This window comes from Heterodontus francisci, chromosome 29 (assembly GCF_036365525.1).
Source record: "Heterodontus francisci isolate sHetFra1 chromosome 29, sHetFra1.hap1, whole genome shotgun sequence".
Classification (NCBI taxonomy): domain Eukaryota; kingdom Metazoa; phylum Chordata; class Chondrichthyes; order Heterodontiformes; family Heterodontidae; genus Heterodontus; species Heterodontus francisci.
In genome coordinates this window covers 57,376,470-57,448,257 of record NC_090399.1, presented here as the reverse complement: position 1 = coordinate 57,448,257, position 71,788 = coordinate 57,376,470, and the positions used below count along the sequence as shown (strand labels likewise).

The 71,788-nt window shown below is 47.7% G+C and overlaps 1 protein-coding gene and 1 long non-coding RNA gene across 6 annotated transcripts; both read left to right on the top strand.

The window, feature by feature from the left end:
• The first annotated feature begins 15,313 nt into the window (after nucleotides 1-15,313).
• On the top strand, nucleotides 15,314-49,671 carry LOC137346335 (class I histocompatibility antigen, F10 alpha chain-like). Of its 5 annotated transcripts, XM_068009833.1 has the most exons (8): nucleotides 15,318-15,727; nucleotides 28,734-28,994; nucleotides 36,019-36,291; nucleotides 36,842-37,117; nucleotides 45,013-45,138; nucleotides 46,055-46,090; nucleotides 46,445-46,492; nucleotides 48,367-49,671. In XM_068009833.1, exons 1-7 carry the CDS (start codon nucleotides 15,472-15,474, stop codon nucleotides 46,489-46,491), a joined length of 1,275 nt encoding a protein of 424 aa, XP_067865934.1. In that variant the 5' UTR covers nucleotides 15,318-15,471; the 3' UTR covers nucleotide 46,492; nucleotides 48,367-49,671. The 5 variants fall into 5 exon arrangements, with proteins under 5 accessions (XP_067865936.1, XP_067865934.1, XP_067865935.1 ...); XM_068009835.1 differs by lacking the exons at nucleotides 45,013-45,138; nucleotides 46,055-46,090 and adding an exon at nucleotides 40,767-40,868 and having other exon boundaries at nucleotides 15,314-15,727; XM_068009834.1 differs by lacking the exon at nucleotides 46,055-46,090 and having other exon boundaries at nucleotides 15,325-15,727.
• Nucleotides 49,672-51,834: 2,163 nt separating this feature from the next.
• Nucleotides 51,835-60,603, top strand: LOC137346041 (uncharacterized). Its single transcript, XR_010968638.1, has 2 exons — nucleotides 51,835-51,899; nucleotides 60,415-60,603. It is a non-coding gene; the product is annotated as an uncharacterized lncRNA (long non-coding RNA).
• The last annotated feature ends 11,185 nt before the right edge of the window (nucleotides 60,604-71,788 follow it).

The following is a 71,788-nucleotide window of genomic DNA, read 5'->3' as shown; positions in this document are numbered from 1 at the left end:
TTTATTAAGTACAATAATAATATACAAGCAATACTTAACCAACAGCAGTAGTTGTGCAGCAGGATATAGGGTGTCCTTGGTCCTTGCTTCCCGAGCTGCTGTGGCACCGTCTTCTTTCTTGAGGTGTTCTGTTGAGTGGAGGTTGGTCTATTCTTGAATAGGTGCATTCTGAGTTGTCCCAGAACCTCCCCTGATCTCTCTCTCCAATCTCACACTGACCTCCTTCCAGTCTCTCCCTCCGATTGCTCCCTCCAATCTCTCCTTCCAATTTCACCCCTATCCTCCCTCTGATCTCTCCCACCAATCTCACTCCAACCTCCCTCCAATCTCTCCCTCCAGTCTCCCCTAAACCTCCTTCGAATCTCTCCCTCCAGTCTCCCTCTAATCTCTCCCTTCGATCTGTCCCTGACCCCTTCCAAACTCTTCTTTGGATCACTCCCTGACCTGCCTCCCATCTCTCTCTCTGATCTCTCTGTGACCAGACCCTCCAATCACTCTCTCTGATCTCTCTGTGACCACACCCTCCAATCTCTCCCTCTGATCTCTCTGTGACATCCCACCAATCTCTCCCTCTGATCTCTCTGTGACCACACCCTCCAATCTCTCTCTCTGATCTCTCTGTGACCACACCCTCCAATCTCTCCCTCTGATCTCTCTGTGACCACACCCTCCAATCTCTCTCTCTGATCTCTCTGTGACCACACCCTCCAATCTCTCCCTCTGATCTCTCTGTGACCACACCCTCCAATCTCTCCCTCTGATCTCTCTGTGACCACACCCTCCAATCTCTCCCTCTGATCTCTGTGACCACACCCACCAATCTCTCTCTCTCATCTCTCTGTGACCACACCCTCCAATCTCTCTCTCTGATCTCTCTGTGACCACACCCTCCAATCTCTCCCTCTGATCTCTCTGTGACCACACCCTCCAATCTCTCTCTCTGATCTCTCTGTGACCACACCCTCCAATCTCTCCCTCTGATCTCTCTGTGACCACACCCTCCAATCTCTCCCTCTGATCTCTCTGTGACCACACCCTCCAATCTCTCCCTCTGATCTCTGTGACCACACCCACCAATCTCTCTCTCTCATCTCTCTGTGACCACACCCTCCAATCTCTCCCTCTGATCTCTCTGTGACCAGACCCTCCAATCTCTCCCTCTGATCTCTCTGTGACCACACCCTCCAATCTCTCCCTCTGATCTCTCTGTGACCACACCCTCCCATCTCTCTCTCTGATCTCTCTGTGACCAGACCCTCCAATCTCTCCCTCTGATCTCTCTGTGACCACACCCACCAATCTCTCCCTCTGATCTCTCTGTGACCACACCCACCAATCTCTCTCTCTCATCTCTCTGTGACCACACCCTCCCATCTCTCTCTCTGATCTCTCTGTGACCAGACCCTCCAAACTCTCCCTCTGATCTCTCTGTGACCAGACCCTCCAATGTTTCCCTCTGATCTCTCTGTGACCAGACCCTCCAATCTCTCCCTCTGATCTCTCTGTGACCACAGCCTCCAATCTCTCCCTCTGATCTCTCTGTGACCACACCCTCCAATCTCTCCCTCTGATCTCTCTGTGACCACACCCTCCAATCTCTCCCTCTGATCTCTCTGTGACCACAACCTCCAATCTCTCCCTCTGAGCTCTCTGTGACCACACCCTCCAATCTCTCCATCTGATCTCTCTGTGACCACACCCTCCAATCTCTCCCTCTGATCTCTCTGTGACATCCCACCAATCTCTCCCTCTGACCTCTCTGTGACCACACCCTCCAATCTCTCCCTCTGATCTCTCTGTGACCACACCCTCCAATCTCTCCCTCTGAGCTCTCTGTGACCACACCCACCAATCTCTCCCTCTGATCTCTCTGTGACCACACCCACCAATCTCTCCCTCTGATCTCTCTGTGACCACATCCTCCAATCTCTCCCTCTGATCTCTCTGTGACCACACCCTCCAATCTCTCTGATCTCTCTGTGACCACACCCTCCAATCTCTCCCTCTGAGCTCTCTGTGCCACACCCTCCACTCTTCCCCTCTGATCTCTCTGTGACCACACCCTCCAATCTCTCCCTCTGATCTCTCTGTGACCACAGCCTCCAATCTCTCCCTCTGATCTCTCTGTGACCACAGCCTCCAATCTCTCCCTCTGATCTCTCTGTGACATCCCACCAATCTCTCCCTCTGACCTCTCTGTGACCACACCCTCCAATCTCTCCCTCTGATCTCTCTGTGACCACACCCGCCAATCTCTCCCTCTGAGCTCTCTGTGCCACACCCCCAATCTTTCCCTCTGATCTCTCTGTGACCACACCCTCCAATCTCTCCCTCTGACCTCTCTGTGACCACACCCTCCAATCTCTCCCTCTGATCTCTCTGTGACCACACCCTCCAATCTCTCCCTCTGAGCTCTCTGTGACCACACCCACCAATCTCTCCCTCTGATCTCTCTGTGACCACATCCACCAATCTCTCCCTCTGATCTCTCTGTGACCACACCCTCCAATCTCTCTCTCTGACCTCTCTGTGACCACACCCTCCAATCTCTCCCTCTGATCTCTCTGTGACCACACCCTCCAATCTCTCTGATCTCTCTGTGACCACACCCTCCAATCTCTCCCTCTGAGCTCTCTGTGCCACACCCTCCACTCTTTCCCTCTGATCTCTCTGTGACCACACCCTCCAATCTCTCCCTTTGATATCTCTGTGACCACAGCCTCCAATCTCTCCCTCTGATCTCTCTGTGACATCCCACCAATCTCTCCCTCTGACCTCTCTGTGACCACACCCTCCAATCTCTCCCTCTGATCTCTCTGTGACCACACCCTCCAATCTCTCCCTCTGAGCTCTCTGTGCCACACCCCCCAATCTTTCCCTCTGATCTCTCTGTGACCACACCCTCCAATCTCTCTCTCTGATCTCTCTGTGACCACACCCTCCAATCTCTCACTCTGATCTCTCTGTGACCACACCCTCCAATCACTCTCTCAGATCTCTCTGTGACCACACCCTCCGATCTCTCACTCTGATCTCTCTGTGACCACACCCTCCAATCACTCTCTCAGATCTCTCTGTGACCACACCCTCCAATCTCTCTCTCTGATCTCTCTGTGACCACACCCTCCAATCTCTCTCTCTGATCTCTCTGTGACCACACCCGCCAATCTCTCCCTCTGAGCTCTCTGTGCCACACCCTCCAATCTCTCTCTCTGATCTCTCTGTGACCACACCCTCCAATCTTTCCCTCTGATCTCTCTGTGACCACACCCTCCAATCTCTCCCTCTGATCTCTCTGTGACCACACCCACCAATCTCTCCCTCTGATCTCTCTGTGACCACACCCTCCAATCTCTCCCTCTGATCTCTCTGTGACCACACCCTCCAATCTCTCTCTCTGATCTCTCTGTGACCACACCCTCCAATCACTCTCTCTGATCTCTCTGTGACCACACCCACCAATCTCTCCCTCTGACCTCTCTGTGACCACACCCGCCAATCTCTCCCTCTGATCTCTCTGTGACCACACCCTCCAATATTTCCCTCTGATCTCTCTGTGACCACACCCACCAATCTCTCCCTCTGATCTCTCAGTGACCACACCCTCCAATCTCTCCCTCTGAGCTCTCTGTGACCACACCCTCCAATCTCTCTCTCTGATCTCTCTGTGACCACACCCTCCAATCCCTCCCTCTGATCTCTCAGTGACCACACCCACCAATCTCTCCCTCTGATCTCTCGGTGACCACACTCTCCAATCTCTCTCTCTGATCTCTCTGTGACCACACACTCCAATCTTTCCCTCTGATCTCTCTGTGACCACACCCTCCAATCTCTCCCTCTGAGCTCTCTGTGACCACACACTCCAATCTTTCCCTCTGATCTCTCTGTGACCACACCCTCCAATCTCTCCCTCTGAGCTCTCTGTGACCACACCCTCCAATCTCTCTCTCTGATCTCTCTGTGACCACACCCTCCAATCCCTCCCTCTGATCTCTCAGTGACCACACCCACCAATCTCTCCCTCTGATCTCTCGGTGACCACACTCTCCAATCTCTCTCTCTGATCTCTCTGTGACCACACACTCCACTCTTTCCATCTGATCTCTATGTGACCACACCCTCCAATCTCTCTCTCTGATCTCTCTGTGACCACACCCACCAATCTCTCCCTCTGAGCTCTCTGTGACCACACCCTCCAATCACTCTCTCTGATCTCTCTGTGACCACGAACTCCAATCTTTCCCTCTGATCTCTCTATGACCACACACTAGAATCTCTCTCTCTGATCTCTCTGTGACCACACCCTCTAATCTCTCCCTCTGATCTCTCAGTGACCACACCCACCAATCTCTCCCTCTGATCTCTCTGTGACCACACCCTCCAATCTCTCCCTCTGATCTCTCTGTGACCACACCCTCCAATCTCTCCCTCTGATCTCTCAGTGACCACACCCACCAATCTCTCCCTCTGATCTCTCTGTGACCACACCCTCCAATTTCTCTCTCTGATCTCTCTGTGACCACACCCTCCAATCTCTCCCTCTGAGCTCTCTGTGCCACACCCTCCAATCTCTCCCTCTGATCTCTCTGTGACCACACCCTCCAATCACTCTCTCTGATCTCTCTGTGACCACACCCTCCAATCTCTCCCTCTGAGCTCTCTGTGCCACACCCTCCAATCTCTCCCTCTGATCTCTCTGTGACCACACCCTCCAATCACTCTCTCTGATCTCTCTGTGACCACACCCTCCAATCTCTCCCTCTGATCTCTCTGTGACCACACCCTCCAATCTCTCCCTCTGATCTCTCTGTGACCACACCCTTCAATCTCTCTCTCTTATCTCTCTGTGACCACACCCTCCAATCTCTCTCTCTGATCTCTCTGTGACCACACCCTCCAATCTCTCCCTCTGATCTCTCTGTGACCACACCCTCCAATCTCTCTGTGACATCCCTCCAATCTCACCCAGTTCCCTCCAAAATCTCCCTCAGATTTATCCCCCACCGCTCCAATCTCACCCTGATCCCCCTCCAAAATCTCCCTCTGATCTCCCATAGGCCCCCCACCAATTTCTCCCACCAAACTCTCCCTCAGATTTCTCCCTCTGATCTCTATCTGTATTCCCTCTAATTCCTCTATGATTGCTCCTTGACCCTTTCCCTCTCTTTCTCTGATATATGACACACCCTCCCCTCTGATCATTCTGTATTGTCTCTGATCCACCATCTCTGCCCCATCTCTCTCTGACCCCCAACCCCCACACGATCCCACCCGGACCCTCGACACCTTGCTGTAACCCCCCTCACCCGCCCCCCACCCCACCCTCTGTGACCCTGCAATCTTTACCCAAAGCAGCATGAAACTTCCTGCTCCTGAGCTCGAGCCTTTCTGCAGTGTTCCACTCCCTCCAGCGAGCTGAGCCTATCAATCAGACTGGGGATTGGGGCAGGGAACCTGTTAAAAAAACAAATGCACAATGTGTAGTTAAAACTCCACGATGCCATCTAAATATGGAGTCAGGGGTTACCCAGTCTGAACTCTTCTCCCCAGCTAGAAAATCCCACCTCAGTAAACACCGGATTATTAACGTGGTTTTTCCCACCACTGATGCTGCCTGATCGGCTGAACATTTCCAGCATTTCCTGTTTTTTAAAACAAATCGCTTTGATTCTCAACAGTCCTGAGTTTTTCACCATTTATCTTTGTTGCGTCCAAAGTGGATGACGACTCACTTCCCCACATTAAACACCATTTACCACAGCATCATCCACTCTCTTAACCTGTATATGGCACCTCCGACACTGCAGCTCTCCCTCAGTACCGACCCACCAACAATGCAGCTGTCCCTCAGTACTTACCCTCTGACAATGCAGCTCTCTCTCAGTACCGACCCACCGACAGTGCAGCTCTCCCTCAGTACGGACCCACCGACAGTGCAGCTCTCCCTCAGTACCGACCCACCGACAATGCAGCTGTCCCTCAGTACTTACCCTCTGACAGTGCAGCCCTCCCTCAGTACTGACCCTCTGACAATGCAGCACTCCTTCAGTACTGACCCACCGACAGTGCAGCTCTCCCTCAGTACCGACCCACCGACAATGCAGCTGTCCCTCAGTACTTACCCTCTGACAGTGCAGCCCTCCCTCAGTACTTACCCTCTGACAGTGCAGCCCTCCCTCAGTACTTACCCTCTGACAATGCAGCTTTCCCTCAATACTGACCCACCGACAATGCAGCTCTCCCTCAGTACTGACCCACCGACAATGCAGCTCTCCCTCAGTACTGACCCACCGACAATGCAGCTCTCCCTCAGTACTGACCCACCGACAGTGCAGCTCTCCCTCAGTACTGACCCACTGACAGTGCAGCTCTCCCTCAGTACTGACCCACCGACAGTGCAGCTCTCCCTCAGTACTGACCCACCGACAGTGCAGCACTCCCTCAGTACTGACCCAACGACACTGCAGCTTTCCCTCAGGACTGACCCACCGACAATGCAGCACTCCCTCAGTACCGACCCACTGACAATGCAGCTCTCCCTCAGTACTGACCCACCGACAGTGCAGCACTCCCTCAGTACTTATCCTCTGACAGTGCAGCCCTCCCTCAGTACTGACCCACCGACAGTGCAGCTCTCCCTCAGTACCGACCCACCGACAATGCAGCACTCCCTCAGTACTTACCCTCTGACAGTGCAGCCCTCCCTCAGTACTGACCCACCGACAATCCAGCACTCCCTCAGTACTGACCCACCGACAGTGCAGCACACCCTCAGTACTTATCCTCTGACAGTGCAGCCCTCCCTCAGTACTGACCCACCGACAGTGCAGCTCTCCCTCAGTACCGACCCACCGACAATGCAGCACTCCCTCAGTACTTACCCTCTGACAGTGCAGCCCTCCCTCAGTACTGACCCACCGACAGTGCAGCCCTCCCTCAGTACTGACCCACCGACAGTGCAGCACTCCCTCAGTACTGACCCACCGACAGTGCAGCACTCCCTCAGTACTGACCCTCTGACAGTGCAGCTCTCCCTCAGTACCGACCCACCGACAATGCAGCTGTCCCTCAGTACTTACTCTCTGACAGTGCAGCCCTCCCTCAGTATTGACCCTCTGACAATGCAGCTCACCCTCTGTACCGACCCACCGACAGTGCAGCTCTCCCTCAGTACTGACCCACCGACAGTGCAGCTCTCCCTCAGTACTGACCCACCGACAGTGCAGCTTTCCCTCAGTACTGACCCACCGACAATGCAGCACTCCCTCAGTACCGACCCACTGACAATGCAGCTCTCCCTCAGTACTGACCCACCGACAGTGCAGCACTCCCTCAGTACTTATCCTCTGACAGTGCAGCCCTCCCTCAGTACTGACCCACCGACAGTGCAGCTCTCCCTCAGTACCGACCCACCGACAATGCAGCACTCCCTCAGTACTTACCCTCTGACAGTGCAGCCCTCCCTCAGTACTGACCCACCGACAATGCAGCACTCCCTCAGTACTGACCCACCGACAGTGCAGCCCTCCCTCAGTACTGACCCACCGACAATGCAGCACTCCCTCAGTACTGACCCACCGACAGTGCAGCACTCCCTCAGTACTGACCCTCTGACAATGCAGCACTCCCTCAGTACCGACCCACTGACCGTGCAGCTCTCCCTCAGTACTGACCCACCGACAGTGCAGCTCTCCCTCAGTACCGACCCACCGACAATGCAGCTGTCCCTCAGTACTTACCCTCTGACAGTGCAGCCCTCCCTCAGTATTGACCATCTGACAATGCAGCTCTCTCTCAGTACCGACCCACCGACAGTGCAGCTCTCCCTCAATACTGACCCACCGACAGTGCAGCTCTCCCTCAGTACCGACCCACCGACAATGCAGCTGTCCCTCAGTACTTCCCCTCTGACAGTGCAGCCCTCCCTCAGTACTGACCCTCTGACAGTGCAGCTCTCCCTCAGTACTGACCCACCGACAGTGCAGCACTCCCTCAGTACTGACCCAACGACACTGCAGCTTTCCCTCAGGACTGACCCACCGACAATGCAGCACTCCCTCAGTACCGACCCACTGACAATGCAGCTCTCCTTCAGTACTGACCCACTGACAGTGCAGCACTCCCTCAGTACTTATCCTCTGACAGTGCAGCCCTCCCTCAGTACTGACCCACCGACAGTGCAGCTCTCCCTCAGTACCGACCCACCGACAATGCAGCACTCCCTCAGTACTTACCCTCTGACAGTGCAGCCCTCCCTCAGTACTGACCCACCGACAATGCAGCACTCCCTCAGTACTGACCCACCGACAGTGCAGCTCTCCCTCAGTACCGACCCACCGACAATGCAGCTGTCCCTCAGTACTTACCCTCTGACAGTGCAGCCCTCCCTCAGTATTGACCCTCTGACAATGCAGCTCTCTCTCAGTACCGACCCACCGACAGTGCAGCTCTTCCTCAATACTGACCCACCGACAGTGCAGCTCTCCCTCAGTACCGACCCACCGACAATGCAGCTGTCCCTCAGTACTTCCCCTCTGACAGTGCAGCCCTCCCTCAGTACTGACCCTCTGACAGTGCAGCTCTCCCTCAGTACTGACCCACCGACAGTGCAGCACTCCCTCAGTACTGACCCAACGACACTGCAGCTTTCCCTCAGGACTGACCCACCGACAATGCAGCACTCCCTCAGTACCGACCCACTGACAATGCAGCTCTCCCTCAGTACTGACCCACCGACAGTGCAGCACTCCCTCAGTACTTATCCTCTGACAGTGCAGCCCTCCCTCAGTACTGACCCACCGACAGTGCAGCTCTCCCTCAGTACCGACCCACCGACAATGCAGCACTCCCTCAGTACTGACCCACCGACAGTGCAGCTCTCCCTCAGTACCGACCCACCGACAATGCAGCTGTCCCTCAGTACTTACCCTCTGACAGTGCAGCCCTCCCTCAGTATTGACCCTCTGACAATGCAGCTCTCTCTCAGTACCGACCCACCGACAGTGCAGCTCTCCCTCAATACTGACCCACCGACAGTGCAGCTCTCCCTCAGTACCGACCCACCGACAATGCAGCTGTCCCTCAGTACTTCCCCTCTGACAGTGCAGCACTCCCTCAGTACTGACCCAACGACACTGCAGCTTTCCCTCAGGACTGACCCACCGACAATGCAGCACTCCCTCAGTACCGACCCACTGACAATGCAGCTCTCCCTCAGTACTGACCCACCGACAGTGCAGCACTCCCTCAGTACTTATCCTCTGACAGTGCAGGCCTCCCTCAGTACTGACCCACCGACAGTGCAGCTCTCCCTCAGTACCGACCCACCGACAATGCAGCACTCCCTCAGTACTTACCCTCTGACAGTGCAGCCCTCCCTCAGTACTGACCCACCGACAATGCAGCACTCCCTCAGTACTGACCCACCGACAGTGCAGCACTCCCTGAGTACTGACCCACCGACAATGCAGCTGTCCCTCAGTACTTACCCTCTGACAGTGCAGCCCTCCCTCAGTATTGACCCTCTGACAGTGCAGCACTCCCTCAGTGCTGACCCTCTGACAATGCAGCACTCCCTCAGTACCGACCCACCGACAGTGCAGCTCTCCCTCAGTACTGATCCACCAACAGTGCAGCTCTCCCTCAGTACCGACCCACCGACAATGCAGCTGTCCCTCAGTACTTACCCTCTGACAGTGCAGCCCTCCCTCAGTATTGACCCTCTGACAATGCAGCTTTCCCTCAATACTGACCCACCGACAATGCAGCTCTCCCTCAGTACTGACCCACCGACAGTGCAGCTCTCCCTCAGTACCGACCCACCGACAATGCAGCTGTCCCTCAGTACTTACCCTCTGACAGTGCAGCCCTTCCCTCAGTACTTACCCTCTGACAGTGCAGCCCTCCCTCAGTACTTACCCTCTGACAGTGCAGCCCTCCCTCAGTACTTACCCTCTGACAATGCAGCTTTCCCTCAGTACTGACCCACCGACTGTGCAGCCCTCCCTCAGTACTTAGCCTCTGACAATGCAGCTTCCCCTCAGTGCTGACCCACCGACAATGCAGCTGCCCCTCAGTACTTACCCTCTGACAGCACAGCACTCCCTCAGTACTTACGCTCTGACAGTGCAGCCCTCCCTCAGTACTTACCCTCTGACAGTGCAGCCCTCCCTCAGTACTGCCCCTCAGACAGTGCTGTGCTCTCTCAGTACCGACCCTCCGACAGTGCAGCACTCCCTCAGTACTGACCCACCGACAGTGCAGCACTCCCTCAGTACTGCCCCTCCGACAGTGCTGTGCTCTCTCAGTACCGCCCCTCCGACTGTGCCGCACTCCCTCCGTACTGACCCTCCGACAGTGCAGCACTCCCTCAGTACTGCACTAAAGCATCAGCCTAGATTTTGTGCTGAATGATTGGGAAATTCTGATTGTGAGGTGAGAGTGCTACCATCGAGGCCCAGCTGACATCACATAAAAAGAATATTTCCACTGAGAGTGCAGTGGGTTTGACTGAAAAAAGTAGATCAAGGTTGGTCTTGATAATGAGGTTCACTCTCCTCAGGTATCGGTCATTCCTTTCGGGTTTGGTGAGGTGACCCTGTTATGTATTCCACTCCTGCTAACTTTCTGCAGTTGTGTTTGTGTTTAACAAACTTGCTGGTGTATTTTGCAATGATCTTATAGGGCTCTGTCTCTGTGCATTGGGAACAGAGAGACCTCAGGTTTCTGAACAGCACAAACCTTGTAAGCATCTGACATTTCAACATTCCTTCCTGACACAACATGTAGATGCAGTTATCCATTATATATTCAACACACATCCCCACCACAGAGAACACATCAGAGCCCAGTTTACCCGAGTTTCCTGTAAGAGTCACCAGGATGGGCTCCTGTACCCACAACCATAAACTGTCTACAATTTCAATGTAACATGACTGAGCTTCATATTCTGGGATAACCAGCCTGTTAAAGCCTGAAAGTGAAGCAAGTTTCCCTTTCCTCATTGTCTGGGTTTGACACTGTGAGGTATGTGTGATGGTCAATAATGATCCAGTGTTTATCAATAAATCCTGTCTGTGGCCAACCAGAACAACTGGGTAAAGCAACCCCATCACATCAGACCCTCACTCCGACTGTGGGAAGACCACTCCCTCCTCACGCCCCTATCACATCAGACCCTCACTCCGACTGTGGGGAGACCACTCCCTCCTCACGCCCCTATCACATCAGACCCTCCTTCCAGCTGTGGGGAGAACACCCCACCTCACTCTCCCATCACATCGGACCCTCACTCCCAACTGTGGGAAGACCACTCCCTCCTCCCTAACCCATCACATCGGACACTCACTCCAACTGTGGGGAGACCACTCCCTCCTCCCTAATCGATCACATCGGACCCTCACTCCAACTGTGGGAAGACCACTCCCTCCTCACGCCTCTATCACATCAGACCCTCCTTCCAGCTGTGGGGAGAACACCCCACCTCACTCTCCCATCACATCGGACCCTTATACCAGCTGTAGGGACACCACTCCTCCCTCAATCCTCCATCAGATTGGACACTCACTCCAACTGTGGGGAGACCACTCCCTCCTCCCTAACCCATCACATCAGACCCTCACTCCAAGTGTGGGGAGACCACTCCCTCCTCCCTAACCTATCACATTGGACCCTCACTCCAACTGTGGGGAGACCACTCCCTCCTCCCTCACTCCTCCATCAGATTGGACACTCACTCCAACTGTGGGGAGACCACTCCCTCCTCCCTAACCAATCACATTGGACCCTCACTCTCAACTGTGGGGAGACCACTCCCTCCTCCCTAACCCATCACATCAGACCCTCACTCCAACTGTGGGGAGACCACTCCCTCCTCCCTAACCTATCACATTGGACCCTCACTCTCAACTGTGGGGAGACCACTCCCTCCTCCCTAACCCATCACATTGGACCCTCACTCTCAACTGTGGGGAGACCACTCCCTCCTCCCTAACCCATCACATTGGACCCTCACTCTCAACTGTGGGGAGACCACTCCCTCCTCCCGAACCGATCACATCGGACACTCACTCTCAACTGTGGGGAGACCACTCCCTCCTCCCTAACCTATCACATCGGACCCTCACTCCAACTGTGGGGAGACCACTCCCTCCTCCCTAACCCATCACATCGGACCCTCACTCTCAACTGTGGGGAGACCACTCCCTCCTCCCTAACCCATCACATCGGACCCTCACTCTCAACTGTGGGGTGACCACTCCCTCCTCCCTAACCCATCACATTGGACCTTCACTCCAACCGTAGGGAGCCCACTCCCTCCTCCCTAACCTATCACATCGGACCCTCACTCCAACTGTAGGGAGCCCACTCCCTCCTCCCTAACCTATCACATTGGACCCTCACTCCAACAGTAGGGAGCCCACTCCCTCCTCCCTAACCTATCACATTGGACCCTCACTCCAACAGTAGGGAGCCCACTCCCTCCTCCCTAACCCATCACATTGGACCCTCACTCCAACCGCAGGGAGCCCACTCCCTCCTCCCTAACCTATCACATCGAACCCTCACTCCAACTGTGGGGAGCCCACTCCCTCCTCCCTAACCTATCACATCGGACCCTCACTCCAACTGTAGGGAGCCCACTCCCTCCTCCCTAACCCATCACATCGGACACTCACTCCAACTGTGGGGAGCCCACTCCCTCCTCCCTAACCTATCACATCGGACACTCACTCCAACTGTGGGGAGACCACTCCCTCCTCCCTAACCCATCACATCGGACCCTCACTCCAACTGTGAAGAGCCCACTCCCTCCTCCCGAAACCATCACATTGGACCCTCACTCTCAACTGTGAAGAGCCCACTCCCTCCTCCCTAACCCATCACATCGGACACTCACTCCAACTGTGGGGAGACCACTCCCTCCTCCCTAACCTATCACATCGGACCCTCACTCCAACTGTAGGGAGCCCACTCCCTCCTCCCTAACCTATCACATCGGACCCTCACTCCAACTGTAGGGAGCTCACTCCCTCCTCCCTAACCCATCACATCGGACACTCACTCCAACTGTGGGGAGCCCACTCCCTCCTCCCTAACCTATCACATCGGACCCTCACTCCAACTGTAGGGAGCCCACTCCCTCCTCCCTAACCTATCACATCGGACCCTCACTCCAACTGTAGGGAGCCCACTCCCTCCTCCCTAACCCATCACATCGGACACTCACTCCAACTGTGGGGAGACCACTCCCTCCTCCCTAACCCATCACATCGGACCCTCACTCTCAACAGTGGGGAGACCACTCCCTCCTCCCTACCCCATCACATCGGACACTCACTCCAACTGTGGGGAGCCCACTGCCTCCTCCCTAACCCATCATATTGGACCCTCACTCTCAACTGTGAAGAGCCCACTCCCTCCTCCCCAACCTATCACATCGGACCCTCACTCCAACTGTGGGGAGACCACTCCCTCCTTCCTAACCCATCACATCGGACACTCACTCCAACTGTGGGGAGCCCACTCCCTCCTCCCTAACCCATCATATTGGACCCTTACTCTCAACTGTGAAGAGCCCACTCCCTCCTCCCCAACCTATCACATCGGACCCTCACTCCAACTGTGGGGAGACCACTCCCTCCTCCCTAACCCATCACATCGGACCCTCACTCTCAACTGTGGGGAGCCCACTCCCTCCTCCATCACATCGGACCCTCACTCTCAACTGTGGGAAGACCAGTCCCTCCTCCCTAACCCATCACATTGGACCCTCACTCTCAACTGTGGGGAGCCCACTCCCTCCTCCCTAACCCATCACATCGGACACTCACTCCAACTGTGGGGAGCCCACTCCCTCCTCCCTAACCCATCATATTGGACCCTCACTCTCAACTGTGAAGAGCCCACTCCCTCCTCCCCAACCTATCACATCGGACCCTCACTCCAACTGTGGGGAGACCACTCCCTCCTCCCTAACCCATCACATCGGACACTCACTCCAACTGTGGGGAGCCCACTCCCTCCTCCCTAACCCATCATATTGGACCCTCACTCTCAACTGTGAAGAGCCCACTCCCTCCTCCCCAACCTATCACATCGGACCCTCACTCCAACTGTGGGGAGATCACTCCCTCCTCCCTAACCCATCACATCGGACCCTCACTCCAACTGTGGGAAGACCAGTCCCTCCTCCCTAACCCATCACATTGGACCCTCACTCTCAACTGTGGGGAGACCACTCCCTCCTCCCTAACCCATCACATTGGACCCTCACTCCTGACTATGAGGAGGGCTCTCCTTCTCTATTGGGATTCTCTGTTGGCCATGCCTCCTTCTGTTGATCTTGACTTTAGGATAATGGGAGGCCCTCAGCTTGCTGCAGCCACTCTCTCAGTAATCTTCTCCATGTTCAGCAGAGTTTCTAATCGCTCAATCTGTTGTCCAAAGCAGTGAATGTGATCACTTTCTCCTCCATCTCCTCCCTAGGGAGCTCGTCCAAAGTGTGGACCCCCTTTCTCTCCCAGATCTCCAATTCCTGTCCACATGACCTGGTTTATCACAGTTCGAGTAGTTCAGACTGTGTGTGGCTCGCTTGTGGACTGGCTCAGTCCCAGTCTCTGTCCCTAGTGGGACAAGGCTCGTCCACAGCTGAGACTTGCCTTTTCTGAGTCTCCGCTGCTCAAACTCACTCACCTGCTGGATGATCCCAACCTGGTGTCACCTCTTATCTAGCTTGTTCCCAGTCCAATCCTGTGTGGACCGACACTCCCACCTTCTCCTTTAGAATGAGAGATAATCAAACAAGGAATAAGGATTTAAATCTGGGGTCTGTCATGGCTGGTGCTCACTTCCCTTCTCCTCCTGTCACCCCTACTCCCAAGATATAAATGTTAAAGATGCTCTAGAATGTTTCAGGGCTCCTTGTCTTACTCCACCCGCCTGTGCTAATAGTTAGGCAGGGTCCATCCCTAAGATAGTCAGTATTGCCCTTGTCAGCAGGAACATCTCAATCGGTTGCATCTTCCAGCCCCTCCTGGACCATTCGCCGTTCCACCACACTTCTACATGTCTACTTTAAACCTGAGCAAACACGAGTTCCTGTTGACACTATTTGTGGTTTCCTGTATCTGGGGTTGACTTGGTCTGTGGTGCAGCCTTTAATGTTGCCTGTGTATCCTTTAGGTTACTTTTACAGCTACCTTCTCCCTTAACCCATTGTTTATCTTACAGTTTCCAATATCCCCTCCACACTGATTTGCCATCCTGCTTATTGACATTGGAGTGTCACTGGTCTTCCTTGGAGGTAGACTCACTCTGCAAACCTTTCCCTTTTTCAATTCACAGCTCCTGGTTTCTAAATCTTTTTCGCCCAGAGACTACTGTAGTTTTATTCTGATTGGACACAAATATGCCAACGAACCAATCAGTATGCAGCAGTCTGAATAACCAACAACATCTTCTGATTTAATGCAATCAGCACTGGGCACAGCTCACAGACCCAGAACACGGGGCAGAGGAATCACACAGTCTGAACTGGACACAGCTCACAGACCCAGAACACGGGGCAGAGGAATCACACAGTCTGAACTGGACACAGCTCACAGAGCCCGAGACAGTATTTGGGAAAAGGATTCCCCACAAACTGTTCATCCCAGACTGTTGAGGGAAGCAACAATGATTGGAGTGATAGAACTGGTCCTCCTGTGTGGAGGAGTCTCTGCAGGTGAGTAATGGGGACTGAGAGGGTCTCAGTGCCAGGCTGGGTACTGGGGCATTAACCCTTGGTCAGTGGGTAATGGGCTCTGAGAGGACTCAGTGCCAGGCTGGGTACTGGGGCATTAACCCTTGGTCAGTGAGTAATGGGCTCTGAGAGGGTTTCAGTGCTAGACTGGGCACTGGGACTGGAGAATGGAGAGAGACTTTAGGGGGAGTGAGGGACATGGGACTGCAGAATGGAGATAGAGAGAGAGAACGATAGCAACAGCATTTGTATTTGATCATAATTGATTTGTACCTCAACTTCATTTACCATTTCCACCTCTGTAATATCACCCTCTCTCAGCTCTTCTGCTGCTGAAACCTCATCCATGTCTTTGTTACTTTCAGACGTCACTATTCTAACACATTCCTGACTTGCCTCTCACATTCTACCCTCTGTAACCTTGCGGTCATCCAAAACCTTGCTGCCCATTTCCTAACTTGCACCAAATCCCATTCACCCATCACCCCTGTGCTCACTGACCTACACTCGCACCCAGTTAAACAAATATCAATTTGAAAATTCTCATCCATATTTTCAAATCCCTCCATGGCCTCGTCCCTTCCAACCTCTGTAACACCCTCCGGTTCCACAACCCTCTGAGATATCTGTACTGCTCTAATTCTGGCCTCTGGAACATCCCTGATTTTAAACGTTCCACCATTGGTGCCCTTACCTTTGATTGACAAGGCCTCAGGCTCTGGAATTCCCTCCCTACACCTCTCCACCTCTCTCACTCACTTTCCTCCTTTAAGACACACCTGAAAACCTACCTCTTTAACCAAGCTTTTGATCCGCTGTTCTAATATCTCCTGATGTGGCCCTCTGTCATATTTTGTTTTGTAATGCCCCTGTGAAGCACTTTGGGATATTGTGTAATGTCACAGGCACTATATAAATACAAGTTCTTGTTGTTTCCCAGCTTTGCTCCATTATCCCTTGATACCCTTAGTGAACAAATATCTCTCATTTTGAAAACTCCAATTGATCCCCAGCATCCAGAGCCTTTTGATCGAGCGATTTCCAAATTTCCACTGGCCTTTGTGTGAAGAAGTCTTTCTTGACATCACCCCTGAACGGCATAGCTCCAATGTGAAGACTATATCCCCATATTCGTCATTCCCCCAATCAGGAAGTAGTTTTGCTGTATCTATTCTATCAAATTCTTGTAACATTTTAATCACTTCAATAATTCACCCTTTAATCTTCTAAACGCGAGAGAATATGAGCCAAATCTAAGCAATTTGTCCTGAACCCAAACAATCTGCCCTGTACCCACTCCAAGCACAAATAGATCATTCCAGAGGTGCAGTGTTCAGAACTAAACACAGCTCTCCAGATGTGCTCTAGCCAAAGCTCTGTTCAGCTGGAGCATAAATCCACCCCTATGGATAACAGGGGCTCTGTATTGTGTTGTGTTGTGTTGTGTTGGGGTTTATTTACAGGCCCTCTGTGATGTGTACTGGTTTATTTACAGAGGCTCTGAGTTATATTGGGTTTTATTTACAGGATGCTCTGTTGTGTTGAGGTTTAGTTACAGGGACCATGTGTTGTGTTGGTGTTTATTTACAGGGGCTCTGTGTTGTGTTGGGGTTTATTTATAGGGGCTCTGTGTTGTGTTGGTGTTCATTTCCAGGGGCTCTGTGTTGTGTTGGTGTTTATTTATAGGGGCTCTGTGTTGTGTTGGTGTTCATTTCCAGGGGCTCTGTGTTGTGTTGGTGTTTATTTCCAGGGGCTCTGTGTTATGTTGGGGTTTATTTATAGGGGCTCTGTGTTGTGCTGGGGTTTATTTATAGGGGCTCTGTGTTGTGTTGGGGTTTATTTCCAGGGGCTCTGTGTTGTGTTGGTGTTTATTTCCTGGGGCTCTTTGTTATGTTGGTGTTTATTTACAGGGGCTCTGTGTTGTGTTGGGATTTATTTACAGAGGCTCTGTGTTGTGTTGGGGTTTATTTACAGGGGCTCTGTGTTGTGCTGGGGTTTATTTACAGGGGCTCTGTGTTGTGTTGGTGTTTATTTACAGAGGCTCTGTGTTGTGTTGGGGTTTATTTACAGGGGCTCTGTGTTGTGCTGGGGTTTATTTCCAGGGGCTCTGTGTTGTGTTGGTGTTTATTTACAGGGGCTCCGTGTTGTGTTGTGTTTATTTACAGGGGCTGTGTGTTGTGTTGTGTTTATTTACAGGGGCTCTGTGTTGTGTTGTGTTTATTTACAGGGGCTCTGTGTTGTGTTGTGTTTATTTATAGGGGCTCTGTGTTGTGTTGGGGTTTATTTCCAGGGGCTCTGTTTTGTGTTGGTGTTTATTTCCAGTGGCTCTGTTTTGTGTTGGTGTTTATTTCCAGGGGCTCTGTGTTGTGTTGTGTTTATTTCCAGGGGCTCTGTGTTGTGCTGGGGTTTATTTATAGGGGCTCTGTGTTGTGTTGGGGTTTATTTATAGGGGCTCTGTGTTTTATTGGGGTTTATTTACAGGGGCTCTGTGTTGTGCTGGGGTTTATTTACAGGGGCTCTGTGTTGTGTTGGTGTTTATTTACAGGGGCTCTGTGTTGTGTTGTGTTTATTTACAGGGGCTCTGTGTTGTGTTGTGATAATTTACAGGGGCTCTGTGTTGTATTGGTGTTAATTTCCAGGGGCTCTGTGTTTTATTGGGGTTTATTTACAGGGGCTCTGTGTTGTGCTGGGGTTTATTTACAGGGGCTCTGTGTTGTGTTGGTGTTTATTTATAGGGGCTCTGTGTTGTGCTGGGGTTTATTTACAGGGGCTCTGTGTTGTGTTGGTGTTTATTTACAGGGGCTCTGTGTTGTGTTGTGTTTATTTACAGGGGCTCTGTGTTGTGTTGGGGTTTATTTACAGGGGCTCTGTGTTGTATTGGTGTTAATTTCCAGGGGCTCTGTGTTATGTTGGGGTTTATTTATAGGGGCTCTGTGTTGTGCTGGGGTTTATTTATAAGGGCTCTGTGTTGTGTTGGGGTTTATTTCCAGGGGCTCTGTTTTGTGTTGGTGTTTATTTATAGGGGCTCTGTGTTTTATTGGGGTTTATTTCCAGGGGCTCTGTGTTGTGTTGGTGTTTATTTACAGGGGCTCTGTGTTGCATTGGTGTTAATTTCCAGGGGCTATGTGTTATGTTGGGGTTTATTTATAGGGGCTCTGTGTTGTGTTGGGGTATAATTACAGGGGCTCTGTGTAGTGCTGGGGTTTATTTATAGGGGCTCTGTGTTGTGTTGGGGTTTATTTCCAGGGGCTCTGTTTTGTGTTGGTGTTTATTTATAGGGGCTCTGTGTTTTATTGGGATTTATTTACAGGGGCTCTGTGTTGTGTTGGTGTTTATTTACAGGGGCTCTGTGTTGTATTGATGTTAATTTCCAGGGGCTCTGTGTTATGTTGGGGTTTATTTACAGGGGCTCTGTGTTGTGTTGGTGTTTATTTACAGGGGCTCTGTGTTGTGTTGGTGTTTATTTATAGGGGCTCTGTGTTGTGTTGGTGTTTATTTCCAGGGGCTCTGTGTTGTGTTGGTGTTTATTTACAGGGGCTCTATGTTGTGTTGTGTGGGTGTTTATTTCCAGGGGCTCTGTGTTGTGTTGGGGTTTATTTACAGGGCCTCTATGTTGTGTTGTGTCGGTGTTTATTTCCAGGGGCTCTGTGTTGTGTTGGGGTTTATTTACAGGGGCTCTGTGTTGTGTTGGTGTTTATTTCCAGGGGCTCGGTGTTGTGTTGGGGTTTATTTACAGGGGCTCTGTGTTGTGTTGGTGTTTATTCATATGGGCTCTATTTTGTGTTGCTTGGATGCATCTTTGGGTTCATATACTGTCACTGTGGGTTTTGTGTTTGGGCTTCTTGCCCTGATGTCACTCTCTATATATGTATGGCATTGCTGTTTTAGGCTTTATGCTCTGATATCTGTGGGAGATGGGGTGTCTGTGTGTGCGCGCAGTTGAGGATTTGGGGTTCATCTCCTGATGTCCCTCTGTCGCTCTCTGTGGCCTTGATGTTTTGGGGTTCATGCCCTGATGTCTCTCTCTCTCTCTCTCTCTCTCTCTGGGGTTGGTGTTTTGAGGTTCATGCCCTGATGTCTCTCTCTCTCTCTGTGGGGTTGATGTTTTGGGGTTCATGCCCTGATGTCTCTCTCTCTCTGGGGTTGATGTTTTGGGGTTCATGTCCTGATGTCTCTCTCTCTCTCTCTGTGGGGTTGATGTTTTGGGGTTCGTGCCCTGATGTCTCTCTCTCTCTCTGTGGGGTTGATGTTTTGGGGTTCATGCCCTGATGTCTCTCTCTCTCTCTCTCTCTGGGGTTGATGTTTTGGGGTTCATGCCCTGATGTCTCTCTCTCTCTGTGGGGTTGATGTTTTGGGGTTCATGCCCTGATGTGTCTCTCTCTCTCTCTGTGGGGTTGATGTTTTGGGGTTCATGCCCTGATGTCTCTCTCTCTCTCTGTGGGGTTGGTGTTATGGGGTTCATGCCCTGATGTCTCTCTCTCTCTCTCTGTGGGGTTGATGTTTTGGGGTTCATGCCCTGATGTCTCTCTCTGTGGGGTTGGTGTTTTGGGGTTCATGCCCTGATCTCTCTCTCTCTCTCTCTGTGGGGTTGGTGTTTTGGGGTTCATGCCCTGATCTCTCTCTCTCTCTGTGGGGTTGGTGATTTGGGGTTCATGCCCTGATGTCTCTCTCTCTCTCTGTGGGGTTGATGTTTTGGGGTTCATGCCCTGATCTCTCTCTCTCTCTCTCTCTCTGTGGGGTTGTTGTTTTGGGGTTCATGCCCTGATGTCTCTCTCTCTCTCTGTGGGGTTGATGTTTTGGGGTTCATGCCCTGATGTCTATCTCTCTCTGTGGGGTTGGTGTTTTGGGGTTCATGCCCTGATGTCTTTCTCTCTCTGTGGGGTTGATGTTTTGGGGTTCATGCCCTGATCTCTATCTCTCTCTCTCTGTGGGGCTGTTGTTTTGGGGTTCATGCCCTGATGTCTCTCTCTCTCTCTGGGGTTGGTGTTTTAGGGTTCATGCCCTGATGTCTCTCTCTCTCTCTGTGGGGTTGATGTTTTGGGGTTCATGCCCTGATGTCTCTCTCTCTCTCTCTGTGGGGTTGATGTTTTGGGGTTCATGCCCTGATGTCTATCTCTCTCTCTGGGGTTGGTGTTTTAGGGTTCATGCCCTGATGTCTCTCTCTCTCTCTGTGGGGTTGATGTTTTGGGGTTCATGCCCTGATGTCTATCTCTCTCTCTGGGGTCGGTGTTTTAGGGTTCATGCCCTGATCTCTCTCTCTCTCTCTCTGTGGGGTTGATGTTTTGGGGTTCATGCCCTGATGTCTATCTCTCTCTCTGGGGTTGGTGTTTTAGGGTTCATGCCCTGATCTCTCTCTCTCTCTCTCTGTGGGGTTGATGTTTTGGGGTTCATGCCCTGATGTCTATCTCTCTCTCTGGGGTTGGTGTTTTAGGGTTCATGCCCTGATGTCTCTCTCTCTCTGTGGGGTTGTTGTTTTGGGGTTCATGCCCTGATGTCTCTCTCTCTCTCTCTGGGGTTGGTGTTTTGGGGTTCATGCCCTGATGTCTCTCTCTCTCTCTCTCTGCGGGGTTGGTGTTTTGGGGTTCATGCCCTGATGTCTCTCTCTCACTCTGTGGGGTTGATGTTTTGGGGTTCATGCCCTGATGTCTCTCTCTCTCTGGGGTTGGTGTTTTGGGGTTCATGCCCTGATGTCTCTCTCTCTCTCTGCGGGGTTTATGTTTTGGGGTTCATGCCCTGATGTCTCTCTCTCTCTCTGTGGGGTTGGTGTTTTGGGGTTCATGCCCTGATGTCTCTCTCTCTGTGGGGTTGATGTTTTGGGGTTCATGCCCTGATCTCTCTCTCTCTCTCTGTGGGGTTGTTGTTTTGGGGTTCATGCCCTGATGTCTCTCTCTCTCTCTCTGTGGGGTTGATGTTTTGGGGTTCATGCCCTGATCTCTCTCTCTCTGTGGGGTTGTTGTTTTGGGGTTCATGCCCTGATGTCTCTCTCTCTCTCTCTGGGGTTGGTGTTTTAGGGTTCATGCCCTGATGTCTCTCTCTCTCTCTCTGTGGGGTTGATGTTTTGGGGTTCATGCCCTGATGTCTCTCTCTCTCTCTGTGGGGTTGATGTTTTGGGGTTCATGCCCTGATGTCTCTCTCTCTCTCTCTGTGGGGTTGATGTTTTGGGGTTCATGCCCTGATGTCTATCTCTCTCTCTGGGGTTGGTGTTTTAGGGTTCATGCCCTGATGTCTCTCTCTCTCTCTGTGGGGTTGATGTTTTGGGGTTCATGCCCTGATGTCTCTCTCTCTCTCTCTGTGGGGTTGATGTTTTGGGGTTCGTGCCCTGATGTCTCTCTCTCTCTCTGTGGGGTTGATGTTTTGGGGTTCATGCCCTGATGTCTCTCTCTCTCTCTCTCTCTGGGGTTGATGTTTTGGGGTTCATGCCCTGATGTCTCTCTCTCTCTGTGGGGTTGATGTTTTGGGGTTCATGCCCTGATGTGTCTCTCTCTCTCTCTGTGGGGTTGATGTTTTGGGGTTCATGCCCTGATGTCTCTCTCTCTCTCTGTGGGGTTGGTGTTTTGGGGATCATGCCCTGATGTCTCTCTCTCTCTCTCTGTGGGGTTGATGTTTTGGGGTTCATGCCCTGATGTCTCTCTCTGTGGGGTTGGTGTTTTGGGGTCCATGCCCTGATCTCTCTCTCTCTCTGTGGGGTTGGTGATTTGGGGTTCATGCCCTGATGTCTCTCTCTCTCTCTGTGGGGTTGATGTTTTGGGGTTCATGCCCTGATGTCTCTCTCTCTCTCTGTGGGGTTGGTGTTTTGGGGTTCATGCCCTGATCTCTCTCTCTCTCTCTCTCTGTGGGGTTGTTGTTTTGGGGTTCCTGCCCTGATGTCTCTCTCTCTCTCTGTGGGGTTGATGTTTTGGGGTTCATGCCCTGATGTCTATCTCTCTCTCTGTGGGGTTGGTGTTTTGGGGTTCATGCCCTGATGTCTCTCTCTCTCTGTGGGGTTGATGTTTTGGGGTTCATGCCCTGATGTCTATCTCTCTCTCTGTGGGGTTGGTGTTTTGGGGTTCATGCCCTGATGTCTTTCTCTCTCTGTGGGGTTGATGTTTTGGGGTTCATGCCCTGATCTCTCTCTCTCTCTGTGGGGTTGTTGTTTTGGGGTTCATGCCCTGATGTCTCTCTCTCTCTCTGGGGTTGGTGTTTTAGGGTTCATGCCCTGATGTCTCTCTCTCTCTCTGTGGGGTTGATGTTTTGGGGTTCATGCCCTGATGTCTATCTCTCTCTCTGGGGTTGGTGTTTTAGGGTTCATGCCCTGATGTCTCTCTCTCTCTCTGTGGGGTTGATGTTTTGGGGTTCATGCCCTGATGTCTCTCTCTCTCTCTCTGTGGGGTTGATGTTTTGGGGTTCATGCCCTGATGTCTATCTCTCTCTCTGGGGTTGGTGTTTTAGGGTTCATGCCCTGATCTCTCTCTCTCTCTCTCTGTGGGGTTGATGTTTTGGGGTTCATGCCCTGATGTCTATCTCTCTCTCTGGGGTTGGTGTTTTAGGGTTCATGCCCTGATGTCTCTCTCTCTCTCTGTGGGGTTGTTGTTTTGGGGTTCATGCCCTGATGTCTCTCTTTCTCTCTCTGGGGTTGGTGTTTTAGGGTTCATGCCCTGATGTCTCTCTCTCTCTCTGTGGGGTTGTTGTTTTGGGGTTCATGCCCTGATGTCTCTCTCTCTCTCTCTCTGGGGTTGGTGTTTTGGGGTTCATGCCCTGATGTCTCTCTCTCTCTCTCTGCGGGGTTGGTGTTTTGGGGTTCATGCCCTGATGTCTCTCTCTCTCTCTGTGGGGTTGATGTTTTGGGGTTCATGCCCTGATGTCTCTCTCTCTCTCTCTGGGGTTGGTGTTTTGGGGTTCATGCCCTGATGTCTCTCTCTCTCTCTGTGGGGTTGGTGTTTTGGGGTTCATGCCCTGATGTCTCTCTCTCTGTGGGGTTGATGTTTTGGGGTTCATGCCCTGATGTCTCTCTTTCTCTGTGGGGTTGGTATTTTGGGGTTCATGCCCTGATGTCTCTTTCTCTCTCTGTGGGGTTGGTGTTTTGGGGTTCATGCCCTGATGTCTCTCTCTCTGTGGGGTTGATGTTTTGGGGTTCATGCCCTGATGTCTCTCTTTCTCTGTGGGGTTGGTGATTTGGGGTTCACGCCCTGATGTCTCTCTCTCTGTGGGGTTGATGTTTTGGGGTTCATGCCCTGATGTCTCTCTTTCTCTGTGGGGTTGGTATTTTGGGGTTCATGCCCAGATGTCTTTCTCTCTCTCTCTTTGTGGGGTTGGTGTTTCGGGGTTCATGCCCTGATGTCTTTCTCTCTCTGTGGGGTTAATGTTTTGGGGTTCATGCCCTGATGTCTTTCTCTCTCTGTGGGGTTGATGTTTTGGGGTTCATGCCCTGATCTCTCTCTCTCTCTCTCTCTGTGGGGTTGTTGTTTTGGGGTTCATGCCCTGATGTCTCTCTCTCTCTCTCTGGGGTTGGTGTTTTGGGGTTCATGCCCTGATGTCTCTCTCTCTCTCTGTGGGGTTGGTGTTTTGGGGTTCATGCCCTGATGTCTCTCTCTCTCTCTCTCTGTGGGGTTGATGTTTTGGGTTTCATGCCCTGATCTCTCTCTCTGTGTGGGGTTGATGTTTTGGGGTTCATGCCCTGATGTCTTTCTCTCTCTGTGGGGTTGATGTTTTGGGGTTCATGCCCTGATCTCTCTCTCTCTGTGGGGTTGTTGTTTTGGGGTTCATGCCCTGATGTCTCTCTCTCTCTCTCTCTGTGGGGTTGGTGTTTTGGGGTTCATGCCCTGATGTCTCTCTCTCTCTCTCTCTCTGTGGGGTTGGTGTTTTGGGGTTCATGCCCTGATGTCTCTCTCTCTCTCTCTGGGGTTGGTGTTTTGGGGTTCATGCCCTGATGTCTCTCTCTCTCTCTCTCTCTGTGGGGTTGATGTTTTGGGGTTCATGCCCTGATGTCTCTCTCTCTCTCTCTCTGTGGGGTTGATGTTTTGGGGTTCATGCCCTGATGTCTCTCTCTCTGTGGGGTTGTTGATTTGGGGTTCATGCCCTGATGTCTTTCTCTCTCTGTGGGGTTGATGTTTTGGGGTTCATGCCCTGATGTCTCTCTCTCTGTGGGGTTGTTGATTTGGGGTTCATGCCCTGATGTCTCTCTCTCTCTCTGTGAGGTTGATGTTTTGGGGTTCCAGCCCTGATGTCTCTCTCTCTGTGGGGTTGTTGATTTGGGGTTCATGCCCTGATTTCTTTCTTTCTCTGTGGGGTTGATGTTTTGGGGTTCATGCCCTGATGTCTCTCTTTCTCTGTGGGGTTGGTGATTTGGGGTTCATGCCCTGATGTCTCTCTTTCTCTGTGGGGTTGGTATTTTGGGGTTCATGCCCTGATGTCTTTCTCTCTCTCTCTTTGTGGGGTTGGTGTTTTGGGGTTCATGCCCTGATGTCTCTCTCTCTCTGTGGGGTTGATGTTTTGGGGTTCGTGCCCTGATGTCTCTCTCTCTCTGTGGGGTTGATGTTTTGGGGTTCATGCCCTGATGTCTCTCTCTCTGTGGGGTTGTTGATTTGGGGTTCATGCCCTGATTTCTTTCTCTCTCTGTGGGGTTGATGTTTTAGGGTTCATGCCCTGATGTCTCTCTCTCTCTGTGGGGTTGATGTTTTGGGGTTCATGCCCTGATTTCTTTCTCTCTCTGTGGGGTTGTTGATTTGGGGTTCATGCCCTGATGTCTCTCTCTCTCTGTGGGGTTGATGTTTTGGGGTTAATGCCTGATGTCTCTCTCTCTCTCTCTGTGGGGTTGATGTTTTGGGGTTCATGCCCTGATGTCTATCTCTCTCTCTGGGGTTGGTGTTTTAGGGTTCATGCCCTGATGTCTCTCTCTCTCTCTGTGGGGTTGTTGTTTTGGGGTTCATGCCCTGATGTCTCTCTTTCTCTCTCTGGGGTTGGTGTTTTAGGGTTCATGCCCTGATGTCTCTCTCTCTCTCTGTGGGGTTGTTGTTTTGGGGTTCATGCCCTGATGTCTCTCTCTCTCTCTCTGGGGTTGGTGTTTTGGGGTTCATGCCCTGATGTCTCTCTCTCTCTCTCTGCGGGGTTGGTGTTTTGGGGTTCATGCCCTGATGTCTCTCTCTCTCTCTGTGGGGTTGATGTTTTGGGGTTCATGCCCTGATGTCTCTCTCTCTGGGGTTGGTGTTTTGGGGTTCATGCCCTGATGTCTCTCTCTCTCTCTCTCTGCGGGGTTGATGTTTTGGGGTTCATGCTCTGATGTCTCTCTCTCTGTGGGGTTGGTGTTTTGGGGTTCATGCCCTGATGTCTCTCTCTCTGTGGGGTTGGTGTTTTGGGGTTCATGCCCTGATGTCTCTCTTTCTCTGTGGGGTTGGTATTTTGGGGTTCATGCCCTGATGTCTCTTTCTCTCTCTGTGGGGTTGGTGTTTTGGGGTTCATGCCCTGATGTCTCTCTCTCTGTTGGGTTGATGTTTTGGGGTTCATGCCCTGATGTCTCTCTTTCTCTGTGGGGTTGGTGATTTGGGGTTCACGCCCTGATGTCTCTCTCTCTGTGGGGTTGATGTTTTGGGGTTCATGCCCTGATGTCTCTCTTTCTCTGTGGGGTTGGTATTTTGGGGTTCATGCCCTGATGTCTTTCTCTCTCTCTCTTTGTGGGGTTGGTGTTTTGGGGTTCATGCCCTGATGTCTCTCTCTCTCTGTGGGTTTGGTGATTTGGGGTTCATGCCCTGATGTCTTTCTCTCTCTGTGGGGTTAATGTTTTGGGGTTCATGCCCTGATCTCTCTCTCTCTCTCTGTGGGGTTGTTGTTTTGGGGTTCATGCCCTGATGTCTTTCTCTCTCTGTGGGGTTAATGTTTTGGGGTTCATGCCCTGATGTCTCTCTCTCTCTGTGGGGTTGATGTTTTGGGGTTCATGCCCTGATGTCTCTCTCTCTCTCTCTGTGGGGTTGATGTTTTGGGGTTCATGCCCTGATGTCTATCTCTCTCTCTGGGGTTGGTGTTTTAGGGTTCATGCCCTGATGTCTCTCTCTCTCTCTGTGGGGTTGTTGTTTTGGGGTTCATGCCCTGATGTCTCTCTTTCTCTCTCTGGGGTTGGTGTTTTAGGGTTCATGCCCTGATGTCTCTCTCTCTCTCTGTGGGGTTGTTGTTTTGGGGTTCATGCCCTGATGTCTCTCTCTCTCTCTCTGGGGTTGGTGTTTTGGGGTTCATGCCCTGATGTCTCTCTCTCTCTCTCTGCGGGGTTGGTGTTTTGGGGTTCATGCCCTGATGTCTCTCTCTCTCTCTGTGGGGTTGATGTTTTGGGGTTCATGCCCTGATGTCTCTCTCTCTGGGGTTGGTGTTTTGGGGTTCATGCCCTGATGTCTCTCTCTCTCTCTGCGGGGTTGATGTTTTGGGGTTCATGCTCTGATGTCTCTCTCTCTGTGGGGTTGGTGTTTTGGGGTTCATGCCCTGATGTCTCTCTCTCTGTGGGGTTGGTGTTTTGGGGTTCATGCCCTGATGTCTCTCTTTCTCTGTGGGGTTGGTATTTTGGGGTTCATGCCCTGATGTCTCTTTCTCTCTCTGTGGGGTTGGTGTTTTGGGGTTCATGCCCTGATGTCTCTCTCTCTGTTGGGTTGATGTTTTGGGGTTCATGCCCTGATGTCTCTCTTTCTCTGTGGGGTTGGTGATTTGGGGTTCACGCCCTGATGTCTCTCTCTCTGTGGGGTTGATGTTTTGGGGTTCATGCCCTGATGTCTCTCTTTCTCTGTGGGGTTGGTATTTTGGGGTTCATGCCCTGATGTCTTTCTCTCTCTCTCTTTGTGGGGTTGGTGTTTTGGGGTTCATGCCCTGATGTCTCTCTCTCTCTGTGGGTTTGGTGATTTGGGGTTCATGCCCTGATGTCTTTCTCTCTCTGTGGGGTTAATGTTTTGGGGTTCATGCCCTGATCTCTCTCTCTCTCTCTGTGGGGTTGTTGTTTTGGGGTTCATGCCCTGATGTCTTTCTCTCTCTGTGGGGTTAATGTTTTGGGGTTCATGCCCTGATGTCTTTCTCTCTCTGTGGGGTTGATGTTTTGGGGTTCATGCCCTGATCTCTCTCTCTCTCTCTCTGGGGTTGGTGTTTTGGGGTTCATGCCCTGATGTCTTTCTCTCTCTGTGGGGTTGATGTTTTGGGGTTCATGCCCATATCTCTCTCTCTCTGTGGGGTTGTTGTTTTGGGGTTCATGCCCTGATCTCTCTCTCTCTCTCTGTGGGGTTGTTGTTTTGGGGTTCATGCCCTGATGTCTCTCTCTCTCTCTGTGGGGTTGGTGTTTTGGGGTTCATGCCCTGATGTCTCTCTCTCTCTGTGTGGGGTTGATGTTTTGGGGTTCATGCCCTGATGTCTCTCTCTCTCTCTCTGTGGGGTTGATGTTTTGGGGTTCATGCCCTGATGTCTTTCTCTCTCTGTGGGGTTGATGTTTTGGGGTTCATGCCCTGATCTCTCTCTCTCTGTGGGGTTGTTGTTTTGGGGTTCATGCTCTGATGTCTCACTCGCTCTGTGGGGTTGGTGATTTGGGGTTGATGCTCTGATGTCTCTCTCTCTCTCTCTCGCTCTGTGGGGTTGGTGTTTTGGGGTTCATGCCCTGATGTCTCTCTCTCTCTCTCTGTGGGGTTGGTGTTTTGGGGTTCATGCTCTGATGTCTCACTCGCTCTGTGGGGTTGGTGATTTGGGGTTGATGCCCTGATGTCTCTCTCTCTCTCTCTCGCTCTGTGGGGTTGGTGTTTTGGGGTTGATGCCCTGATGTCTCTCTCTCTCTCTCTCTCTCTCTGTTGGGTTTGTGTTTTGGGGTTCATGCTCTGATGTCTCACTCGCTCTGTGGGGTTGGTGATTTGGGGTTGATGCCCTGATGTCTCTCTCTCTCTCTCTCTCTCTCTCTGTGGTGTTGATGTTTTAGTGTTCATGCCCTGATGTCTCTCTCTCTTTCTCTCTGTTGGGTTGGTGTTTTGGGGTTCATGCCTGATGTCTTTCTGTGTTTCAGGATCTCACTCTCTCCGGTATTTCTACACGGCAATGACCCCGATTTCTGGTCTGCCAGAGTTTGTGGCCGTCGGTTATGTGGACGATGCTACGATTGATTACTACGACAGCAATCTTCAGGAAGTAATCTCTCGGCAGCAGTGGATGGCGGAGAGTCAGGGCCCTGAGTACTGGGAACAGCAGACACAGATCCTGCGGAGCTCAGAGCACATTGGACAGACCAATATTCAGACCGCCTTAAACCGGACCAACCAGACGGGTGGTGAGACCTTGCCCTCCCACAATGCTCTCTATTCCCGCACCACTGTTTCTCTCTACATTTTCCTCATGTCTATTTACCGTCTCATATTCCTAAATTCAAGCCTCACTGTGTCTCTCTATTCCCCACCGTTGTGTCTATTTCCCCCTCCCATATTTGTCTATTCCACCACCCTGTCTCTCTATTCCTCTCTCCGTGTCTCTCTATTCCCCCATCTCTCTCTATTCCCCTCCAAGTCTCTCTTTTCCACCAAGGTGTCTCCCTATTGGACCCCCATCTCTCAATTGCCTCCTCCCCCACATCTCTCTCTACACCACTCTGTGCCTCTCTACTCCACCCCAGTGTCTCTCTATTCCCAACCCCCAACCCCTCCACCTCCCCCCCCCCCCGCCCCCCCAAACCCCATCATGTCTCTCTATTCCCTCCAAGTCTCTCTGTTCCACTATGGTGTCTTTCTATTAGACCCCAGTCTCTCAACTGCCTCCCCCACAATGTTTCTCTATACACCCATCCGTCTCTCTCTCTCTCTATGCCCCCCGTGTCTCTGTATTTCACCCCTTTGCTGCTCTATTTTCACCCCAGTAACTCTCTATATCCCCTCCCATGTCTCTCTATTCCTCCATCTGTCTTTATTCTACCCCCATGTCTCTCTATTCCTCCCTCCCATATCTCTCTATTCCCCCCACATATCTATTTGACACTCCATGCCTTCATAGTGAGAGGATTCGAGTACAGAAGCAGGGATGTCTTGTTGCAATTATACAGGGCCTTGGTGAGGCCACACCTGAAATATTGTGAGCAGTTTTGGTCTCCTTATCTGAGGAAGGATGTTCTTGCTATAGAGGGAGTGCAGCGAAGGTTTAACAGACTGATTCCTGGGATGGCGGGACTGAGGTATGAGGAAAGATTAATTCGCTAAGGATTATATTCGCTGGAGTTCAGAAGAGTGAGGGAGAATCTCATAGAAACCTATAAAATTCTAATAGGACTTGAACCTTTCAGGACTGAGATGTGGAGAACTTTCTTCACCCAGAGAATGGTGAGCCTGTGGAATTCACTACCACAGAAAGCAGTTGAGGCCAAAACATAGTATGTTTTCAAGAAGGAGTTAGATATAGCTCTTGGGTCTAAAGGGATCAAAGGGTATGGGGCGAAAGCGGGACCAGGTTACTGAGTTGGATTTAGATTTAGATTTAGATATACAGCACTGAAACAGGCCCTTCGGCCCACCAAGTCTGTGCCGACCATTAACCACCCATTTATACTAATCCTATACATATTTCTACTACATCCCCCACCTGTCTCTATATTTCCCTACCACCTACCTATACTAGGGGCAATTTATAATGGCCAATTTACCTATCAACCTGCAAGTCTATTGGCTGTGGGAGGAAACCGGAGCACCCGGAGAAAACCCACGCAGACACAGGGAGAACTTGCAAACTTCACACAGGCAGTACCCAGAATTGAACCCAGGTCGCTGGAGCTGTGAGGCTGCGGTGCTAACCACTGCGATCAGCTATGATCATAATGAATGGTGGAGAAGGCTCGAAGGGCCGAATGTCCTACTCCTGCTCCAATTTTCTATGTTTCTATGTATGTTTCTATTCCCCCAACTCCCCTGGTTTTTCTCAACTCCCGTGTCACTATCCCACCACGCACGCCACCCCCCCCCCCCCACCGTCTCTCTCTGAACCCTCCCCATGTCTCTCTTTTCCCCTCCTGTGTCTCTCTTTTCCCCTCCTGTGTCTCTCTATCTATTCCCCTCCTGTGTCTCTCTATCTATTCCCCTCCTGTGTCTCTCGATCTATTCCGCTCCTGTGTCTCACTATTCCCCTCCATATCTATTTCCCGTCCCATTTCTAACTGTTCCCCCACCCTCCCTAGTTTTTCTCTTCTTCCCACACCCTGTTTTTCTCTCTCTCTTTCTCTCTTCACTCCTCATGTCTTTCTGTTCCCCTGGGGAGAATTTTACAGACCCCCTGACATCAGGGGTCGTGATGTGGGGAGTCCGGAAAATGCCTGAGGGACAGGCTCACCACAGACCATGATGCCGGGAAGGCCCGGCCCGATATTGCCGGCGGTGACGAGGCCTCATGGCGGCACTCCCACCGCTTGGCGTCGGGAGCCCAATTTAAATACATAAATTAATTTAAATAAACAAAGAAATTCCCTTTACACTCCCGCCGTCTGTCCTGGTGTGATATTTGTGTCAGTGGCCGGCAATCCCACACCTTCGGATCCCCGTCCAGGGATTAAAGGCGGAACACTGGTGGAGAGGGCGGAGCAGGTGTGTTTCTCTGTGTGGAGAGGAGGGAGTTGGGTCACAGTTATCTCATTGGTGCAGGGGATGGGGGGGAAGGGGTGAAGTGTAAAGTTGATGCACATTGTGGGGGGAAGGTCAGGTGCGCAAGGTAACTGTTTTGTAGGGGGAGAGGGCTGGTAATTTAATCGATGGTTATTGGGGGGGGTTGGTGGGAGAGGGGCAAGATCAATTTATTTAATTTTTAAAAATCAATCGCTCTTTAAATATTTAAATTGAAATCTAGCGTTGGAAGCCCTTTAAAAATGGCCTCAGCGCCTGCACAAAGGTAGCTGACGCTGTTGCCGGGGACGGACAGCCGCCCTCTCCATGTCATCGTGGTGGGCGGTCCGAATCGGCTATTTAAATGAGCCGCCGCACTTAATATCGCGGGGGCTGTGCAATGTGCAGCCCGCCCTGCTTTCGCCCACCGCCGATTATGGTGACGGGACTATAAATTTCAGCCCCCTGTGTCTCTCTACTCCCCCAACTCGTCTCTCTCTGTTCCCCTACCCCTGCTGTGTCTCAAAAGAACGTAAGAAATAGGAGCAGGAATAGACTATTGAGCCTTTTCCAACATTTAAAAGATCATGGCTGATCTTCTATCTCAATTCCACCTTCCTGCACCGTCCTCCCCTCCCTTCATTCCCTTTGCACCCAAAAATCTATCAACCTTTGTCTTGAATCTACTCAATGAGTGAGCATCCACAGTTCTTTAGGGTGGAGAATTCCAAAGATTCACAACCTTCTGCATGAAGACATTTTTTTTTCAACTCATTCTACAATGACCAACTCCTTATTCTGAGACTGTGACCCCGTATTCTAGATTCCCCGAACAGGGGAATCAACCTCTCAGTGTCTACTCTGTCAAGCCCCTTCAGAATCTTGTATATTCCAATTAGATCACTTCCCATTCTTCTAAATTCCAGGGAATATAGGTCTACCATACTCAATTTCTTCTTATAGGCCAATTAACTGGAATCAGTCTGGAGAACCTTTGTTATACTCCATCTCGGGCAAGTACGTTCTTTCCTTAAACTGCACACAATATTCCAGGTGTGACCTCAACAATACCCTGTGTAATTGTAGTTATCATATCGAAGGTAGAAAAAGTAACCTCACTATTTAAGAAAGGAGGGAGAGAGAAAATAGGTAACTACAGACATGTTAGCCCGACATTAGTAGGGGAAATGCTAGAATCTATTATAAAGGATGTGATAACTGGTCACTTAGAAAATAATGGTAGGATTGGGCAGAGTCACCATGGATTTATGAAAGGAAAATTATGTTTGACAAACCTGTTGGAATATTTTGAGGATATAATTAGCAGGATAGATGAGGCGGAACCGGAGGATGTGGTGTATTTGGATTGTCAGAAGGCATTCGATAAGGTCCCACACAAGAGTAAGTAAGCAAAATTAGAGCACATGGGATTGGGGGTAATATACTGGCATGGACTGAGAATTGGTTAATGACCAGAAAACATGGAGTAGGAATAAATGGGCCATTTTCAGGTTGGCAGGCTGTGACTAGTGGTGTATGGCAGGAATCAGTGCTTGGATCCCAGCTATTCACAATCTATATCAATGATTTGGATATAGGGACCAAATGTAATATTTCCAATTATGCTGATGACACAAAACTAGGAGGCAATGTGAGTTGTGAGGAGCATACAAAGAGGCTTCAAGGGGATTTAGATAGGCTAAGTGAATGGACAAGAACATGACAGGTGGAATATAATGTGGATCCACTTTGGTAGGAAAAACAGAAATGCAGAGTATTTCTTAAATGGTGAGAGAATGGGAAGTGTTGATGCCCAAAGGGACCTGGGTCTCCTTGTTCATCAGTCACTAAAAAGTAACATGCAGGTGTTTAAAAAAAAACGCCACAGTATACAAGGCGATGGGCCAAGTGCTGGAAAATGGGATTAGAATAGTTAGGTGCTTGATGGCCAGTACGAACACGATGGGCCAAAGGGCCTATTTCTGTGCTGTATAACTCTATGACTGTAGGTGCAGCAAGCAATTAGGAAGGCAAATGGTATGTTGGCCTATATTGCAAGAGGATTTGAGTACAGGAGTAAAGATGTCTTGCTGCAATTTTATAGAGCCTTGGTGAGACCGTACCTGGAGTGTCGAGTATAGTTTTGGTCTCCTTGCCTCTGGAAGGATATACTTGCCATCGAGGGAGTGCAACAAAGGTTCACTAAACTGATTCCTGGGATGGTGGGATTGTCCTATGAGGAGAGATTGAGGAGACTGGGCCTCGATGCACTAGAGTTTGGAAGAATGATCTCTGAAGCATACAAAATTCTTCGAAGTCTCGACAAGGTTGATGCAGGATGGAGGTTTCCCCTGGCTGGGGAGTCTCGAACCAGCGGCCACAGTCTCAGATTAAGGATTAGGCCATTTAGGACTGAGATGAGGATGAATTTCTTCACTCAGAGGGTAGTAAATCTTAGGAATTCTCTAACCCAGCGGGCTGTGGAGGCTCAGTCATTGAGTGTGTTCAAGAGAGAGATTGATAGTTCTCTAGATATTGAAGATATCAATGAGTATGGGGATAGTGCAGGAGGATGCCCTTAGGGTAGAAAATCAGCCATGATCTAGTTAAATGGTGGAGTAGGCTCAAGGGGCTGAATGGCCTACTCTTGCTCCAATTTCCTATGTTCTCTAATCTGATTGATTTAATTTAATTAAATCAGCTCATACACCAAGAGGATGCTGAACGACTTGACCTCTAAAGCTTTGATAAAGTGAATAGTTTGAGCAATGCTGAGAAAGAGAAAGTAAAGCTCAGCCACGTCATTAGCAACCTCCTCATCCCTGAAGCATTTCCATCGTATTTTGGGGCATTCTTGCTCACCTAAACTCTGAAATGATCTTGTTCGAGTTTTCCAGCATTTCCACAATCTGTCAATAGCCAGCAGTAGAAAAAGCCACCTGATCACAACGTGCTTCAACAGATTGCGCTCCTCCACGCCAACAAAGTCACAAAACTCCCTTAAATGCTCTGTTCTGATTGCAGAAGTGTGGAAGTGACCGTATACCTTGAGAATGATGGTTTTTTGTATCAACAGCGAGGTTTCAGATGATGTACCTTGTTGTATTATGCAAAATATGAGCCGAACAGTTGGCTGCAACTATGTCCGTTTGAGAGCCTTTTACTTCTTGGTAAATACTGTTGTGCTTTTCAGAATTAACACTTGTGTTGTCAGCCGAATACACGGAAAGTCTTCATGGGATGAGATCAAAGGCACTGAGTTTGGATCATTTTTCTGTTGCGATTGCTTCCCAGGTTTCCTGGCTATCAGTATAAAAATCCAACAGTAAATGCGGGATCCCCTTCTCGAAATTAAAATATCCCAAACCGAAGGGGAAACATTTTGTTTCACCCTTGTTTGACGCATCAATTGCCAAAGAAAATAAAAAGATCATCTGCTTTAATGCAATCCAAGTACTTCTGCATGAAGCTTCTCGCTCAGTGTTTTTGCCTTTGTTTCCCCACATGTCAGGTCTCTTGGTATGAAGGAGATTTCTTTGTCACCTTGTACTGCAGTCGATATTTCTATAAGACTGGTGATTCTTCACCGAGTGGCAGACATTTGTAGTTCAGCAGCAGTTACTTTATTGTTTTGAGGTGATGCAGATGATTTGAAAAAAAGACCTCAATGATGATGTACTTGCAAATTGGGTGCTCACTTTGTGTTTTTCCAACAAAATGTGTTGATCCACATCTCCCTTTCCTTGGTGGCTGACATTGGTATCACCTTGGTACAAAATGCAGAGTGTTTGATCCTCTCCCTTCCTGATTTTTTTTTTGCTATGAAATCACTTTCTTTTGACCATACTGCGTTGAACAATGTCTTTTGCTTGAGCATTTTGATGAAGAAGACAATGGCTCCACTTTCATCACAGTACAAGCAACAGATATAGCGTTCGGGCGTCTAAAAGACAGGCACATGGTTAGGTCCAATAGGATCTTTGCGGGTACTCACAGGACCAATAGAATTCTGATTTTAAATGACACTGATATTAGCCAATGAAGACGAGAGGCTGGACATTTCCAAAGTAATGGATGCAGACCAAATGGCCACCCTACCACATTGTATTTCATCTGACATGTTCTTGCCTACTCACTCAACCTGCCCTATCCCTCTGTGGAACTTTTTGTGTCTTGGGCCTAAATAGCTGAGACCCAAGTACTGATCCCTGTGGTACCCAACTCATTACAGCCTGCCATCCCGGAGATGACCCGTTTATTCCTACTCTCTGTTTTCTGTCCTTTAACTAATCCTCAAAGCCTTGAGTCCTAATTTAGTGGAAAAAAGCTCTTGGATGGCACCTCATTGAATGCTTTTTGAAAATTCAAATACACTACATCCATTGGTACTCCTTATTCATCTTATCAGTTACTTCTTCAAAAATCTCAAACATATTTTCCAAACACAATTTTTGTTTCATACGCTCCAACCGTAATGGTCTCTCCACTATATAGTAAACAGAAGCCGGGAATTGGGTGGAGTGATGCACTTTGTTGTGGGGCTGAAAGACAGGACCAGCTCTTTACCAACTCCCAATCATTCCCGGCTTTCCCCCACCTCCCCTTCACTCTGCTCCTGGATCTGTTTGGCTGTGTGTGTTTCACTGATAGTTGTGGAAGGCAGTCAGAACTGTTGGCTCTCTGTTATTTGGCTCTGATTGGCTGTGTGTGTTTGATTGACAGGGATCCACACAGTACAGGTGATGTATGGCTGTGAGCTGCAGGATGACGGGAGCACCAGCGGGTTCCATCAGGAAGGCTGGGACGGGCGGGATTACATCAGCTTTGATAAGGATAACATGGTGTGGGTAACACCGGTAAGCTGGGGACTGATTACCAAGAACAAGTGGGACCAGGACAAGGCCAGGAACCAGCAGAGGAAGGGTTACCTGGAGGGGACCTGCATCAAATGGCTGAAGAAGTACCTGAAACTTGGAGAAAAGGAACTGAGACACGGTGAGTGAGTGGGTGGGGGTGGGGGGAGGGGGGAGAGTCAGTGAATGAGGTGGGACTGAGAGTCAGTGAGTGAGGGGGGTCTGAGAGTCAGTTAGTGAGGGGGGGGGGACTGAGAGTCAGCGAGTGAGGGGGGACTGAAAGTCAGCGAGTAAGGTGGGACTGAGACTCAGCGAGTGAGGGGGGGACTGAGACTCTGAGTGAGGGGGGACTGAGACTCTGAGTGAGGGGGTCTGAGACTCTGAGTGAGGGGGGACTGAGAGTTGGTGAGTGAGGGGGGACTGAGAGTCGGTGATTGAGGGGGAAGGGACTGAGTGTTGGTGAGTAAAGGGGGGACTGAGAGTCGGTGAGTCAGAAGAGGTGACTGAGAGTCGGTGGTCTAAACCCCAGTTTAAAGGGGTACGTACTGTTACCTGGAGTCAGGGTGTCTAAACCCCAGTTTAAAGGGGTATGTACCTTTCCCTGGGGTCAGGGGTCTAATCCCCAATTTAAAGGAATATTTGCCATTCCCTGTCTCTCACACTGACCTGCCTCTGATCTGTTTTACTCTCAGTTGCTCCTCAAGTGTTTCTTTCCGCGGACAAGGCATCAGCTGCTAAACCGACACAACTCTGCTGCCTCGTCACAGGATTTTACCCTCGCGATATCGAAGTCACCCTCTTGAGAAATGGCGCACCGATTGCAGACACACGTTCCACTGGCATCCTACCCAACCACGATGGCACCTACCAGCTCAGGAGATGGGTTCAGATCGCACCTGAGAATGGTGCCAACTATTCCTGTCAATATGAGCAAAGCGAAAAAGAAGGAATGGAGATCCTAGACTGGGGTAAGAGGAACAGTGACTGTTTAGAATCACCTCTCCTCATTCTGCCTTCCAAAATCAATCACCTAACACTTCTCTGCATTAAACTGCATTTGTCACATGTCTGCCCATTTCACCAGTCTGTCTATGTCCTCCTGAAATCTGTTCTAATCCTCTTCATTGGTTACTGCATTTCTGAGTTTTGTGTCATTGCACACCTTGAATTTATGCCCTTATACCCAAGTCTAGATCATTAATATATATCAAAAAGAGATGTGATCCTCATACCAATCCTTCACTTTCTACTTCCTTCCAGTCTGAAAAATAATCATTCACCATTCCTCTCTGATTTCTGTCCCTGATCCAATTCCATATCCACTCTGACACTGTCCCTCTAATCCCATTGGCTTCAATTTTACTAGTAAGTCTATTTTGTGGCACTTTATCAAATGCCTTCTGAAAGCCCATACACACAACATACAGCACACTACCCTCATCAACACTGTCCGTCTATTCATCAGAGAACTTGATCAAGTTTGACAAGTTTGCCTTTGACAATTCTGTGCTCGCTTTCAATTTATTAACCCATGTTTTTCCACCTGACATTAAGTTTGTCCCAGATTGTTACAACATTAACAAGAGAGGATCGAGGTAAGTGAAAGCAATCAATGGAGACTGTGATAAGAATTGTAATGGGAGTTGGCTACAGGCATCCTGATAATACATTCTTCCACTGCATAGCTGTTAATTCAGAGATCAAAGAGACTTGTAGTCAATGAAGAGATGTTTTAATGGGAGACTTTAATTCCCATATAGATTGGGAAGAACAGAGTAGCTCAAGTCAGAAAGCTTGTGAATTTCTTGACTGCATTCAACATAGTTTTCTGGAACCAACAAACAGGCAGGCCACACTAGATCTAGTAGTGAGCCAGACATAGTTAATCTAACGGTAAGGGAACATTTACTTAACTGCGAGCCTGACATGTTTGAAAAGGAAAAACATAATACTGTTATGAAGATCCTCGAATTTGGTAAGGCTAACTTTTAATAGGATGAGACAGAGACTGATGACCGCAAACTGAACAAAACTGTTATTGGGTAAAACTACAGATGAACAGTGGGAGGTGTTCAGAAAAGAATTTAGCTTAATACAGAAACGAGAAGGGCCGAGAGGTCTACTTGAGAAGAAGTGAAAGGTAACCTAAAACTAAAGGATAAAGCAAAGCATAGTATAGATCGAGTGGACTGGGAGAGAGCGAAAGAACATACAGTAAGAGCAGAAATATCAACAGACATTTATGAGGGTATCAAGATTAACACAAAGCTTTTACAATTATGTCAGAAGCAAAAGGCCCATGTGGCCCTTTAAAAATCATTGCGGTCATACTGCAAATGTGAATAAGGAAAGGGTAGGACATTTAGAATAATACAATAAAAACAGACAATGTTGGAAATACTCAGCAGGTCAGGTAGCATCTGTACAGAGAGCAATAGTGTTAACCTTTCAGATCAGTGACCTCCATTCTGACAAAGTGGTATTGACCTGAAACATTAACTCTGTTGCTCACATCATAGATGCTGCCTGACCTGCTGAGTATTTCTAGAATGTTGTGTTTTTATTTCAGATTTCCAGCATCTGCAGTGTTTTATTTTGTTGGAACTTCGTGTCATTGAATCATAGAACCCTACAGCACAGTAGGAGGCCATTTGGCCCATCGAGCCTATGCTGGCTCTTGGGATGAGTAGTCATTCTTAGTCCCATGTGTCTGCTTTTTGTCCCTAAATGTGTCAGCTCATCATCCTCAAATATCTGTACAACACCCTGTTTAAAATTGTTTCTGGAATCAGCTTCCACTTCTTTTCAGGTAGAACATTCCAGATCCCGACAGCTGAGTAAAATAAAATCCTCATTTCCCCTCTCTATCTTTTACCAATGATTTTAAATCTATAACCTCTGGTTATTGACCCACTCACCGGAGGGAATAACTTTCCTCTCTCTACCTTAGCAAAACTGCTCATCATCTTGAAAAAAATCTATTAGGTCACCTCTTAACCTTCTCTATTCCAAGGGGAACAGTCCTAACTTTTCCAACCTCTCCTCATAACTATAGTCTGTTATCTCTGTTAACATCCTGATAAACCTCCTCTGTGCCCTTTCTAAGGCCTTTACATCTTTTCGGAAGTGTGGTGGCCGGAATTGTCCACAATACTCCAACCGAGGCCTAACCAGTGATTTATAAAGTTCTAGCATGATCTCTTTACTTTTATATTCTGTACCTCGATTTATAAATCCATGTAACCCATATACTTTTACAACCACCTTATCAACTTGCTGTGCCATCTTTAAGGATTTGTGCATATGGAAACCAAGGTCTCTTTATTCATCTACACTTTTCAAAATATCATCTACATTCTTTCAACATTAGTCCTTCCAAAGTGCATCACTTCACACTTCCCTACATTGAACTTCACCTGCCATGTCTTTGTCCATTTCACCATCCTGTCACCCTGAAGCCTAGAATGATTGAATCACAGAATCGTTACCGTGCAGGAGAAGGCCATTCGGTCCATCTTGTCTACACTGGCTCTCTGAAAGAGCAATTTCCTCAGTTCCATTCAGCTGCCTTCTCCCTGTAACCCTGCACATTCTTCCTTGTCATATAACTGTCTAATTCCCTTTTGAATGCTTCAATTGAACCTGCCTCCACCACGTTCTCAGGCAGTGCATTCTAAACCATAACCACTCGCTGCATGAAACAGCTTTTCCTCATGTCACTTTTGCTTAACTTTACCAAATACTTGAAATCTGTGCCCTCTCATTCTCGATCCTTTCACGAGTGGGAACAGTTTCTCTCTCTCTACTCTGTTCAGACCCCTCATGATTTTGAATACCTCTATCAAATCACCTCTCAGCCTTCTCTTCTCCAAGGAAAACAGTCTTAACTTCTCCAATCTATCTTCATAACTGAAGTTCTTCATCCCTGGAACCATTCTCGTGAATCCTTTCTGTAATCTCTCCAATGCCTTCACATCTTTCCTAAAGTGCGGCCACCAGAACTGGATGCAATGCTCCAGCTGAGGCCAAACTAGTGTCTTATATAAATTCAACATAACTTCCTTGCTCTTGTACTCTACCCCCCTACTAATAAAGCACAGGATACTGTATGCTTTATTAACCTCTCTTTCAACCTGTCCTGCCACCTTCAATGACTTTTGCACATATACACATAGGTCCCTCTGCTCCTGCCCCCCCTTCTGAATTGTACCCTTTATTCTATATTGTCTCTCCATGTTCATCCTATCCTCATTACTCCATACTACTTTGCCAAAAGTTTTATCATTTGCAAACTTTATAATGCTGTTCCCTACACCTAAGCCTAAGCCATTTATAAATGTTGCCAAGAGTAATGGACCCAAAACTGACCCTTGGGAAACAACACTGCCCCCCACTTCCCAATCTGAAAAACATCTACCAACATCCTTTGCTTCCAGTCACTGAGCCAGTTTCATATCCCCTTGGTTCCATGGGCTGACATCTCCTTAATAAGCCTCCTGTGCAGCATTTTGCTGAACGCCTTCCAAAAGTCCATATGTGCAACATCTATTGAACTATTTGTCAGTTCCAAAGAAGGGTCACTGACCCGAAACATTAACTCTGCTTCTCTTTTCACAGATGCTGCCAGACCTACTGAGTGGTTCCAGCATTTCTTGTTTTTATATCTATTGAACTATGTTGATCAATCTTCTTCGTTACCTCATCAAAGAATTCAATCAAGTTGGTCAGACACAATTTGCCTTTAACAAACCCATGCTGGCTCTTCTTGATTAACCCATGCCTTTCCAATTGAAAGTTAATTTTGTCCTTGATACTGGATTTGAATAACTTCCCCACTACCAATTATCAGCTGACTGGCCTGTGATTTCCTGGTTTATCCCTCTCCCCTTTCTTTAATAGTGGTATAACATTAGCAACCCTCCAGTTCTCCAATAGCGCTCCTATATCCAATGAAGATTGAAAGATTACATAGGATAAATAGTAGAGAAACTGGCCATTCGGCCCAACCAGTCCATGTTGGTGTTTATGCACCACTCAAGCCTCCTCCCATCTTTCCTCATTTAAAGGGCGGCACAGTGGCGCAGTGGTCAGCACCACAGCCTCACAGCTCCAGCGGCCCGGGTTCAATTCTGGGTACTGCCTCTGTGGAGTTTGCAAGTTCTCCCTGTGTCTGCGTGGGTTTCCTCCGGGTGCTCTGGTTTCCTCCCACATGCCAAAGACTTGCAGGTTGACAGGTGAATTGGCCATTAGCAATTGCTCCTAGTATAGGGAGGGAAATATAGGGACAGATGGGGATGTGGTAGGAAAATGGAATTAGTGTTGGATTAGTATAAATGAGTGGTTGATGGTCAGCACAGACTCGGTGGGCCGAAGGGCCTGTTTCAGTGCTGTATCTCTAAACTAAAAAAAATCTATCATCGTAACTCTGTATTCCCTTCTCCCTCATATGCTTGTCTAGTTTCTCCTTAAATAGATCGATACTATTTGCTTCAATCACTCCCTGTGATAGCGAATTCTGTGTTCACATGGTAGCTATCTGTTATTGATCTCCTCCTGTTATGGTCTTCCCAACAAGTGGAAAATTTCTCTCTCTATCCACTCTGTGAAATCCTGTCAAATTTTAAAGACCTCTTTTCAGTCACAATTCATCCTTGTTTTTAAAGAGAAAAGAGACCCAGCTGTTCATCCTTTCCTGATATGTGTACCCATGTATTTCCTGTATTGTCCTTGTAAATCTTCTTTCACTCTCTTGAGTGCTTCTATCTCTTTTTTTATAATATGGCAACTGGGACGTCGCGCGGTTTGATACAGGTTTAACATAATTTCAGTACTTTTCAATTCTATTCCTCTAGAAAGAAAGCCTTGCTAACCTGTAGTGATTGGTGTATTTGTACATTCCTGTACTTTTCATAATCTTCCTGGTTATTAACTGAATCTTGCTAGTGACATCTGTCATAGCCTCCTTTTTTCTCTGCTTTAGTTTAACTTTTACTTCCTTTGTCATCCAGGGCACATTAGCTTTGGATGCTCTGCCCTTTCCCCTTCAAAGGAACATATCTAGTTTATATGTTTCTGTCTGAACTATCTCTTCCCGAATGTTCTCCATTGCTCTGTTACTGCTTTACTTTTTCCAGGCTTCAATCTTCATAGGAATGGGAAAGGATAATATACCTGACATTGCAGGGAAACAAATAATGAACCAATGACAATGTAAGCTGGAAAATAGTATTTAGAAAAATGACTGTAGAGACTGAGAAATGCCCAGGACCTGTTGGTTTCACCCCTGGGTTTTAAAGAAAGTAGGTGAGGAAATTGTAGATAATTTCGCCATAATCTTCCAAAGCTCCCTCGATGCAGGAATTATTCCTATCGATTGGAAAATTGTATACATAACTTCATTATTAAAGAAAGGTGAGAGAGAAACCAAGAAATTATAAATCTGTTAGTCTAACATCTGTTGTGGGGAAGGTTATGGAATCTATCATTAAGACAGAGTGACTGAGTACTTAGAGAAATTTGAGCTGATTGAAGAGAGCCAATGTGGATTTGTAAGGGGGAGGTCATGTCTAATGAAACAAATTGAATTTTTTTGAGGAAGTAACTAAAGTAGTGGATAGGGGAATGTCTATGGATATAGTTTATGTGGACTTGCTGAAGACTTTCGATAAGGTTCCACATAAGAGATTTCTTAAAGCTCTTGGAATTGAAAGCATATTATTGAGCTGATTAGGAAATTGATTTGGCAGTAGACAGACTGTAGGGATAATGGGTATGTATGAATTGGAAGGAAATGACCAGTGGTATCTCACGGGGATCTGTGCTGGGGCCTCAACCATTCAGTATTTAAAGTCTTAAAAAGCACAATAGAGCGACACATATCCAAGTTTACTGATGACACCAGGTTCAGTGGCATAGCAAGCAGAGTAGACAGGAGCATAAAATGACAAGAGACATTGATTGTTTGGGTGGGCAAAATTGTGGCAGATGTATTTCCGTGCAGGCAAACGTGAAGTCATCCATTTTGGATGAAATAAGGGTAGATCAGCGTATTTTCTAAATGGTGGAAAGCCTTGTCTCGGACCAGACCTGGAGAACTGTGTACAGTTCTGGGCACCTCATCTTTAGAAAGGTATAAATATACTGGCCTTGGAAGGAGTGCAGCACAGATTCAACAGAATGTTACTTGGCTACAAAGGTTTAATTATGAGGAGAGATTACACAGACTAGGCTTGTGTTCCCTGGGATAGAGAAGGTTAAAGGACGATTGAGGTTTTCAGGATTTTGGAAGGAATTGAGGGTAAGGTAGATGGAAAGAAACTTTTCTGCTGGTGGTGGAGTCTCGGACAAAGGGGATATAACATTGAAATCAGACCCAGACCATTCAGGAGAGAAGTTAGGAAGCGTTTCTTCAAACAGATGGTGGGAGAAGTGTGTAACTCTGTTCCATAAAAAGCAGTAAATGCTAGCTCAATTAAATTCAGATCTGAGGTCAATAGATTTTTTTGCTAGCTAATCTATTGAGGTATATGGAGTTAGGACACAGATCACCCTCAATATCACTGAATGGCAGAACAGGCTCTAAGGATTGAATGGTCTACTCCTATTCCTGTTGTCTCAACATTCTCGCACCACTGAAGTCAGGCTAACAGTAGTTGCCCGTGTGTGTGTGTCTGTGTGTGTGTGTGTCTGTGTGTCTGTGTATAACATTTGAACCTCTCCAGTCCTCTGGCACCATCCCACTACCGAAGGAGGATTGCAAGATTGTGACCACAGCCTCCGATATCTCCACCTTTAATTCCCTCAGTAATCTCAGTGACTTTTCTACTTTCAGCATTGCCAACCTTTTAACTACCTCCTCTTTATCAATTTTTATTCTATTCAGTTTCTCTACTACCTCTTCCTCTACTGTGAAATTAGCAGCACCCTCTTTAGTGATGTTTATCAAACCAATCGACTGCTTTTCAACTCACTGAAATTAGCCCTCCTCCAGTTGAGTAATTTCATGTTCAATTTCTCCATGTCATTTTCCATAACTACTGTAAACCTGATGATATTGTGATCACTGTTTCCCAAATGCACCCCAATTAAAACATGCTCCACTTGCCCTACTTCATTCCCCAGAACTAAATCCAACACTGCCTCCTTCCACATTGAACTGGAAACACAATGATCAATAAAGTTCTCTTGTCTACATTTCAGGAATTCCTTTCTGACCTTTGCCTTTACATTGTTACTATCCCAGTCTATATTAGGATGATTGAACTCCCCCATTATCACCATTCTAAAGTTCTTACATCTTTCTGCAATCTACCTGCAGATTTGCTTCTCGACCTCCTTCCCTATATTTGGGGTGACCAATAGTTTACACCCAGCAATGAAATAGCTCCTCTATTGTTCCTTAACTCTACCCAAATAGATTCTGACATTGAATCCTCCAGCATGTCACCCCTTTCCAGTGCTGTAACAGTATCTTTGATCAATATGGCACCCCCTCTTTCCTTTCCCTAGAAACTCCCTACCTCCCATCACTATGCTGCAACAAGCCTATTCTGAGATTGATGTGGGAATTAATCACTTGTTTGGGTGACTGGAAGTGTCTTTGGAATGATGTGGAATTCCAATGTCTGCATTTATTTATCTCCTTTAATGTAGATAAACATCCCAAAGTGCTTCACAGGAGTGTAATCCAAGTCATGCTGAACCTTTCTAACCTACAACATGCTCTGCTCAGACTGCCCATTACATCACAGACTTGAATCTCATTCAAACTCAGGCCCCGCTTTGGTACACTTGCTTCTGAATGAGCAGCGATTGTGGTTATTCATTGATCTCCTCCTCATTTCCCCCCTCCCCCCCCCCACAGCCAGGATGCTCCCAGTGACTGTAGGATCTTCAGAGGGAACAAATATCAGACTGATTGTTGGAATTGTTGTTGCTGCCATCGCTCTGATTGCTGTTGTCATCGGTGCAGTTGCGTTGAAAAGGAGAGGTAGGAAGTGAGGGCAGGGTCTGTCACTCTCTGGTATCAGCAGTTTTAAAATGTTAAAGCACAAATATCAAAGCATTAGAGACTTTCCTACACATGTGGGAAATGCACACACAGTCCAGTGATGTACAGAGCGTGAGGGGGCTGAGGAACAGGAAGTGAGAGGACCGAGGGCCCATATGGGGAGCTGGGACTGAGGGACTCTTACACGGAGTGAGGGGACTGGGGGTCCCGTACATGGAGTGAGGGGACTGGGGGCCTGTACAGGGAGTGAGGTGACTGAGGGCCTGTACAGGGAGTGAGGGGACTGGGGGCCTGTACAGGGAGTGAGGTGACTGAGGGCCCATATCGGGAGTCAGGGGACTGAGGTCCCGTACAGGGAGTGAGGTGACTGAGGGCCTATATGGGGAGTCAGGGGACTGAGGGACCCTTACATGGAGTGAGGTGACTGAGGTCCCGTACAGGGAGTGAGAGGACTGAGGTCCCGTACAGGGAGTGAGGGGACTGAGATCCCGTACAGGGAGTGAGGTGACTGAGGTCCCGTACAGGGTGTGAGGTGACTGAGGGCCCATATAGGGAGTCAGGGGACTGAGGTCCCCTACAGGGAGTGAGGGGACTGAGATCCCGTACAGGGGGTGAGGGGACTGAGGCCCCGTACAGGGTGTGAGGTGACTGAGGGCCCATATGGGGAGTCAGGGGACTGAGGTCCCCTACAGGGAGTGAGGGGACTGGGGGGCCTGTACAGGGGATGAAGGGACTGGGCTGAATGCAGAGTAAAGGGTTGAGTGAGGAGCAGAGTCTCCTGTAAGCGAGCTCAGGTTAAGCTGGTCATTCCCCCCATGACTACAGTAAGTTTGTGTGGGTGAGGGGTGGGTGGGGGAGCTTTTGTTAACTGAAGTTCTGTTTCTGATCTTTGTAGGAGGAGAATATAAACACAGTTACAGCTCAGCAAATCGTAAGTGTGCAAATATTACAATAGTCTGGTTCAGTTGTTAGCTGCCTTGTCTTCGAGGCAGAACTTTCTGGCATGGACTCGATTGGCTGAACAGCCATTTCTGGTCTGTTAAGACAGTATAGCTCCATTACTTTGTCTCTGTGTGTGTTTACCTCTCTGTTTCTCTCTGTCTCTCTGTCTGTCTCTGTCTCTGTCTCTGTCTCTGTCTCTGTCTCTGTCTCTGTCTCTGTCTCTGTCTCTGTCTCTGTCTCTGTCTCTGTCTCTGTCTCTGTCTCTGTCTCTCTCTCTGTCTCTATATGGAACATTCACCATGTTGTAAAGTGACTGTGTGACTGAAATCTTTCTTTTTCACAGCTGTAAGAGGAGTGGAATCATCCTCGAACTCATCAGCCCTGGCCTGAGGTATGAATCACTCACTGGAGTTTAACAGCAGCTAAACTAGCATCAAAGCAGTTTATAAACAGCAGTAACTGTGAGCTCAGGGTATCGGAAGGGACTTTACTGAGTTTCACCACTGGCTCGCAGTGTTTTTACTTGTTTACATAAATTTCTCACATAGTGCTGTATCTCTAAATAGAAATAAAAATAAATAAATAAAGTGTAAGTTGAGTTTCATGAGCCAGTCTGTAAGAGACACAAGCTCCAATGGTAAAGTGACTAACTCTGATAGTCGTGGCCGACCATTGATCAACTCTGGTTTAATACACAGGAGTTCCATCAATATCAGCTGGTTTTGTGACAAGGAGCAGTTTTTTTAACCCACCATCAGTATTGAGCAGGTCCAGGTCTGGTCAGGTAGAGTGAAGCTGTCCTCCTCAATTTAACCTCGAGTCACCTCCTTTCATTCTCCTACTGCTCTTCACCATTCATTGCTGCTCTTCCCCATCACAAAGATATACTTGTATATTACAAACCACAGGGAGGCCATTCAGCCTCTCTGGCTCCTCCTTGCTCAGACTGCGATGATTCCTCACACTCCCCCATGTCTAACTGCTGTCCACGTCTCTATCCAGAGACCAGTCTAAGTACTGCTGACTTGTTCTGAACTTGTCTTGTTACTTTGTACCCCTGGTCCTGCACTGATGGTGTAACATGAACCTCCTGGGATTCTCTTGTTCTGTTAAATGTGCCTGACCTGCATCCAGTTCCCTTGAGCCAATGAATTAAACGTACAACTGTTTTGGACCAATGGGAGGTCAATATGTTGGGAAGGGAGCAGGTGATTCCAGGAGTGTGACTGGATTGTGCAGGTTAATATTCCAGGCAGCAAAGACATGAATCACACGGAGAACTGGAACTTTCTAAAGCTGGGCTGGTGAGCAACAAACTTCCGGATGCTGTCAGCTGCTTAGTGAGACACTGCAGCTGTTTAATATACAGGAGGATGGGATCTGTCACCTGGAGAGGGAGAGATAGTTGTGCTGTGTACGTGGGGACAGAGATTAGACTTCATTTTGGAGCCTGGGTCTTAGACTAATAGATTGTGCAGTGAGCCTGGTGATCCAGTGCTGGGACACTCGATCTTCACTGAGATATGGTGCTCCTGGAGAAGTTTCAGGGGATGGATTGTGGGTTCAGGCTGGTCAGTCTGGGTTCAGTCATATCACTGCACTCTTTACCTGTGACTGTAGGGAACCTGTCCCATGACACCTGGAACAGCTGCCAATGATGTGTTAAAGGGAGTGGGATTGGAGGGGGAGGGGGGGAAGAAAGAGGTCAGAATTGGAGGTGCGTAGAGATCTCTAAGTTGGGGGGCTACAGAGGTTATGAAGATATGGAGGGATTTGACAATGAGGATGAGAACCTTAAAATCATTTGAGACATTACCGGACCAGGAACCTATGTAGGATAGAGAATGCAGGGGTGATGGTGAATGGGACTTGGTGTGAGTTAGGATTCGGGCAGCAGAGTTTTGGATGACCTGAAGTTTATGGAGGATGAAATATGAGAGGTTGGTCAGCAGTGTCTGGGGGTAATGAAGGTATTGATGAGAGTTTCAGCAGCAGATGAGCTGAGGCAGAGATGGAGTAGGTTAGTGTTACTGCGCTGGATCAAGAGGGGATCTTGGTGATGGAGAGGTTATGGTGTTGGAAGCTCAGCTCAGGAATAAATAGGACACTGAGGTTGTGAACAATCTGGTTCAGTCTGACAGTGACCAGGGAGAGGGATGGAGTAAGTGTCTAAGGAACAGAGTTTCCACATTGATCTTTCTGGGTTCCAACTCCTGTACTGGGTGTGAAGCCTCCATGTGATTCTGTCCATCTCTCATTTGCCAGGTTGATTCCGAATTGAAGATTACTCGAACTAGTGATTGGACTGGCTGTGTCACTGGGAGGATTCATTTAGAAACAATCTGGATGTTTTATCTTTATTTGGCTGTGTTTTATATAGTGAAACAATACATCTATCATTTATTGGAATTCTGAGTTTATTTTCTGCTTGGTAATTTGGTAGAAATCTCCAGTTGAATATTTTGGAGTTTAATATTGAGATGTTTCTAATTGCTGTTGTTGCTTGCATTCCTGCATCTGAGAAATATTCATTTAAACCAGTAAAGGGAAGGGATCGACAGGCCGTGACCAATCACAGATCACTGAGCACAGGGAGGGATCGACAGGCCAGTGACCAATCACAGATCACTGAGCACAGGGAGGGATCGACAGGCCGTGACCAATCACAGATCACTGAGCACAGGGAGGGATCGACAGGCCGGTGACCAATCACAGATCACTGAGCACAGGGAGGGATCGACAGGCAGGTGACCAATCATAGATCACTGAGCACAGGGAGGGATCGACAGGCCGGTGACCAATCATAGATCACTGAGCACAGGGAGGGATCGACAGGCCGGTGACCAATCATAGATCACTGAGCACAGGGAGGGATCGACAGGCTGGTGACGAATCACTGAGCACAGGGAGGGATCGACAGGCAGATGAACAATCACAGATCACTGAGCACAGGGAGGGATCGACAGGCCGTAACTAATCACAGATCACTGAACACAGGGAGGGATCGACAGGCCGGTGACCGGTCATAGATCACTGAGCACAGGGAGGGATCGACAGGCCACTGACCAATCACAAATCACTGAGCATAGGGAGGGATCGACAGGCCACTGACCAATCACAGATCACTGATTATAGGGAGGGATCGACAGGCCACTGACCAATCACAAATCACTGAGCATAGGGAGGGATCGACAGGCCACTGACCAATCACAAATCACTGATTATAGGGAGGGATCAACAGGCCATTGACCAATCACAGATCACTGACTATGTTTCTATCTCTTCCCTCTGGGAGGTTCGACGTTTTAATTCTCTGATCAGTTTAAGTTTCTGTTTTTTAACTGTCCGTCTTCATTGGTGCCTGAGGTTGGATCCTGTGTTTCCCGGGAATGTGGTTTATTAAATGAAATGAACAGCTTCACTTCCCTGAACCCAGTCTGTCACTGGCCTGTTGTATGAACCGAGGGTGGGGAATGTAAAATGTTTGGGATTGCACTCTGTACCACTCTACGTACTGGATTAAAGTTTACATTTGTACCTATTGAATAATAAAAACACTTGTTCCACAAACTGTATCTGTGTGTTCACTCTGTCCAGTCCCAGACCCTGACACAAAGAACCAGGATCACTAAGAATCATTTGATCAGGGTTGACTTTGAAACCATCACCCTGACCATCCCTTCCCCCTGCCCCATGACCAGTACAATACTAGACAGGGAATTCCCAGAGCAGCCAGTAATTCTCACTGGCCTTCACCATCCTACCTGGATGAAAGTTCCATGTCTATCCAGAGCTCAGTTACTGCTTTCCCATTACCCTCCTTCCCTCTCTGCTGCCTCTCAGGGAAATCTTGCCTGTCCCTCCTGCTCTACTATTTAGAGTAGGCCAGTGGACTGGTTACACTATGAACAGTTTGAGACAGTTCCCTGTGTCTTTGGACAGACCAGCCTTTCATTCCACCTCCATCACGAGCAGCTTAGCCCCACTACCACAGTCTGCCGTTTGCCTGTATTTGCATTGACCGGACAGTGTTCTCACTTACCCTGCCAACCAAAGACTGGACAATTACTGGCTCCCTGAGGAACTGACTGTCCACTGGCTCCTGGCACTGCCCCTGAACGGAGGGAATGTAGGTATAATATTCCTTGAAGGAACAGAAAGCCACAGCCAAGAGCTCTCTCCAACCCAGCAGTAAATTAGGAATGGCCTTTGGAGACGTCCCTGTTAACTACTGGCCCAATCCCTCTGTGGCAGCAGTGTGGGATGGCAGATACCAACCTGCTCCTGGTCTCTGACTCTCTCTCTCTCTCTCATGAAAAGGCCTCAGCAGATGCTGGTTGTGTTCCGACTCTGGCTCCCAATTCCAGGAAGCTTCCACAGGCTGAGCCGACAGGGAAGGTTGATAGGGAGTCCTGGGAGCAGGGATCAAGGCAGCTATCAACTGATGAATACAAGTCATTGGTTAAACCTTCGAGATGTAAACCCCTGCCACTTGGGGGAAGTGGCACTGAGACACATGTACCCTCCCTGGGAGAGGGTGCCCTCGCAATCTGGCTGTCCCTCAGCAGTTAGAGGGAGAGGTTGAAGGTGGCTCCACAGTGATGGTGGGGGAGGCACTGATCTATAAAAAGTTAACAGAGACCTGCGACTGCCCTCACCAAGGTGGAAATCACCCACAACATCGACGATCCTGAGCATAGTTGAGTCCTCAGAGGGTGATGTCCCCAAATGAGCCAGTGTCAACTGGAGACCAATGTCCCAGGGCTGGGTTAGTGGCACCAGAGGGGATGGTAGATGCCTCGGGTGATGGACTCACCGACAGTAGCTGGTGCTGCCTGGGTGAACCAGCCTGACTCTGGCACCATAGACCCACAGAACAATTACAGCACAGAAGGAGGCCATTCAGCCCATTGTGTCTGTGCACAGACACCTCAGAGGCGCTGGTGCCCAAAGAGGACCATTTGTCTTCATCCTGGGAGGTCTCAATAGAAGCTGTTAACAGGGCTTCACCTGATGGTGTGGACTGGGATATCAGGGACAGGTTGGTGAGTGGCCATAAGCATCCTGTCCCACTCTGAACCATCAAGACAACAGGAGCCTCCCCATCCTGAGCCTGTCCTGTTCAGTCCCAAGGTGAACCCACAGCTGACATCAGTGGGAGATGACTGTATGGACTTGGCACTAACCAGTTTCAGTGTCATTAACCCCAAGCAATGGTGAAGTGGAGCTGGAGCTGGAGCAGGTTTGCTGCTTGATGCTGATGTGGGGACAGGATGTCTGGATGTGGAGGTCCAGCACAAGGGGAGACGGGGTCAATTTATATATTTAACAATAGAAATCAATGTCAGAATCCCGAAGGTGGAAGTGGTAGGGATGACAGACTCAGTGACCTTACTCTCCAAACTCTGACTCACACACTATAGACAGCCTCTGTGAGCTCTGCAATCTGACCAACCAGTCTCTTTCACTCCTTCAAATATTGATCCAATTTCCCTTTAAAAGATGCAAAGCTCTTTCCATCACCCACTCCCTGTTTGTAGGGCATTCCATGTTCCAAACAACTCAGAAGGAATGTCTCCTATCCTCTCTCCTCACTCAATGAGCATTTTAAATTATTGCCCCCTCTTCAATGGCCCCTAAAACAGAGGAAATCGTATTTCCCGATTCACTTGATCAAAACCCTTCATCATTTGAAAATCCCTCAATGAAATCTCCTCTTGTCTCCTTTGTTCCTGTTGAAACAGTCTGAGCACAGATGGTTGGATGACATTGGAGGATCGGCCTGGAGATGAGGCACTGTAAGGGCACAGAATAAGCTTTCTCTTCTCGATTTTTAATTACAAGTATGCAGCAATAATACGTGTGTAAAAATAAATTACAGTATGCAAATGGTCATGCGAGGTGCAAAAGGATATGTGTCAAATATAAAGCCGACAAAATGCAAAGCTCAGGACAGGTGCATCCTGTTATGAACTGATGAGAAATGAATGTGATATGATGTGAGAAGAGGGGTGGGGGAGGAGCTCTTTGAGCTGTTTCACAGTCGTCCTGGGAGCACATTTCTTTGTGGATATTAACTGTCCAGAAAATAGCTCAAACTGTATGGGAGCCAGATAAGACAAGTAACATTACCTGTAAGCACAGTACAATCCTCCTACAAACACCAACTGCACTTTCCTGTACAAGTAGCAGATGGAATTTACTACAGAGCAATGTGAGATGTTGCATTTTGGCAGAAGAAATAGGAAGAAGCAATAGAGACTTAACAACACAGTTTGCAGGAACAGAGGGACCAGGGTATTCATGTGCGTAGACCTTTGAAGGTGGCAGAACATGTTGAGAGAATAATTAGCAGAGCATGTGGGAACTTGTACTGCATAAATAGATAAATAATTGAATAGAAATTATGCTTTACCATTTTGAAGCTCTGGTTAGGCCACAACTAAAGTATTGCATCCAGTTCTGAACATCACATTTTAGGAAGGTTGTGAGAGTCTTTGAGAGGGTGCAGAGGAGATTTACCAGAATGGTTCCAGGGATGCAGGCTGGAATCGTACGTTGGGCTGGAGGCCCCACCCAACGGCCAAGAATTCGGGGGCGAGCCCGCCTCCATCCCACCTGGAAGCCATGCAGAGATTTTACGTGCCCCTGGCCGTTAATTGTCCTCGGGCAGGAGTTCAACCCCTCTGAGGCAGGAACTCCAACCTCCAGGAGCTGCCAATCAGCGGGCTGTCAGCTCTCAGTCCCAGCAGTGCCACCAGGAGCGGTGGCACGACTGGCACTGCACCCGGCGAGAGGTGCAGCATGGATGCTGGCCTTAGAATGAAGCTAAGTGTGCAGGGCCTCACCGGGGACAATCGGCCGGGCCCTGTCAAGGCAAGCGGAGTCAGTTGTGGGGGCAGAGGGGAGGAATGTGCTGCAGTGGTGGCTGCTAGGTTTTGCCGAGTGGCCTCTTAAGGTCTTGAGCTGCCCACATGCTGCTGGTAATGGACTGGCAGTGATGGGAGGAGGCCCTGAAGTGGCTGTTAATTGGCTACTTAAGGGCTTTAATTGGCCTGAGGCGGGTGGGCCGTTTCTTGCCGCCACCACCGCACGTGAAACTGCAGCGAGTGCTGGAAGGCGACGGGAACGGCACCCCCCCACCTCCCACTCAGTTTTACAACCTCCCTCCTCCACCTCCAGCCCGCTCCTGCAGGGGGTGTAAAATTCCAGCTGCAGGATTTTAGTTACAAGGTTAGGTTGGAGAAACTGGGGTTATTCTTCTTGGAGCAAAGGAAGTTGAGGGGAGATTTAACAGAGAGGTACACATTTATGTCAGATTTAGATAAGGTAGACAAAGAAAATCTGTTCCCATTGGCTGATGGTGCAAGGACGAGGGGACACAGATTTAAGGTTTTGGACAAAAGATGCAGGGGAAATATGAAGAAGAATTTTTATATGCAGCGAGTGGTAATGACCTGTAACTCGCTGCCTACGAGGGTGATGGAAGCAGGGCCGATCAATGATTTCAAAAGGAAATTGGATCGACACTTGAGAGAAAGAAACTTTCCGGCCTACGGGGGTAGGGCGAGGGAATGGGACTGACTCTGTATAGGGAGCTGGCATGGACACAATGGGCCAAATGGCTTCAATCTGTGTTGTAATGACTCTATGACCTCCTGCAGGACCCTGGATGCACCTTCAGCTCGATGTTATCAGTTCATTGCCAACTCCTCCAGTTAACCAGTAACATGTGCTACTTATATTAGACAAGTTGATCAAATGGACAGAGGCTTTTCCTTACCATAATAATCGTGCTTTTGTTGAGGCTAAAATATCATTGATTGAGGTGATCTGCAGGTGGGGAGTGCACATACAGGTAGCTAGTGATCAAGGATCACATCTTACAGGAAACGTTTTGACTGAACGACAGAAATTGATGAGGATTAAATACAAATTGCCCATATGTCACCATCCTCAATGATCTGGAGTAGTGGAAAGAGAGAATAGGACTTCAAACAATGTTTAAAAAGTTCTGTGCAGATCACCCCTTTCAATGGGTGAGCATGTTACCAATGTATTTACTGGTGATGTGATCTAGACAGTGTCGTACTACATGAATTTACCCCTATCGGGTAATGACAGGATGTCTGATGTGTATGCCTGGACACCTACTGGTGCCCACAGCAGGTCCTTTGCTTTAAAGCAGTTGTACCACTGAGTGGTTGAAGCAGATGATCCATTACATCGATCAGACGAATCAATTCGTAACATGGAATTTGGGAGAATCCAAGAATCAGGTCTAAAAGTACTTTGACAAATAGGATCATCCATTTGAGTATCAAATTGGAGACTCTGTAATGGTCCTAAATTATGGTAAAAAGGACCATTTTGTTAGAACAAAAACGGCAGGACTATACCCTATCACTGATCAGGCCAGTCCTGCCATGTATATAGTTCAGTTTTTAAGTAAGAAATGTCTGAGTTATATCAAATAGTATCACATTAATCAGCTCAAAACTGTCAAGGAATAAATACTACACCTTGCCGGCAGGTGGAATGTGTTTCTTAGAGTATTAATTGTTCTAGGTCTGGTTACCTACCTTGAGAGGCTACCTACTACTACAGAGATCGTATGGAGAGTCATAGAGTCATATCCAGCACAGAAGGAGGCCATTCGGCCCATCAAGTCCATGCCAGTTCTCCACGGAGCTCCCTAATCAGTCCTACTCCCCCACTCAATCTCCTGAAGATATATTTCCTTCAACTGGCCATCTAATTTCCTTTTGAAGTCATTGATTGCCTCCACTTCCACCACCCTTGTGGGCAGCGAGTTCCAGATCCTTACCACCCGCTGTGTAACAAGTTCTTTCTCATATTCCCACGCTTCTCTTGACCAAAACCTTCAATCTGTGTCCCCTAGTCCTTGTACCATTAGTTAATCGGTACAGTTTGTCCTTGTCTAGAGTGAGACAGATAAAATGTGTCTGAATGTCACTATGCCACCAAGCTGTAATATAACTGATGTTTGTAGTCACTGTCATATAAACTACCATGGAAAGGGGCACAGTAATGTTAGGCAATAATAAATGGTGCAAAGTAGGGTATAATGTCAGTCAGCACCCATGGAGAGGGATTTGGTCTATGATTATAATTTGTGCTCAGAGAATTGTAATCACTGTACTAATAATCATGATGTATGTTATTTGTGATGCTTAATGAAATGTTTGACAAAATATTTGAGTTTTAAATTGGCTGCATTAATTAAAAACTAATTGTCTAAATGTGAGGAGTTGGATAGGATTCCTTCTCTTCAAGGTGAAGAGTATACATGGGATAAACTTTCTCTTCTCCATTTTTAATAACAAGTATTTAACAAGATGTGTAAGAATAAATTGCAGTATGCAAATTGTCACATAAGGTGTGAAAGGATATGTAAATATTAGCTAAACTGTTGATGCCTTGAAATGCTGAGCTAAGGACAGATGCATCCTGTTGTGACCTAGTGTGAAAAAATAGAAAAGCAGATTATTTTTTAAAAGGTGTGAAACTTCCAAACATTGGTGTTCAGCAGTGCTTAGGTGTACTCATAGAAAGTTAACATGTAGGTACAGCAAGCAATTAGGAAGGCAAATGCAAGGGAATTGGAGTCCAGGAATAAGGAAATCTTGCCACAATTGCACAGGGCTTTGGTGAGACCACATCTGGAATGCTTTGTGCAGTTCCAATCACTATACTGAAGGAAAGATCTATTTGCATTGGAGGCTGTACTTTAAAGGTTCACTAGATTGGTTCCTAGGATGAGAGAATTGTCCTATGATAAGAGGCTGAGTAAATTGGGTTCATGTTCTCTGGAGTTTAGAAGAATGAGAGGTGATCTCATTGAAACATACAGCATTCTGGAGGTGCTGGATAGGGTAGATACTGAGAGATTGTTTCCACTGATCAGGGAATCTAGAATCCGGGGGCACAGTGTCAGGATACAGGACCGATCATTTAGGAATGAGATGAGGAGAAATTACTTCACTCCAAGCGTTGTGAATCTTTGGAATTCTCTACCCCAGAGGGTTGTGGATGCTCCATCGTTGAATATATTTAAGGCTGAGAGAGACAGGTCACTCAGGGAATCAAGGGATATGGGGAATGGGATGGAAAGTGGAATTGAGGCAGAAGATCAGCCATGATCAAATTGAAAAGTGGAGCAGGCTTGACGAACCGTATGGTCTACTGCTGCTCCTATTTCTTATATTCTTTTAAATGTCACGTAATGTGGAAAAAGTTGTTATTCCTGATGTTGAATAAGATTATCATGGATTAATTTATTCATATTTGTTTTACTGACTCATTTGCAGATATGTTGTAAAAATAGGATTCTAAGCACAGAAGAAATAGGAGGAGTCGATGATAAGGCCCATCGAGCCTTCCCCACCATTCACTATGATCATGGCTCATCTTCTGTCTCAACGGATCAATAGTATAGTAGTAATGTTACTGGACAACTAATCCAGAAGCTCAGACTAATACTCCATAGGCATGAGTTCAAATCCCTCAATTAAAGCGGGTGCAGTTTAAATTCAATAATTTCATAAATAAAATAAAATAAAAAGTATGTCTCAGAAATTGGAATCATCAAGTTACCAGATTGTCATAAAAACCCATCTGGTTCACTGCTGTCCTTACCTGGTCTGACCTACATGTGACTTCAGACTGACTGTAATTTGGTTGACTCTTAACTGCCCTCTGAAATGGCCTAGCAAGCCACTCAATTGTATCAAACCATGACAGAAAAGTCAAAGAATAAAAATAGACAGACCACCCGGCATTGACCTAGACAGCGAAAAAAACAAAGGCTCCACCCTGCCCAGTCAACCCTGCAAAGCTCTCGTCGCTAACATCTGGGGACTTGTGCCGAAATTGGGAGAGCTGCGCCACAGACCAGTCAAACAAGAGCCTGACATAGTCATACTCACAGAATCATACCTTACAGCCAATGTCCTAGACTCCTCCATCACCATCCCTGGGTATGTCCTGTCCCACCGACAGGACAGAACCACCATTGGTGGCAGCACAGTGGTATACAGTTGGGAGGTAGTTGTCCTGGAAGTCCTCAACATCGACTCCAGACCCCATGATGTCTCATGTCATCAGGTCAAAAATAAACAAGGAAACCTCCTGCTGAATACCACCTACAGATCCCCCTCAGCTGTTGAATCACTCATCCATGATAAACATCACTTGGAAGAAGCACTGAGGGCAGCAAGGGTACAGAATGTACTCAGGGTAGGGGACTTCAATGTCCATCACCAACAGCAGTTTGGCAGCACCATTACTGACCAAGCTGCCCAAGTCCTGAAGGGCATATCTGCCAGACTGGGCCTGCAGCAGGTGATGAGAGAACCAACAAGAGGGAAAAACATACTTTACCTCACCAACTGCCCATGTCAGTCTTGGTAGGAGTGGCTACACATAGTTCTTGAGCAGATGAAGTCCCATCTTCACACTGAGGAGACCCTCCATCATGTTGCATGGCACTATCACCATGATAAATGGGATAGATTCAAAACAGGTGTGGCAGCTCAAAGCTGGGAATCCATGAGACACTGTGGGCCATCAGCAGCAGCAGAATTATATTCAACCACAATCTGTAACCTCATGGCCTTTCATATCCTCCACTCTACCATTAGCATCAAGCCAGAGGACCTATCCTGGTCCTATGAGGAGTGCAGGAGAGCATGCCAGGAGCAGCACCAGGCATACCTAAAAATGAGGTGCCAACCTGGTGAAGCTACAACACAGGACTACATGTATGATAAGCAGAAGAAACAGCATGGGATAGAGAGAGCTAATCGATCCCACAACCAACGAATCAGATCCAGGCTCTGCAGTCCTGTCACATCCAGTCAGGAATGGTGGAGAACAATTAAACAACTAACAGGAGGAGGAGGCTTCACAAACAACCCCATCCTCAATGATGGGGGAGCCCAGGATGTCAGTGCAAAAGACAAGTTTGAAATATTTTCAACCATCTCCAGCCATATGTGTGGAGTGCATGATCCATCTTGGCCTCCTACTGAGGACCCCAGCATCATAGATGCCAGTCTGCAGCCAGTTTCACTCCACATGATATCAAGATAGGTAGATAAGGTGGCGAGGAAGGTATATGAGATACTTGCATTTATTAGCCAAGGCATAGAATATAAGAGCAGGGAGGTTATGATGGAGCTGTATAAAATGCTAGTTAGGCCACAGCTGGAGTATTGTGTACAGTTCTGGTCGCCACATTATAGGAAGGATGTGATTGCACTGCAGAGGGTGCAGAGGAAATTGCCTGGGCTGGAGCATTTCAGCTATGAAGAGAGACTGGATAGGCTAGGATTGTTTTCCTTAGAGCAGAGAAGGCTGACGGGAGATCTGACAGAGGAATACAAAATTATGAGGGGCATAGATTGGGTAGATAGGAAGAAACTTTTTCCCTTAGCAGAGGGGTCAATAACCAGGGGGCATAGATTTAAGGGGAGGAGGTTTAGAGGGGATTTGAGGAAAAAAAATTTCACCCAGCAGGTGGTTGGAATCTGGAACACACTGCCTGAAGGGGTGGTAGAGGCAGGAACCCTCACAACATTTAAGAAGTATTTAGATGTGCACTTGAAATGCCATAGCATACAAGGCTACGGGCCAAGTGCTGGAAAATGGGATTAGAATAGATAGGCTTGATGGCCGGCGCAGACCACAGTGGGCCAAAGGGCCTGTTTCTGTGCTGTATAACTCTATGACTCTGAGAAATAGCAGCGCACTGTGGATACAGCAAAGGCTATGGGCCCTGAAAACATCCAAGTTGTAGTACTGAAAATTCGTGCTCCAGAACTAGCTGCACCCCTCGCCAAGCAGTTCCAGTACAGCTACAACACTGGCATCTACTCGACAATGTGGAACATTGCCCAGGTGTGTCCTGTCCACATATAGCAGCCCAATTCAATCCAGACAATTACCGCCCCATCAGTCTACTCTAATCATCAGCAAAGTGAGAGAAGGTGTTGTCGACAGCGCTGTCAAGCGGCACTTACTCAGCAGCAACCTGCTAACCAATGCTCAGTTTGGGTTCCACCAGGGCACTCGGCTCCAGACCTCACTACAGCTTGGATCAAACTTGGACAAAAGAGATGAATTCAAGAAGTGAGGTGAGAGTGACTGCCCTTGACATCAAGGCAGCCTTTGACCGAGTATGACATCAAGGAGCACTCACAAAATTGGAAGTCAATGGGAATCGGGGGAAAACTCTCCACTGGTTGGAATCATACCCAGCACAAAGGGAAGATGGTTGTGGTTAGGAGGCCAATCATCTCTCCCAAGGATATTGCATATTCACTGAGGATGGCACAGTGTTCAGTACCGTGTGCCACTCCTCAGATACTGAAGCAGTCCATGCCCACCTGTAGCAAGATCTGGACAACATTTAACCTTCAGGCTTATGCTGATAAGTGGTAAGTAATATTCATGCCACACAATGCCAGGCAATGACCATCTCCAACAAGAGAGAATCTAACCATCTCCCTTTGACATTCAACAACATTACCGTCACTGAAATACCACGTTCAACATTTGGAGGAAGGCAGTGGGGTTTACCATTGACCAGAAAATTAGCTTAAGCAGCTATATACTGTACCTACAAGAGCAGGTCAGCATCTGGGAATTCTGATGTGAGTAATTCCCCAAATTCTGCTCAATATTTGGAAAGCTTAAGTCAGGTGTGTGATGAAATACTCTCCACTTGCCTGGATGAGTGCAGCTCCAACAACATTCAAGAAGCTCGACACCATCCAGGAAAAATCAACCTCTTGATCTGCACCCATCCACCACCAGTGCACAGTGTAGCAGTGTGTACCATCTACAAGATCCATTGCAACAACTTACCAAGCCTCCTTCAACAGCATTCTCCAAATCCTCAACCTTTACCACCTACAAGGACAAGGACAGCAGACATATGGGAACACCATCACCTGTAAATTCCCCTCCAAGTCACACATCATGCGACTTGAAAGTATATCACTGTTCTTTCACTGTCGCTGGGACAAAATCCTGGTTTCCCTCCCTAACAGCACTGTGGGTGTACCTACACCACACGGGCAGCAGCGGTTCAAGAAGGCAGCTCATTACTACCTTCTCATGGGCAATAAGGGATGGGAAATAAATGCTGTGGCCTTGCCAGTGACTGTCACACCTCATGAATGAATTTAAAAAAAAAACAGATCCTTCAATGGCCTTCAACTGGAACTTTATAACTGGTGCTTACTGTACAATCTTAATGCAGTGTCTGTCTCTCTTGTTCTATTGCAGAAAACCAACTGATGAAGGATGATATGGGACCCAAACTTTACTCAGTCTTTACAGTGTGAAACATTACAAGCATATACCTCCTAACTTGACCACACAGTTTCAGTAAGTGTCACTTTATATGTGCTAAAATAAAACTCCAATTAATGCCCTTCACCTGCATATAAATAAACACAATTGATATACAATTAACAGATTCCCTTCTTTCTTTTTAAATAAATCTTAAGAGTTAATATGCACAAATAACATTTCAAAAGAAAATCAGAAACAATTTCCATATTCAGTACAGAGCGTTATATTGCCAGATGCTCCTCCTCGAGGACATGGAGAGTCAAAGAGAGAGAGAGAGAGATACAGCACCGAAACAGGCCCTTCGGCCCAAAGACCCCTAACAAGTTCTTTGTACAAGCATTTCTTTTTGTAAAACAATTCAGATTGTTGGTGACTTGCAGCTACCCATTTAATTTTAGAGATTTCATTTCTCTCCAACATTTGTTTTAAGCCAGTAAAGTCAATCCATATCCTTTTCTCACTCACATGTTTCATAGAGTGTACATTATCCCAAAAGGAACGATTATCTACATGGCATTCAATGGGTATACTATCTCCCAGTATGTCCATTGTATAGAATCCTACTTAAAATGTTTGTCAAATAGAATCCCACTGCCTCACAAAAGCCAGTGTTTCTGCACTAAAGTACTTTTAATAGGCCTGCTTTATTTTCTTAGCCTCCCTAACTAAAGGACAACATTTCCCATTTTCACCCATTAGAAATAACATGAAACCAGCTGCACTCTAATACCTATCAGGAAGATTAGCAGGTGAAGCCTCACTAAAAATAACTATTGCATGTTCTTTGGGTCACCTAAGTTGGGAACTTAAGTACACATTTCTCCAGATTTATTTTTTCAACATTTTATTTGCCCTTCAAACCTTTTTGACTTTATGGTGTTTCATCATAGAACTTAACACCAACATATCAAAACTAGAATCTGGTCTAGTCTGAGTGCACAACCAGTTCAAGTGACCGATCAAGCTTTGCATGGATGATGTTGCCGTCTTCTGCTCAGATCCGCTGTCAGTTCGCACACTGATGAGCATCTGTGACCACTTTGAACTGGCCTCCAGAGCCAAAGTAAATTGTGGCAAGAAAGAGGCCAAGTTCTTTGGGAATTGTGCCAATCGATCCTTTGTCTCCTTCACTGTCAGGTCAGACTGTCTGAAGGTGCTGGGGATATGGCTCGGAGGGACTGGGGCTGGGGACAAAAACCGGAAGGAGTGAGTAGCCATGGGGAAACAGAAACTGGTCATGTGGGAGTGGCACTCCCTCTATATTGTGGCTAAGAACCTGGTCATCAGGTGTGAGGCGCTCTCAGTGTTGCTGTACATGGCACAGGACGGCCCATATCCACTTCTGCGTCATGGCGGTCACCAGAGCTTTCTTCTACTTTACCTGGAGATTGAAAATGGACCACGTCCGCAGGGACATGATGTTCAAACCTCTAGATAAAGGGGGGGAGGGGAAACGTACCCAACATCACCCCATCACCCTCATCCTGATGGCCACCTTTGTCTGTGGCTGCATCAAGCTGTGCGTAGACCTCGGGTATGCAGACACAAGCTGTCACTATGTGCTGTTGATCTGTCTGTCCTCAGTATTGTGAAGGATGGGTCTGGCTACGTTACCGTGGAACGCTCCATTCAGTTGGACTGTCCAGTACCACCTCTCCCTTGTGGAAATGTTTGTACTGAAAAACATCTTTGACCAGAAGTCCATCAGGCATTGGTCCGCACAGAACGTCCTCAAGGCCCTGCGGGAAAAGGAGATGGTGGATCCTGTCGGATGGTTCCCCGAGCAGACTGTCAGAGTCATTTGGCAGAATGCCTCATTGCCAGAACATTCAAACAAGCACCAAGACATAGCTTGGCTGGCGGTGACAAGGGCCCTCCCCATCAGATCCTTCCTGCATAGCCAGAGTCTCACCGCCTCTGCACACTGCCCTCGAGGTGGCTGTGGTGGGGGAGAGACTGTCACCCACCTCCTTCTGGAATGTGCATTTGCAAGGCAGGTCTGCAAAGAGATGCAGTGGATTTTGTCGAGGTTCATCCCGAGCAGCTCCATAATGCAGGACTCTGTGCTCTATAGGCTGTTACCAGGGACGCACACTGAGATAATCATCAACCAGATGAAAGACTCACTTTGATCTGCCCAAAACATGCTGGTCTTCCAGTGCAAAGAGTTGTCCACAACCAAGTGTTGCAGACTGGCACATTCCAAGGTATAGAACTACATGTTGAGGGATGCATTAAAGCTTGGGGCAGCAAAGGCTCAATGGGGAAAGACCACTATGTAAGGTCCTACTGTCAAAGTGTAACAAGGGTGGAACCCATGTAAAACCCCTCGGGCTGTATGGCAAGAGTTGTGAGGCACCTCCTGGACCGCATTGAAAGAAACTGAACTTTATTGCACTTGATGAAATATACAATTTGAATTTTGCAGTATACTTTTAAAAATTTTATAAATAAAGCATATCTTTGGGAAAAAAATCAGCTTTGAAATTGTTCTGTCTCTTCTTCAGATATAACATCATCTTTCTCTGATGACCAATTAACCAGGATGGGAGTAACACCTCTCTATTAGGATTGTGATTAAAGTTACTTCAGATCTACTTTGCTTCATATCTAAACCAATATATTTAAAAGTCCCACTGGTCTGACTCCCAATTTTAAATTCTAATCTAATCTGAGAAAGAACACATTTCTCAAATTCTCCAATACCACCCCATAAGAAATCACTAACACGTATCATGAAGATTCCTGAAAGTGTTCCTTTAGGATACAAATAAAACATTGCGGATCTACTTTTAGTTGAACAGAAGCTATTTTCAGCAAAACAGATCTCACTGAAAGATACCACACCCTGGAAGCATCATTCAGGCCATTGATGCATTTGTTTAGTTTCCATAGTTTTCCTTCTGTATCTGCTGCCTCTAGTCAGTTTCAGAAACATTTCACGCTGAAAAGTTGGCAGCCACTAACACTTGATGGTCATGAGGGTTTCTTTTTTTTTATTCATTCATGGGATGTGGGCGACGCTGGCCAGGCCAGCATTTATTGCCCATCCCTAATTGCCCTTGAGAAGGTGGTGATGAGCTGCCTTCTTCAACCGCTGCAGTCCATGTGGGGTAGGTACACCCACTGAAAGGAAGCGAGTTCCAGGATTTTGGCCCAGCGATAGTGAAGGAACGGCGATATAGTTCCAAGTCAGGATGGTGTGTGACTTGGACGCGAACTTGCAGGTGGTGATGTTCCTATGTATGTGCTGCCCTTGTCCTTCTAGGTGGTAGAGGTCGCGGGTTTGGAAGGTGCTGTCCAAGGAGCCTTGGTGCATTGCTGCAGTGCATCTTCTAGAATGTACACACTGCTGCCACTGTGCGTCGGTGGTGGAGGGAGTGAATGTTTGTAGATGGGGTGCCAATCAAGCGGGCTGCTTTGTCCTGGATGGTGTCGAGCTTCTTCAGTGTTGTTGGAGCTGCACCCATCCAGACAAGTGGAGAGTATTCCATCATACTCCTGACTTGTGCCTTGTAGATGGTGGACAGGCTTTGGGGAGTCAGGAGGAGAGTTACTCGCGAATGTTACTTGCCACTTATCAGCCCAAGCCTGGATATTGTCCAGGTCTTGCTGCATTTCTACACAGACTGCTTCAGTATCTGAGGAGTCACAAATGGTGCTGAACATTGTGTAATCATCAGCGAACATCCCCACTTCTGACCTTATGATTGAAGGAAGATCATTGATGAAGCAGCTAAAGATGGTTGGGCCTAGGAGACTACCCTGAGGAACTCCAGCAGTGATGTCCTGGAGCTCAGATGATTGACCTCCAACAACCACAACCATCTTCCTTTGCCCTAGGTATGACTCCAACCAGCGGAGGGTTTTCCCCCTGATTCCCATTGACCTCAGTTTTGCTCGGGCTCCTTGATGCCATACTCGGTCAAATGCTGCCTTGATGTCAAGGGCAGTCACTCTCACCTCACCTTTTGAGTTCAGCTCTTTTGTCCATGTTTGAACCAAGGCTCTAATGAGGTCAGGAGCTGAGTGGCCCTGGCGCAACCCAAATTGAGCGTCACTGGACAGGTTATTGCTTAGCAAGTGCCGCTTGATGGCACTGTTGATGACCCCTTCCATCACATTACTGATGATAGAGAGTAGGCTGATGGGGCAGTAATTGGCCGGGTTGGATTTGTCCTGTTTTTTGTGTACAGGACATACCTGGGCAATTTTCCACATTGCAGGGTAGATGCCAGTGTTGTAGCTGTACTGGAACAGCTTGGCTAGGGCGCGCGGCAAGTTCTGGAGCACAGATCTTCAGTACTATTGCCGGAATTTTATCAGGGCCGTAGCTTTTGCAGTATCCAGTGTCTTCAGTCTTTTCTTGATATCACGCGGAGTGAATCGAATTGGCTGAAATCAGGCATCTGTGATGCTGGGGACTTCAGGAAGAGGCCGAGATGGATCATCGGCACTTCTGGCTGAAGATTGTTGCAAATGCTTCAGCCTTATCTTTCGCACTGATGTGCTGGGCTCCCCCAACATTGAGGATGGGGATATTTAAGAGCCACCTCCTCCAGTTAGTTGTTTAATTGTCCACCACCATTCACAGCTGGATGTAGCAGGACTGCAGAGCTTAGATCTGATACGTTGGTTATGGGATCACTTAGCTCTGTCTATCGCATGCTGCTTACACAGTTTGGCACGCAGAGAGTCCTGTGTTGTAGCTTCACCAGGTTGACACCTCATTTTGAGGTATGCCTGGTGCTGCTCCTGGCATGCCCTCCTGCACTCTTCATTGAACCAGGGTTGGTCTTCTGGCTTGATGGTCATGGTAGAGTGGGGGATATGCCGGGCCATGAGGTTACAGATTGTGGTTGAGTACAATTCTGCTGCTGCTGATGGCCCACAGCGCCTCATGGATGCCCAGTTTTGCATTGCTAGATCTGTTCAAAATCTATCCCATTTAGCACGGTGATAGTGCCACACAACACGATGGACAGTATCCTCAATGTGAAGGCGGGACCTCACCTCCACAAGGACTGTGAGGTGGTCACTCCTACCAATACAGTCATGGACAGAAGCATTTGCAGCAGGCAGATTGGTGAGGACGAGGTCAAGTAGGTTTTTCCCTTGTGTTGGTTCCCCCACCACCTGCCACAGACCCAGTCTAGCAGCTATGTCCTTTAGGACTCGGCCAGCTCGGTCAGTAGTGGTGCTACCGAGCCACGCTTGGTGATGAACATTGAAGTCCCCCACCCAGAGTACATTCTGTGCCCTTGCCACCCTCAGTGATTCCTCCAAGTGGTGTTCAACATGGTGTAGTACTGAGTCATCAGCTGAGGGAGGGCGGTAGGTGGTAATCAGTAGGAGGTTACCTTGCCCATGTTTGACCTGATGCCATGAGACTTCATGGGGTCCGGATTCAATGTTGAGGACTCCCAGGGCAACTCCCTCCCAACTGTATACCACTGTGCCACCACCTCTGATGGGTCTGTCCTGAAGTGGGACAGGACATACCCAGGGATAGTGATTGCAGTGTCTGGGACATTGTCTGTAAGGTATGATTCCGTGAGTATGACTATACCAGGCAGTTGCTTGACTAGTTTGTGGGACAGCTCTCCCAACTTTGGCACATGCCCCCAGATGTTAGTAAGGAGGACTTTGCAGGGTCGACAGGGTTGGGTTTGCCGTTGTCGTTTCTGGTGCCTAGGTCGATGCCGGGTGGTCCGTCTGGTTTCATTCCTTTTTCTGCTTCTGGTTCTGCTCAAGACTGTTCTGTAGCCCTCATTTCATTGTGTAATCTATTCAAGATATAGCTTGTACTTGCACGTTGATGTTTTTTGGGACTATTGCTGTGAGATCTCTATCTCACACTATAGCATGCTCCTTCTCTGGTATATGACTGTTTTCTGACTAGAGTCACCTTTGAACCCATTTAGAACTTGCACTGCGCTTTCTTACTCTCCATTCATTCACCCAATTCTGCCAGTCCATGGACCTCACTTCTTGACCACCATCCTGAACATTCAACCAATATTTAAACTTGGCCGTAGCTTTTCCTGCATGCCCCCCAATTGTCACATCCCTTCATTTTCCAGACCCCTCTGGAATATAAACATGAGAAACACTGGAAATACTCAGCAGGTCTGGCAGCATCTGTGGAGAGAGAAGTAGAGTTAACGTTTCAGGTCAGTGACCTTTCTTCAGAACCTCTGGAATATACATCACTCATGGACCCACTGTGGACAATTGGTCTTTGGATGTAATAGCTCTGTCCTGTGTTTCATGATCACTCATGTTACCAGTATCCGCCCTTGATCACTGTATTTTGTTCCTCAGGACCTTCTCACAAAACACATGAGCATTTGAGGTACAAGGTGCCTTGTTTCCTTCTATCAGCTGCTCAGATTCTGAGATTTTGTAATCAACTCTGACTAATCATGAAGAATGAAGCTTAACAGTTTGATTGAAATGTTTGATAAGTAGTGTCTTCCCATCATGATCTATTACATTACCAGGGCATTTCCATTTCCTATGACCCTCTCTTTCATAATACACCAAACCTCCTGAATTAAATTCTGTTTAAAATGGCCTTACTTGATGCCTCACAGCTCTTCAAATTTTCTCAGAGAACTCAGTCTTGATGAAAGCCCGTCTCCCTGCATGTAAAGAAGTCAAGTGTGCAGCAAAAATGGAACTAACTGTAGTACCTTCTCGTGCTGGAGGACTATCGCACAGCACAGAAAGCAATTTTAGATTTCGCCCATAGACCAATTGAGAGGGACTATATCCCCCAACCATCTGACACGGATTCTTTGCATGAACTGCCCATGCCAGAGCAGTTGCCAACTTGCAGTTTGCTTGATCATCTGGATTTTAAGCAGCATTTCATTGATTGCCGTGTGATTCCTTTCACAGAGTCCATTGCTGAAAGGATATACGAACATACAAATTAGGAGCAGGAGTAGGCCACCTGGCTCCTTGAGCCTATTCCGCCATTCAATAAGATCATGGATGATCTGATTGTAAGCTCAACTCCACATTCCCACCTTCCCCCAATAACCTTTCCCCCCTTGCTTATCAAGAATCTATCTACCTCTGCCTTAAAAATATTAAAAGACTCTGCTTCCATCGCTTTTTGAGGAGGAGAATTCCAAAGACTCACAACCCTCTGAGAGAAAAAAAAATTCTCATCTTTGTCTTAAATGGGTGACCCCTTATTTTAAAACAGTGACCCCTAGTTCTAGACTAGGACTTTCAGCAGTCGAATTCATGACCATAATGTTTATCTTTTCACACATGTGTCTGAACTCATCATTGGCAAATTCCCCTCCATTATCAGTCAGTGCCCCAAGTCCAGTCCCTATCCATTTCTCCATGATTGTATCTATAATCACCCTTTTGTCCTTGCTATGAATTATTATTAAAAGACGGAATCAAATTGTCTGGTCAATAAAATGTAGAATAAAAATATTTCTGTCTTTGTCCCACACCTTTAGATCCAGGACAACTCCCTTGTTAAAGTCACTTGTCAATGGAAGGCTGGCAATAGGCCGCGGCAGTGTCCTTCGATACTTTTTACAGATTTCACAATTCTCACTAATCTCTTCTATTAACCTCATAGAACCTTCATCAACCACACCAGCATCTTTTAACAGGATTTTTAACCATTGACAAGTGGAGTGTGTAAATTGTCTATGCAACTTTAAGACAATTTGTTTGTTTTCCTCTCTGATTCTTATCACCTGATGCCATTAATTCTTGTCTTACACTCTGATGTGAAACATTAGGTTGTGTTAGGGGGATACAATAATGTCCTGATTGGATAAACTCCAGATCCACTGCCTTGTTATGTTCCATGTCAAGTTTCATTTGTGCTTTATTCAGCAGCAGAGGTATGTCACTGGAGATTGTATCAGGACTGATAAAGTGGCTTACTCCAGCCGGAAACTCCATCGATCAAACATGATGGACACGGAGCAAACAATCTATTTAGGTGGAGTGTCTTCTTTTGGTGCACCTTTGCTGATGGCTGTGAAGGCCAATCCTTGAGAGGCAGAGCCTACATGTGACGCACAGGAATGTGATTGACTCTTAAAATGCCCTCTGAAATGGCCTCGAAAGCCATTCAGTTCAAGGGCAATTAGGGACTGGCAACAAATGCTGGCCTTGCCAGTGATGCCCACATCCCATGAATGAATAAAAAAAAAAAATGCCCTTTCGAGGACCCTGCCTCTTTGCTGTGGGCAGTTCATCACATAACAACACTTTGAGTCACACCTGAAACACTTATTAACTGTTCCTTGGCATTCCTGGGATTCACCTATTATTGCTATTCCAATTCTGTCTTCTGCTGTAGTAGCCAAATCTCATGTGGGTCACATGTAGGCCAGACCAGGTAAGGATGACAGATTTCATTCTGTAGAGGACATATGTGAACCAGATGGATTTTTTGCAATAATCAATGATAGTTTCATAGCACCATTACTGAGACTAGCTCTCAATTCCAGATTTTTTATTCATTAATTGAATGTAAATAGCTTTCATGCTCATTCCACCTGTCTGTCATTCTTCCTTTGTCTGCCTGCATCCAATATCTGGACCATTTCAAATCTGGCAATCATTGAGTTTTCTATTCTTTGTGTCACTGCAAAATATTCCATCTGTTCGACAAAGACTGCAGCAAATGACTGTTTCCTCTGGATTTTTTTCAAGGCAGCAGACATCTAATCCAACAGGATTCTCTCTGAGAACCAAAAACCATTTCGAACCAGGAGCCTATCCATATGCAACCTTAGTATAATCCAGCAATTTAAATGCTAGCACTGAACCAGGGATCTCTAAATTGAATTTCCTCAATCTTTATGCAGTCTGTTAGAATCCATGGTATATTCTTCCATTGACTAACTATCTGTCTTCTGAAATCTATCAAATTCTGACCATGCCTCATAGGCATTTAATAGATGATATTTCTTGTAGATTTCATCCAAGAACTCTCATGGAAGATCCAAACCTTCATCAGTATTCAACTGATGAGCACTTCGCTCACAAAATACTTTTCTTCTGATTTTACTTCTTGTAAGAATTGACAATGTCAAGGCCATACCTTGTTTCCTGTTTGGTAGGGGCATAACCCATGTCCACCAATCCACTTCGTGCTTCCACTGGTTACATGGCTCACTCTGAGAACATTGGAGGGTAATCAAACCCAGATAATTTACACTCACTTTCTGTCATTTCTCACAATGGCTATTAGGATTGTAGTCTTCTGTCTCATTTTTTTTCTTGCTTTTCTACCTTCACCTTTAGGCAACTATCCTCTGCTACCATATTATATTCCAGGAAGCCAGTTGGTGAAGGAAAGCACTGGAGCCAATCTTTAGTCAATCTCACATTTATTTACAGAGTCAAACATTACATGGACACAGCTCCTAACTCAACCACAGTTTCAGTAAGTGTCTCTTTACATGTGCTCAAGTGAAATCCTAATTAATGCCCTCCACCTGCATATAATTAAACACAATTCATATGCAATTAACACATAGACAGTAATGAGATAACTAGATAAAACAAAGTTAAAGGATGTAAAGATAAGCCCAGCAACTACAGGCCAATCAGTTTAACATTGGTGGTGGGGAAACTTATAGAAACAATAATTCAGGACAAAATTAATAGTCACATGGACAGATGCGGGTTAATTAAGAAAAGCCAGCATGGATCTGTCTCGGGAAAATCATGTTTAACTAACTTGCTGGAGTTTTGGAAGGGGCAACTGAGATGGTTGATGAGTGCAATGCTGTTGATGTGGTGTACATGGACATCCAAAAGACATTTGATACAGTGACACACAACCGACTTGTGAGCTCAGTCATAGCTCATGGAATAAAAGGGACAGTAGCAACATGGATACGAAATTGGCTGAGTGACAGGAAACAGAGAGTAGTGACTAATGGATGTTTTACGGGCTGGAGGAAGGTTTGTAGTGGAGTTCCCCAGGGGTCAGTGTTAGGGCCTTTGCTCTTCCTAATCTATATTAATGACTTTGACCTTGGTGTACAGGGCACAATTTCAAAATTTGCGGATGATACGAAACTTGGAAACATTGTGAACTATGAGGGGGATAGTGTAGAACTTCAAAAGCACATAGACAAGCTGGTGGAATGGGTGGACAAGTGGCAGAAGAAGTTCAATGCAGAGAAATATGAAATGATTCATTTTGGTAGGAAGAACATGGAGACAATATAAAATAAAGGGTACAATTCTAAAGGGTGGTGCAGGAACAGAGGGACCTGTGAGTATATGTGCATAAGTCATTGAAGATGGCAGGATAGGTTGAGAGTGCGGTCAATAATGTATGCAGTATCCTAGGTTTTATTAATAGGTGCATAGAGTACAAGAGCAAGGAGGTTATGTTGAACTTCTATAAGACACTAGTTTGGCCTCAGCTGGAGTATTGCATCCAGTTCTGGGTGCCACATTTAAGGAAAGACTTGAAGGGATTGGAAAGAATCCAGAAAAGATTCACAAGAATGGTTCCAAGGATAAGAAACTTCATTTACGAGGATAGACTGGAGAAATTTGGACTGTTTTCTTTGGAGAAGAGAAAGCTGAGAGGAGTTTTGATAGAGGTATTCAAAATCATGAGGGATCTGGACAGAATAGAGAAGGAGAAATTCATGAAAGGATGGAGAACGGGAGGGCACAGATTTAAGATAATTGACATAGGAAGCAATGGTGACATGAGGAAAAACCTTTTCACACAGCGAGTGGTTGGGATCTGGAATGCACTGCCTGATAGCGTGGTGGAGGCAGGTTCAAACAAGCCATTCAATAGGGAATTAGTCAGTTACCTGAAAATGAAGAATGCACAGGGTTATGGAGAGAAGGCGGGGGTGGGGGTGGGAACTGCACTAAGCCAATTACTCACTCCGAGAGCTGGTGCAGACATGATGGGCCGAATGGCCTCCTTCTGTGCTGTAACGATTCTGTGATTCTGTGCGGATCTGCTAACATTCTAATGATGCCAACTGAACTGCTTTTAATGTCATTAAATATTGTTTCTTAATGGTCTACACACGCAATCAGTTCATATCCAATACAAACAGCTGTTGGCTAAATCAGTATTAACAGCAGTCACACCATTTCAGACGTTTAACAGACTCAAAGCAGGTTACTTTTTTTTTTAAAACATCCTTTAAACAGACGAGTTCCTTTCCCTCTAATTCCATTACCTAGTACTCACTGGAAAGTGACATTCTTGGGATTATTTTACAGAACAGTTCAAACCCAGCCTAGTTTCAGTGTTATTTAACAATGCAAG

Coding starts and splice junctions, on each gene's coding strand:
- LOC137346335 (XM_068009833.1), top strand. CDS start 15,472: ATGCAATCAGCACTGGGCACAGCTCACAGACCCAGAACACGGGGCAGA. Junction 15,728..28,733: donor GTGTGGAGGAGTCTCTGCAG/GTGAGTAATGGG, acceptor TCTGTGTTTCAG/GATCTCACTCTCTCCGGTAT. Junction 36,292..36,841: donor AGAAAAGGAACTGAGACACG/GTGAGTGAGTGG, acceptor TTTTACTCTCAG/TTGCTCCTCAAGTGTTTCTT.